The sequence below is a fragment of the Halictus rubicundus genome, chromosome 10 (genome assembly GCF_050948215.1).
Source record: "Halictus rubicundus isolate RS-2024b chromosome 10, iyHalRubi1_principal, whole genome shotgun sequence".
In the NCBI taxonomy this organism is placed as follows: domain Eukaryota; kingdom Metazoa; phylum Arthropoda; class Insecta; order Hymenoptera; family Halictidae; genus Halictus; species Halictus rubicundus.
Genome location: NC_135158.1, coordinates 4,827,911 through 4,888,337, shown reverse-complemented (window position 1 = coordinate 4,888,337; position 60,427 = coordinate 4,827,911). Strand labels below are relative to the sequence as shown.

The window sequence follows — 60,427 nt, the reverse complement described above, 5'->3', positions numbered from 1 at the left end:
TGGAGTACAGGATTGCTCTGGTCGATTCTAATTGAATCGTCCTTTGGCCTCTAAGCGATCGCAGTTCCGCCCACTGTTACTGACGACTGAGACGTCCGACCCTCCCAGCAGCCTCTCGGTTTCTATTACGCGTTTCAGAGCACAGATTCCGCAGCAGATGACTCGTCTTATTTTAGACGCGACCGGTATCCCTCTCTTTCTATCTCGCGCTCTCTCTCTCTCTCTCTCTCGCTCTCCCTCTCTCTTTCTCTCTGTTTCATCGTTTTCTTTTTTGCCGCGTCCGGCCGGGAATCCATCGTCGCCGATAATTGCTTGAAAATTAATTTCTCGGATGGGAAATTGGCGTCGTACGAGCCTGCGTGGAATACCACCGGCTGGCAAAATGGCAGCTCGGACTACGGCAACGCTCGGTAAAAAGTACGGCGAAAATTTTCGCTGCGCGACGCCATCGATCCTGCCTTAATGGAAATTAAACGTATAATTATAGAGATTGATTTCGGGGAATTCGGTCTTTGAAACCTTCTTGTCTCTGTTTCCAATGTGTGAGACAATTCATTTGATAGAAGGAAGGACTGGGATGCGGTGGTAGTTTGTTGTCGTTGAGTTTAGTTTCGAGATTTTTTTACTGAAGTTCATTTCTTTCGGGCTGACTTCAATTTTAGGGCTGTTTGGGGCTGAAACTAGTTTGATATCTATACTGTATTTCACTCGTTCATTTCCTTTATAAATACATAAAATCCACAGTCCAGAAGTAGCACCTAGCACTTCACTTAAAGATCGTGGACCTTTTTACAATTACAGCCCTCTACCCTCACCACCCCTACGCAAGCGCCAATTGAAAAAACCCCAGCATAATCTACCATCAATATTTCCACAAAATCCGGGTCCAACTTCTCGAAGCATTGTTCAAAATGCACATCATGGCGAACATTTACTTCCCATCGAATCAACCCCCTATCCACGGACTCCGGAGCAAATCATCGAGCTTCACAAAGGGTCGAACAGGTGCCTCTCCCGTATCCAGCCAGTGTTGCACCCCTCGGCCCTGGTACATAAGACGGTCTCCCTTTCAGGTTCGACTGGGGGTCCACCGCGTGGGGGCGGTTCGGGGTAGTATCGCGTGGGTATTAAATTAATGTAGTCGACTCCGTAGCCGGCGATTAAACAAAGGGTGAAAATTGAGCACGGTGTGCAGCCCGCGGGCGGCGGCGGGCACACGCAGCCTCGTTGCGCCCCCCGCCCCCCCCCTCTTAATTTCGTGGCTCGATCGTTCGAATAACGCGGGCCCGATTCGCTCGTCGGGATGCTCGGATCGCGACGAGTAATAGTCGTCGGTTGTTCCCTGTGTTGTACACCATACTTGCACGGCTCGCAAGAGGACACATCGAGAGTCGGTTTATTGCGTCGGTGTTGCGTTTTCACGGACGCGACGATGGCTAAGGGGGTCGACCAACCGGGGGTGGTTGCGTTTAATATATGTAAACTCGGCCCGTGTATGTATGTATGTATGTATGTATGTATGTATGTGGAGCGCGCGCACGCCGGGCTATACCTATGTACACATCGGCCGACCGCCGTGGGGCCGGGCTTCGTTCGTTGAATGCGGTTTAATATTAATGGGAACTGATGATAAGCAGCGCAAACAAGCGTCGAGTCTCCCGGGAGAGATCTGCCTTCTGTTACCCCGGGTGCACTGGGGCTTGTACCACGCGTACACACCGACGTCAACGACGCGGAGAGAGAGAGAGAGAGAGAGAGAGAGAGAGAGAGAGAGAGAGAGCGGGGACGACGCTTTCTCGAGGACGCCGACGTCGACGGAGACGAGCGCTTCGACGAAACCAAGACTGCGGAGGGCACCCGCGTCTTACGGATTGGGGGCCACCGAACGCTGTGTTATCATTGAACAAACTATGAAATTATCCCGAGATTTGCGGCCTTCATGGTCTAATAACATCCAGTTCTTACTGCTGAGATTTTCCGTTTTAAGCCGGGTTTTCTTAACTCTTAGACTGTGAGCATTTTTACGGTATCCTAAAATTGAAAAGATGGGTCTTTTATGTCTGATACAGTCTGTAGCGGGTATTAGTTCTTTAAAAAATCCGGAAAAATTCATACAGTACCTACGAACATCCTAAATCGAGATTATCTTGTTGAAATATTTTACATTGTGTGGAGAATGCGAATTTGACAAACTGTTCGAAATCGTCCCTTTACAGTTTACCGTTTACGGTAATTTTTGCAGTAACACGAAGTAATTGTTGCTTCATCCAGGACGCAGTTAAAAGACATGCTCGCACAGATGCGTGCGAACCGGGACGGGGGCCGCTCGTTTGCCGGTACTTACTTTGCGAGGTAACCACCCTTTCTCTCTTTCCCTTTCTCTGAAGTGTCCCCCAGGTGCAGCGGCATCTAGCTTCTCTCTCTTTCCGCAAACCCACCCCCGGTTGATCCACCCCCGGCGGACCCCTGTCGAGGCGAGCCTCTCCGCGATTGTGCACGCTAACCTATTCGGTTTCGGCGCGAGTGTTTGCTCGGCAAATTAGAAAACGATCGCCGATCGACTCCCGTCGAAGGGAGAGAGAGCCGGACCCCGGGGGCGAGTCGAGCGTGGGGACGGCCGCCGACGACCACGTTACGCCAAACTGCGCCGAATTGCTCGCTAATACGTTGTAAATTCCGGGGGCATTTGTTAACAAGCTCATCGTATTAGGACGCGGATGTTTAGTGCTCGGGGGTGGTCTTAGACCGGGGCTGGTTCGCGGGAAATTACGATTTCGGGTGGGGAACTTTGACTGGAACTGGCTGACGGTAATTATTCAATAATCGATACTGCAAATATTACAGCAGGAATTTTTTGGAACACCGTAAATCGTTGTAAATGCATTGCGATGTTATTCAGCATTTTTTGAAATTCCGAGCAATTTATTGATGTACCCAAAACGAATTAATAACATTTTTGCCAAACTACCCTTGTGATTCTAGTAGTGGTGCAACGAGGCAGGTTATAATCAATGAATAACTTATTGTAAATATACTGAGGCTTTTACATTTTGGATTTTGAAAAATTTATTATTACATAAAAAATGTTTGCCGAAATATCCTTGTGATTTTAGTGATCGTACAATACCAACGAATCTGTAATTTGTCATGTAGGATGGTTTAATGTTTTTAGCGTGGTCAACGATGTTGTCCGGCGGTGCTGGGCTATGTTAATTTATTTTCGTCTGGGTTTGGTGCTCTTGTTCCACCGGGTTCATTTGATTCGCACTCATTCCTCCTTCCTGTTATACTTGAAGATTCATATTCTGAACTTCGTAATCTCCGTCCCCGGTCTCGTAGTTTGCCTCGGAGTCATAAACTCCACCCTCACTCTTAATAATTGCTGCTGCTGACAGCGCCGGTATTGTATATTATCTGAGGTTGACTAAATGGCTCCGAACTTGAATGAAAGAGGCGCGAAGTGTTCGTCTAAATGCGGTGCACATTTGATTTGTATTCTGTAGATGTTTGTGTGTGTCCAAGTTAATTTGAAAGGAGGCTGCTATTACTTTTATTGATCACGTATGTGACAACTCGACTTTTTTACAGGAGACTATCTTTTCTTCAGAACATGGTTAACAACAATTAAATCTCGCAAATTTTCAGTGTAGCTTGCTTTGTTACACTCCTGTGAGTGCTCTTTATCACTGTACCACTCTATCTCATTCCCATGTTGTACTGCGAATAAAAGTTTTCTGACATTTGCTGCGCCAGTAACTATTAAGCTATGTCCACACTGGAACACAATTTTTTTTACCGAATAGAAGGAGAAGAAGGCAACAAGAGGCGCCAAAAGTTGGTCGATGTTCCTCCGGTGTGAACGGAACAAATTGTAGACTGAAAAATAAATTTCCGTTTTCCAAGAGATACTAAATTTTGTCACTCTTACTATTCCCACGGATCTACAATGTGCCTGACCAAAACATGGATACCAATAATGGCAGCTTCAGAAATTAGTACATTCGGAGATACAATTAATAATAAAGTGTCGCCACGGCCAACAGCCGTGAATAAAACGAAAAAGTTGAAAGAAGTCCAATAAAATGTTGATTTTGCCCGGTGTCTAATAGAATCCTTAATAGAATAAACAATTTTTGTTTGGCTCCAGTCATCCCGGCAGTCTACTCACGATACAGACTATCACACGCTAACATCCTCCAAGCCGAGGACTTGTCCGCATATTTGCTTCATTCCTCCGGAATCCGAAGGCACTCTCTGCGACCGAAGTCTCACTCCTCATTAACTGTAAATATCAACACGGAGACACTCCCTCTCAAACAAGATAGGAGGACACCACATGCTCCGTTCCCTCGCTACTCCACACAATTACTATAATTGCTTCAAATCGTGATCAACTCTGCTCCTCCACAAACAGCCCCCTAAATGCCCCAATAAAAACGCCCGTTCAAGAGCACATCCAACACTATTCCTCCTCGTCTTCCAACCTTGACGACGCTTTTTTCCAACTTGTCCCATGTTTCTCAAGCTATCATTATCGAATCATATCTTTGTTAAATTAAAGACAACCGTATCATAGAATTTTCTTCACAATCTAGAGACATCTGTAAAAGGTTAGACATTTTTCCAATCCGGCATCTAGCGAGGGCAAAAATTCTACAACGCTTATACTCAAAGAGAATGCAAAGAAATCGATTTTTTCAAAATGAAAAGTCAGAATACACTTTTAAAGCGTTAATAAAATTCACAGCGTGAAGGAGAGGCTCTGATACAACGTTTCGAGCCCGGCGAAAAGAAATGGCGATTCTGCGAGCAGAAAAATCGCGAATTCGGAAATTTCGTTGATTAAGGGGTAAGTCAATGGCGGCGCGGCCTCGCAAATGGAGCATCGCGGGCTAATTTGCGGCCGGGCGATGATCGGCGTCGACGCGATACGTCTCGTTCGCGCGGATATTCTCGTCGGCCGAGGCCGGAAGCCGCAACGAGAAACACAAAGCCCCGTTTCTATAGTAGGTGAGGAACGAGGGAAATGGCGTGGCGAGAAACGCGGTGGCAGAGGAGAGACGAGGCAGAGAGACGAAGCGAGAGGAAGCGGAGGCGCGGCAGTGGCAGCGGCTGGGAATAGGGATTCCATTATTTAACCGAGGTAGTTTAGGCGAGTATTAGGGGTTTGAGTTTATGACACCCCTCGGCTGTCCGGATTGCCTATTAATACGATATGAGCCTCGCTCTACGGCCGCGCCTCTGCTCGCATCATCGCGCCAGGCGAAACCTACCCAGAGCACGAATTTTTTTATCGCAACGACGTTCCGTATGAATGCGAAAATTTTCTTTCCGACCCTTCTCCCTCTCCGCCGCCCCAACGATGCGCGCGAGGCAATGTTGAAACCGTTGCGAAACCGGCCGCTCGGATCATCCCCCCATGGCCGGGTTTCGCAACCCCCGTTCTCGCAACCGGGCGATATCTTTATTGCCTGTTTTCATTCCAGACAATCTCGCACGGTAATTTATCCGCCGCGTACTTCTCCCGACACCACTGTTACCCCGCCTTTTATTTGCACGCAGAATTCGAGCGGGCACCACCCCCTTCCGACATAGCTCGTCATAGGAGCCGCGAATCAACCCCCTTGCTTCGGTGGTTGCCGCCGCGTTGGGGCTGGACGATGACAATTATCGAGGTGGAGCCTGAATTGATCTTTTTTTTTTTGTACCGCTGTTTCGGGCTGCCGGTAGTTTATCTTGCGATGCCGAGCGGATTTTCGCAATTGTGATTGCTTCGCGGAAAGTCTGGGTTTAAACAAAAATGTAATTTCTGCTCGGTTCTGTTACGTTATTCTGCAATGGAAAGTTTCATGGGAATGAAAAAACAATTATAGACGTAATAACGTGTTGAGCATCATCCCGTAGAAAATGCAACAATTTGTTCTGCAAGTATTTTTGTTTCAGTTTGAGATTGTTTATGAGCTTCATACAAACACGCGAATAGCTAGTAAGTAACGAAACATTCCGAACAGTGGAACGTTTTAAAACTGATGGGATTTAATTGGTCTGTCAACGGACCGTCCATCAATGACGTAACACACAGAGAACGATTTTTTAAGCTGGCCATTGTGAAGGAAAAAAGTATTAGCAGGCCGCACGATTTCATTTGAATATTGACTCGCCCAATCGCTTTCCAATTTCAACCAGCAAAAGTTCTGCAAAGCATTACGTGTAAATAAAGTTCACCGCGGAATGAAGTTCACAGACCACTAACAAAACGATTACAAAACATTTCTCGTACTGTACCAACAAGTACGCTGATCTGTTCTTCTGTTTAATAAATTAAGAGGCGTACAAGTCTCTTCTGTTTTATATTTCACCCGCTCATTTTACGCTACAAAACCGAGCGAGCAAAATTCAAAATAACAAATATACAGAGTGGTCCAAAAGTCGAAGATCATTTTAAAAGGAAATAACACTTTTATTTTTTTTAACTTTTCATTTATTGTGGTACAGACAAATTCGAATTATAATTGGTCTAGTAATTTTCCACCATATATTTAATGAAAGAAGAAACACAATTTCAGAACTGACAAAATTCCACTGTGCAGCAGATCCAAAGGATCCTCTTCCTCATTTCCATCAGTTTTACATCATCAGCCGTGTCCACATTACCGAGAAGCATTTCTCTCCGACAAGCAACGTGATAATTAGCGTAGGACTCGTTCATAATTTCCGTCTTTCCCGAGGACATTGAATCCGATGGGCGCAGTTAGAAGCGCGTCCGCTCGGCTTTCTGCGTGGCTTTCATCTCGGAAGCTCAATTACAACCCGGTCTCGCATCGAATCGACAAAGTTGCACAGTTTCTCCGGCAAATAAGAAAGGAAGGGAGAGGCTTCTTGCTTCTTGAACGGATCGAAAGGTTACGGATTCCTCGGGTAACGAGGCCGCGGCCGGCTCCGCGAACTTCAACGTAAACGTTTAAAACACCGAGAGCACGAGAAGTTTCCGCGGCGGCTTATATCCGCGGTACAAATTGCCGTTCGCTTAGGAGCTAATTAAGAGGCAGTCCCGCCGAGAGAACGGTTCCAACGCCGGCGCAAAATATCTCTTAAACCGGCGAACGTGTCCTGACCCTTGGTCCTCGAGAATCTCGCTTGCGAAAGACCCCGGCGCTGCGAGGGGCTCTACCTATACAGACACCTAACCCAACCGTGTAATCGTTACGACGCACCCGTAGACAGATAAGAGCATCGACTGTGCTTCCGAGATCTTCCTCTTACGCCCCTGCACCTGGTGCAACCTTCCAGAAAGCACAGAATCCGCCCCGGATTCCCCGGAGTCGACTTAGCCGTGTCGATTCCGAAAGCGGACACGATTCCTATGGCTAATGGTGCCCCATAATGCACTTTGATCAAACGTCTGGGTAGGTGCAATTATCTTTACCTTTTTGAAATTACTAAAGAAGGAAAGACATTTCTACACAACTTCTTGCAATTGATGTATACAATTTTTGCCTATTAGTAGGCTACCGGTAGCTGAAGCGTTAAGAATCTTTAGCTTTCTGTATATATGTCGCCAAGGCCTGGATGATAAACGTCGCGGAATTATTGCCGCTACCGCGAGAATTCACTGTACTTTGCATTTAGGAAAGGCAGAAATTTCGAAATTTCGAAAAAGTCAACAAATTTCGGATCCTTTCAATCGCATAGCTATAGGTTTTCCGAGTCTAGTCTGCCACCAGTGTCGCAGTCATTCGAATCACGTTACCTTCGATTTAAAAGTTACGAGCGACCCAACGTTTAGATCAGTCGGTGAATGTCTTCGATAGCTCCTGCTTGACCCTTTTTGACACGAGGAATGGATTTTTTATGGTTTCGGGATGGCATTAGAAAGTCGAAGCGAGAGAGGATTGACTCTTCTAGGTATTCTTCTGGGAAAGTGTTAAACCTTAGTGAAGAAAGTTTTAACACAGTGAACTTAAAAGCGATTATCATAAAATTAATGCCAGCGAATATCAACTTATTAATGCTGAAATTAATTATATTACAGTGTAAGTTGAGAACTCCATTATCAAGTACCCAACAATTCTTATTTAGAACGCTGATCGCTTCTATGAATGAAACATTCGAAACTGGTGTGAAACGTCGACATGTTAACCCTTTGCACTCGAATGGTGACTCTGAAGCACCACTAGAAATTATTGTGACATTATTTCAAAGAAATTGGAAAAAATATTACAAAATATTTGTTACATTACAAAATTTGTATTTAATAGATTACTAAACATTTAAATATCATATGTAGAAATCGGATCGGTTTCGTGCGAATAACATGAATATATTGCAAGACGGACGAAAAATTTAGTTTTAGATTGAAAATAGCGCCGAGTGCAAAGGGTTAAAAGGTCGACATCATCGTCCATCCATCACGCAGAATCTGAAGTTAATCACATTTCCCCTCGTCCCCCCTAAAATCAAAATTTCCCGAAGAACCACGAACGCGAATCGGCGCGGCATTCGTTTGGCTCGCACAAAGCGAGCGACAAGTTCAATTCTCCCAGACGTTCAGCCACAGAGAGCGGCCCTCGCAATTACAGTCGCGGTTAATCATCGCGAGCCAAGGAAGGAGGGGTGGACTCGATTAAGAATCCTCGTGTTTGTCGCCGGTATAATGAATGAGCACGACACAACGATGGCGCGCGCGCCCCCCCGAGGAGGGACGAGTAGTTAAAGGCAAAAGGGAGAGAGGAGGAGAGGCGTTTCAGTCATACGAATTCAGCGTGGCGGCGTGCTCCTCGAAAATAGGATACAATAACAATTCTCGGGGCTCCCTAAATATTCACGGGGCCGAGGAATCGCGTCGAGCAGCTGATTCCCGAGGGGGTGGATACGGTTGGCGTGGGTCGCGCGAAAGAAACGGCATGGAAAAGTAGTCGGAAATCGTAAAGTGCTCGACACCTCGGCCCTCCTGGACAAATAAGACGCCGAGTGGAGAAGACGGAGCGGCGACGACAACCGCCGCGACGGCTGCTCAGAACGATAGACGAAGAGGACCAAGAGGAAGCTACGGAAGGAGAGAGAAGAAGATGGAGGACAGTCTCTGGTGCGCGCAACTGCGGGCTGTGGTCCCAAACCGGGATTCACCAGTACAGAATCGATTCGTGTGATCTTTCAAATTGTTTTGAAGAAGCGTCATCGATAGTCTGTATGCGGAATAAAAATTGTCTGCATCAGTTGCAAGAAACGAGAGTTTTGCAGTCGTATACCGAGCCGGGTTCGACACGAATTTTAGTAGGTTAGCGAAGCTACGTATGGGAGTACACATAATTAAATTGTATGATGTTATAGCAAGCTCTGAAATGTAAGAGCTAATGCTAGACCTACCTTATTGCTACCGTATTGCTTTAACAATAACAAGATTCATTCCGATCTTCCATAATTTGACCAGAGTCATTTCGAAAGACCGAAGCACGAGGATTCGAATAGACCTAGCCACAAAACTGTCAAAAGCATCCTCGCAAGGGTTTAAAATTCTTTCGCCCATAACTCGATCTCCTTCAATTCGTCTTCACACCGAAATAAGACAGCGGCACTGTCAGAACGACGTTGTGGATCACGGTGACAGCGGCATTCAGGCGGTTAGAGGTTCCGTAGCTCCATTCAGCCCAAGACGAGGACGACGGGGCGAGCGCGGGGGTGGGCCGAGGAAGCAGGGTGCGCGGGACAGCTAAATAATAATTCTCACTTAACTAACTCGGTTAACTAGCTTCGCCGTGGCTAATAATAAAGGCGTCGTCGTCGGTGGGTCGAGATCTCCGCGAGAGGCGAGGCGAGGATCGTTTTCAGAGGGCACCACGACACGCCGTCGTCGACGATGACGGTCGGCAGGGAGAAGAAGAGAGGAGAGAGAGAGAGAGAGAGAGAGAGAGAGAGAGAGAGATGATCGCCGAGGTCTGAAGTCAATTTGTCGGAGAATGCGTCGGGGAACACGTGCGCGACGTCCCTCTGGATCCGGAGCCCGAAAAACTCGACGAGATCCGCAGAGGGACCACGGAATACCAGGAAAAAGCGGGACAATTAAGCCGGGCCTAGACTCGCAGTCTCCAACCGACAGGGATTTCCAGGAGCCCCGGTTCTGCCTCGAAGACATGTGCGCGCGATGGTCGTTCGGTTTTCCTGCGACGATCGACCACCACTCTCGGGAAAAACTGGGATATTAGAAGGCCCTCGGGCACGTCGTGAAGCTACGAGAATTATCGGCCGAGCCAGGTGACGGAGTTTAAGGCTGACGCCTCGGAGTAAATGCAAACGAGCCGGAGTAATACCCCCTCCCCCTCCCCCGATGGAGAAAAAAGCCGGGAAGAGGAGAGGATTCGACGTCGAGACGGATTTGAATTGCATAGTTCTCTAAATGCTTCGGCTCTTCGGCGAACGCCCGGCTGCGCCGTATCGACGGATACGACTCGTTTCTTGCAGACCGGAGACTTTTCTGCAGGGCTACATCTCGAGAAAAAGGACCACGGCGACCCTAAGATAATGTGGACACAATTCGAAAGTATTTGGACGTCTTCAACATTTTGTCTAACGGAGGCCTATTAACTTCTATGATAACGTGTCAGTGATGGAGCTTCTAAACAGACTCCCCGATACAAGTGTTATTATTTCATTTTTTAAGTTGGAATAAAATTGTATTCTGCTTTTTAAATACTTAATCCGTGCAATACCGTGCCCTCTGAGACACCGTTCAAAACAATTCCTACATTACAAACTGTCTTTGCGTTTATCGATACCCTAATTACTACACTTCTTCGGTAACCACCGCTTCAGAATCCAACAACATGTAACACCGTGTATATTGTTTCCAACTCCCAGCGACAACAGTAACGTCGACTTGGAGCTCCAGCAGAAGCTGAAGCCGTCGTGATGTATTTTTGATGGGCGGTGATCCTTGGCGGGACACAAAGAAAGGTTTAGGCTTACCCAAACATAAGAAAAATCTCAAGACAATCAAAAAGAGGTCTTCACAAATTCCCATCTAGGTACCTAGTCCAATCAGTCTAGTCTCTATTTCAAGATCGAAAGGGAACATGCTTGCATCAAATTAGCTTCCCATAGATCCTCTAACATCATCAGCAACGAAGACAGGAGCAGCGTCTGGAACACGCAGAGACTCGAGGAATGTTGAACAACAGCTCTTAGCAGAAGCTAAAGACGTCGTGGAGTATTTTTGATGGGTGGTGATCCTCGGCGGGTAGCGAAAAAAGGTGTCGCCGTCCCCGTTTTCGCATGGTCCAGGATTCGGGGGATCGGGGGCGGCGTTTCGGTCGACCGGGGTTGCTCCGCAGCCCGCCACTACGTAGGTATCCACTTATAAACACGACCCTACTTACTCTTTCCGTAGTCCTGGCCTCGTAGGACTCGCGTCAGAGCGGTAAAAGGGTAGATAGATACACGGCACGGTATTAGTAGGTATTAGGTGTTGGCCTGGGAAAGGCTGCACATGCTTGCGAGGAATCCCATCCCTCCTGCGAGTTCGGATAATTCTTTAAGTGCTTCCTTTCCCCCTTCACGCCTCCTCCGATCTCGCCGCTCTTACCCGGGGGCCGATCCTCGGTCTCTCGACCTACCGTCTCTCCCCCTTTACACCCCCCCTCTCTCTCTTTTCATCCCCCTTTCTCAGGCTGTACCCCCCTTCTGCGACCACCCATCACAGACCGATGTGCTCGCGGTACTGCTACTCTCTTCAGGATCTATAATACTCGGGGTACATCTCTCTCTCTCTCTCTCTCCCTCTTTCTTACACCTTTTTCCATCTCCCTTCTCTCCTCTGGATCCTCTCCCGAGAGGTCGTCGTTTGTCGGCCTTGGTTAGCTGGGCTCCTACCAGCCAGACGGCTTTTACCAATTTTACGTGTGTACGGCTCCGATTCGGCTTTACCCCGGCCGCGTATACACCTTCGACTGACACCCCCTTAATCTTCTTAACGCGAAGTTAAGCGTTCGCAGCAACGCGGCAAGGCGGCACACGATGCGTCGACTTTAATGCACTCGATAATCGGATAGGCTCGAGTGGACGCCTAACGCGCGCACCGCTGCGTCCGGGATTAATTATCTATTAGATAGAGGAGACGGGAAAGTTAGCACGCGGCGACGCGGATGATAGTTGTGTCGCGTTCATGACTGTGGTCTTCGGCTGCGTGGGACTTGGCGACGAGTCCGGCCGTTATAAGCCTTGATCGTTGTCTTGGGATCGGAAAGGATTTAATTAAAATTGTTTGGGGTGGTTTCATGGTACGATGGTGGGGACATTAGCGTTATTTGGTTTGAGCAGGATGACTATGGTTTGGTCTGGTTGGAATCTAACGATGATTCAGACGTGGTAATCCTTGAGGAGTTTTGTCTTGAGATTAGAACAGGTTTAATTAAAATTGTATGGGGTTGTTTGATTCCAGGATAGCGAGAACGATACTGTTGTTTAGTGTGAATGCAGTGATTGCGGTTAGGTCCGAGCGAATTCTGATAGCAAATTCAGCGTGGTAATCCTCGAAGAGTATTGTCTTGCGGTTAGAACGGTTTTGATTAAAATTTTCAGGGGTAGTTTAATTGAATGACCGTAAAATTTTAGATGAAGCGGAAAGAGGTCAGGTGCTGCTCGTGATGGATTTTATCATCAATGCATGGGACGCTACACATTTTTTGTGGCAGACATAAAATTAATTAATCGATGACCCAGCTGGGCTATTAGACTATTAAAACAGGCTTCTGAGGTAGGAGAGTAATCAACCCTGCTGTCGTCGAGTTTGTGTGACCCTAAATGTAAAGTTCAATTGTGGCTGTCAATGATTATATTTAATTATAATTAAGTGCACCTTTTTCGGATACAACAAACAATATTAATAAAATTGATTCTGGTACATTTACCAAAGTGAAATGCCACTGTAACGTTTGAAACCGCATTTAATCAGCTGTAATATCTTTACCTTTGACAATTTTTTTCATCTAATTTACCGGATCTTTCACAGATCAATTAAGGATTTCAGATCACTCATCGGGGTAGTCTGATGACTCTAGATACACGCTCGACGTTTTTCGCATGAAATTGCGCCGACAATCCGGCCGATTTACGTATTCCCATTGCGGGCCGCGTCGCCGGCATAAATAGAGCGTTACTTTCGCAATTTGAAACGGTGAGTTTCATAATTAGAATAATATTGCCGCACACGAGACTCGTAATTTCCGTAACGCGGCGCAGTCGAGCGGCGCCGTAGCCGGTAAATGACGTAATTATCGCTGAATGAGCGGGGGCGTATCGCACAGAGGCTCGCGCGCGCCGAGCAAAATTACTTCGCAACACCTAGTTTTCCGCTCGGAAGTCCCTTGTATCTGCCTGGCTGTTTTGTCGCTGTGTAGGTCGCGGAAAGCATGCGAGAGAGCGGACTCGCGCTGGCGCGAGCGTACAAAATAATCCAGCAGGGAACACGGCCGGCATTTTGTTCCCGAGCAGCATCCTCGACTTCGTCGACGAGGACATCTAGGAAGCCATTAAAAGGGGTGCGATGCTCCGAAAGTCAACGAACCGTTCGAACCTTGTCGAACATCTGGATGAAATTAACTCGACCGACGCTTCCGCAGACGGCCTGTCTGCCGGGGTCCAAAGATATTCTTGTTGTCCTTTAAAGTCACCCTAAATCCGAAGGATCCTTGAGCATCGAATGACGCTCCTGCAGACAGACTGTCTGTTGCAGTCGAAATACGTTCCCGTTACCGTTTGACCCTCGGTCGGCGGATCATTCTTGTATAATCGATGACGTTTAGGACCACTGCTTCATGTATCATTTTTGTAAAACAAATCCTGCTATTGTTCCCAATGCAGTTGGTAATTTTCTTTACGCAAACCACACGCGTGACGTTGACCGGGAACGTGTCAATTCGTCACGAACTGAATAATCGAATGACGATTTTGGTTCTCCGGGCCACGGAAGATTAACGTCTCCCAAAATCTGAAGGATCCTCGAGCATCGGAGTCCTGGAATCGAGCGATCCATCGAGCGAAACAGCGGCGACCATCGCGCGGCCGAACTTCGCCGGGCGCCCATTACGGATGAATGTTTAAAAACCGGGAAGGCCAGCCTCGAAATTTCCAGCCGGGCCAAACTTTTACATTCAAACTTGCCTCGGAAGCGACCGCCGTCGGAAAAAAGTTCGGGAATGAAACGCGAATGGCAACCACCACCACCACCACCACCACCATCACCACCGCCACTGGTGGGAAGCGGAAGAATGTTTAAAATTCACTGCGCGTTCGCCGCGCGCGGAGTGGAGTTGAAAAAAAAAAAAAGAAAAGAAATGGTGGACGGGGGAGGAAAAAAGAAGAAGAAGAAGTAGACGACCGCTAATTCAGTCGCCTGATCAAAGACAATCGCCGGCGGAGGGTACCTGGACGGACAATGGTGGTTGCGAGAGCCGGTACACCAAGAGGGGTGTTGGAGGGATGAAAAGAGCGGGCTAACGCGGTGAAAAGCGTCGAAATCCTCGACGTCGGATTTATAGGTAATTATTTTTCTCGAGCGTGTCCGCGTGCTGCGCTTCTGTATAGACCGGCTGGTATTCGGGGGGTGGGACGTGTTCCGTCAAGCGAATATCTCCGGGAGCCACCGCTGGGCGTGGAAACTAAAGCCTGATCATGTCGCGGATGTACATTTTCTACGGGAGGATCGTATTCAGGGAACGAGGCGACGCGGGGAGAGAGAGAGAACGAGCTGATACACAACCGCGGGGGGTGGTAGCAGCAGCGGGGGTGTATAACGCGACAATTGCCGGATGCGAGGATTCGCGCGGATCGCAACCGGCTCTCTTAGCTAGCCCCCGTGCACACGAGGATCCTCTCCGTGAGGCCGAGCGGAACGTTGGAGGATGAGGAGAGGAGAAGGATGAGCGGAAGATACGTTCGGTAGAAAGCGCAGAGAGAAAGAGTAAGAGAGAGTGAGAGAGAGGAAGAGAGATAAAGGGTGGATGAGAAGGGGTGGACGACGGTGAGGGCGAGAGTTTGTATAGATACATCCCTGCGGCGGTGGTTTGTAATATTATGATAACCCTCCCTGGCTGCCTGGCTGCCTCACCCCTACCCGCGTTTCCCTCCAACGCGTCCCAGGCTGCGCGGCCACCCTCTTTCAGCGGCCATGTTGCCGGGAAATATGATTATTGTTATTATTTGCACCCTCCTTCGACCGCATCCTCCTGACTCCTCACCTCCTCGTGGCAATCCTCTCATCCTACCGTGTTCTGTTCTCTCCCTGTTTCTCTCTTTCTTTCGCCCGGCTCCGGTGCTACACCATCGTTCGCTCCGATACCAGCAACCACCCTCCTTCTCCTCCTCTTCCTCCTCCTCCTCCTCGTTTCCCGCATCAGCCACCCCCCGGAACACCACACCAGGTCGCTTTCTCTTTCTATTCTCTCTGTGCACACCCCGCCAGGCCGCGCGCGCGTCCTCTTCACTCATCCCTCGATCAAACTCGATTTCTCTCCTCCCGTCGCCTCCTCCTCCCCGGGCTCCTACGGAAGAGCGGCTCTTCCTCCGCTCTCGGCGAATTGAGAGGAAACGAACGAAAACAGGTCCGAGGCAACCACCCGTCAACAGAGCTTCTCGCTTTATCGTGCCGTTCCTCTATTCGCTCCTTCTCCTCTTCTAGTCCTCGCCGCGCTGGCTCTATCAGCCCGTCTCATGCCCCGCGAACCCCGTGTCGGCCGTCGTCTCTGTTCCGCGGTCGCTTGCAAAACTTTACGATGCGAAATGCCATCTCCGCGTCGCACTTTTCAACCCCCCCCCCTCTCGTTCCCGTGCCGGGTTTCCAGCTCGTTTCTTTTTTTCGCGTTTCACCTTCTTTTTTTTCTACCCGTTTCTCCTTTCCCTCCCCCGTCACGGCCTTTCTCTCGCTACGCGCGCAGTTCATCCGCAACTCGTCCCTGCGGAAACGTTTCATCGACCGAGACCATCGCGCTCCTTCCTTCCTTTCTCCTTTTCTCGTTCTCCTCCGGGCGATTTTTTTCCCCAGAGAAGTTTCCTCGCCTGACTAATATCGAGAAGTGCTCGCCACACCTCGAACTAATAAATTTTCCTCTTTCCGTGCTCCCGCGGAATCGAGTTGGAGAGCTTTTAAACATTTCCGGTAAACACCGTTGCCCGTTTCCGTCACTGGACACGGTGAAAGTAAAAGAAGAATAGGCAGAGCACGAGTTAGCGCACCGGACATCAACCTTAAATATCCCTGGCACGTCTCCCGTTTCGTCGCGGGTCACGACGACGTGCCCGGCCCGTTTCCTGTAAATTCGCCTAATCGCGTTACCCGAGGTGCTTGTCTCCCGGTCGTTCTCTCTCTCTCTCTATCGCCGCGGGAACGTTAAGTGTAACTAGAACCGTGGCGTGACGTAAGGAACGTGGAAATAAACGAACAACGGGGGTGTAGGAGAAGACGGTGTAAAGAGAAAGAGAGAGAGAGAGGGGTTGGAAACGCGATCCTCCGGAAAAGAAAGGAAAAAGAAGGGCGCGAGTTGTAGGTGGCGGCGGTGGTCTCGGTCTCGTAGCAGTCGCGAGAGTCGTGGTAATAAATGGGCAACACGAGCGCTTATAAGGGGTAGGTAATCTAAAGCTTTCGAGGCGGCAGCGCGGCGGGGAACGTCACGAGAAAGCGAGTAAGGTGGAGAGGTTTCCCTCCGCCGAGGGGGTGAAGCTTTCGGAGGAACCTGGGGTAAGAGGGTTGAGGGGGAGTCGAAGCGGCGTGTAGGATGAGAAGAACCGGCTGTAGGAGGAGACCGTCGAGGAAGGGGGATAAGGGTGGTTACGGTGAGGGTGTGAGATAAGGTATAAGGTGGGTAAGATGGCGGACAATTTGCCGCTCGACTACTCTTGCCCGCACCCCTCCCTCGACGATTCCACCTCCCCCCACCCACCCACTCTGGCCTATGTACCGGGTAATAGATGTTCCTCCTTCGCGACCAACAGAGAAACGTTGAACGCGCGCGCAAGCACCCCTCTTCTCCTCTTCACCCTCTCGTACCCCTCTCTATCACCCTTTCTCTCTTTCTCTCCTCTGTCTAGGCACCCTCTACGAACAGCTTCTCTGTCCTCTTTCCGCACGATGATCGTGCCAGGGTAGCGTACATACACGCGACGATGAGAGAGAATCACGCGTGCACGCGAGTGCGACACGAACACGAAAGTTGCGACCGCCGCTACCCCATACACGAAACCGGGTACGCGGTATTCACGTCCGCGGTACGTAGGTATTTTAAACGCTCTCCACACCGTCACCTGCCGCCGCCACTGTTCGCCCCACCCTCTCCGTACCGTCTCTCTCTCCCCCCACCCCGCCAGACCGCCGGCCTACCCGCCAGACCGCACCAGCATGCTCTCTCTTAGCATTCCATCCGCCATCTTCTCACTTAATAAAATAATTACCCCAGGCCAATTAAGCGGCCCCCTCCCCGAGACCCACGCGCCGACCCCCTCGATCCTCGCGCTCTACCCCGCTCATCCGTAATTCACCCTACCCGCGAGGAACCCGCGCTACCCGCTTTGAAAAGCGACCTTCTTCGCGTTTCCGAATCGTGTTACCCGATTTCGAGAAATTTCGCCCCGATTACCAGCAATTATGGTTGCCGCTCGGTGCCAAGAGGCGGGTAGATGATACGCTTTTAAAACGGTGCGAGCTACCTGCCTTGAAACACGAGCTTCTTCGCGTTTTCGAATCCTGTTAGTCAATTTCTGTTTCGAGTAATTTCTCCGAGATTACCAGTCATTATGCTTGCTCCATTTTTGGTCCTCCCGTTGTTTAACTGTTCCCCATGGTCTCAAAAAAGCGACCCTCTTCGCGTTTCTGAGTAGCGTTAACATTTTTTTACGTTTTGAGAAATTGTGTCCTGATTATCAGCGATTATGGTTTCTACAGAGTGACAAAGGGAGGTTGGATGATAAGCTTTTAAAGCGGCACGAGCCTCCCGAGCTTCATTTTTGGTTCCCCCATTGTTTAACCGCTCGCTACGGGTTTTTATTTTCAGGGGGATTCAGGGGTGGGATTTGATGCGCGCGCGTGATAATGCATTTTATATTTATGCGCCCGACGAAAATTTAGCGTGAAACGACGGCGTATTGCTCGTCAGCACGGAAAATAATTTATTGATTTCCGATAACGGTGTTTTATCTTTCGCATAAATATAATGGACCCCGGTGACACACCTGACGAGCCAGGACCGTTGCCCCCAGGTTTTTGGCGACTGGTTGTGAATTTTGAGTTGGTGGGACACTGTTGAGTAGCGTCCAAGAATTTTGGTGTGGCTTCTAATAGGGTCGTTTATCCCGACATTTGATTAGCTAATTAGTTTCTTTGACATTATTGATGAAATTGTTTAATGAGACTCGAGGGCCGATTACAGGGGAAAACAGCATGGGGGGTTGAAGTTGGGGGTAAATAGAACAACCTCTAATTCCTGCTAAACCGAAGATCAGTAAGAAATGTAATGAGCGACATCTGTGATTTAATATTGAACTAATGGTGGTTCTCGACTGCAGATATCGTGCATTGAAAAGTTAATATTCCATATATTTTTATTACCTGTTTTTGGACTATTAATGGTAATTAAAATTCCTTTTTAGGTGGGGAAGGAATTACTTAATTAAAAAATTGAGAATTCTAGAATTTAGTACATAGAATTAAAAATATAGTTTAACCAGCTCAAACTGTTTCCTTAAATTCTCTATAACGATATATATCTAAAAACTATTTCCTGCACCGCATATTTGCATTAAAATTCCAATTTTGAAGAACAAAATTGCGTTAAGGACATGGTGGCGCCATCTACCATAGATCATCACACTAATCAGCACTATCAGCTTGGGCCTATTGCCGTGGATGGCGCCACAGTTTTTCTTATCAATTCAAAGCACAAAATATTAATAATAAGCTGGACAATAAATCCTTAAATAGGTGAAATAGGCTCAGAAATATTCAGTGAAAATTTTCATACTACTGAGAAGGGTATTCTGTCATAATATACACGTTTTTGAATAATTTGAATTGTACTTGCATCGGCGGTCAGTGTTCGATATCAACATGTCGGCCGTGTCGTTGCTCCGTCGTGTTTTTGCTAAGCAAATCGCCGATTTTTCCGGTATAAATGCACCGGCATTGTGTCACGTTCAGGAGAGGCTCAAGTTCACATTGGTGGAGATTCCTAAACCGGGTGTTAAGGGCAGAAGTTGGAGGAGAATTGTCCATTTCAAAGATGAGTACACGGTCGAGCCTTTGAAGGTTACAAACTTGGGAGGCAGAGATCCTGTTACAGGTACGAACCGAATTCTCCAATTTTCTATTGACTTTTGGTTAATTTTATATACTTGATAAAATACTGACGAGTCTGTACTTCATGGATGTTAATTTCCATTCGATTGGGCACTGTAATTTGCGTCTGCCAAGTGGGTACATGCCCTTTGTCGACGGCAGCGCCACATTATGGTGATCTAAATGCTCCGCCGCGTAGTATCGGCGGGAAATATTCGAAGATGAGCGGCAAGACGATTTTGTGTTTAATTATCGAACTGCGGGTTTCAATGATTTATGATAGGCACAATTAGAATGAGAGAAAAGATAGGGACAACTTAACAATATCAAGATATTATATTCAGCTCGGTGAAGTTACTACAAGACGAAAGATTTAAAAATCAAGCATGTGCTCCGTATAAGCTACCTTTATATAGTGAATTGATACAAAAATGCTAACAATATATTATTTTTATCACTGAAACAGGAAGAGTGGTGGCCAAAACTCTCGGTGGAGGTTTGAAGCACAAATACCACTGGATCCATTGGGTCAGGGATGGCCCTACAGACCTGACAGAGAAGCCTAAACTAGAGAAGGTCCTGGCTGTCTTCACGGACGGATGTAGAACAGCCAACGTGGCTTTGGTGGGCAGTGGCCCTGAGTTGAAGTACATCCTAGCTACGGAGAATATGAAAGTGGGTGACATACTCAAGGTCCACAAAGGTATTCCCCGGAACCCAGTCAGAGCAAAGGAGGGGGATGCTTATCCATTAGGGGCATTGCCGATTGGGACCTTAGTTAGTTCCGTGGAGAAGTATCCAGGAATGGGTGGTGCACTTATCAACGCCGCGGGAACTTACGGGGTGATAACAGCAAGCGACGGGGACGATCGTATGATCGTGAAGATGCCCAGCAAACAGGAGTACAGCCTGCACAACACGTGCATGGCGACGGTAGGCAGGCTGTCGAACGTGGAACACGGGTCGACGCCGATTGGCAGCGCGCAGAAAATGCGAGAGCTGGGTAATCGGCCGAGGAGTGGTCTGAAGCAGAAGAAAACTGGGAGATCCGGACGGAAGATCAGGAGATTGCCTCCGGTTCGCAGGATTGGGTTAGACCAGACGGAAGTAACGACGGAACCGTATGAGTTAAATTATAGGAAGCTGTTCTGAGTCCCTCGAATCAAATATGAATGCGTGTAGAATAAACGGTTGCTTTATTGTACACAGGTTTTATTGTCTTCGTCACTGGTTCCTGCACAATATCCCTAGATCATTGACTGTTTCGCGAGAGCTTCACTATGCTGAAGCACTCGATCTCTTGAATCGCGTGGTGTCGAGTCGTTGACGACTTTCATAGACCACTGTGAATCCCATTGTTGATGTACAGGGTAGAGACATTTGGGACAGATCACCTGAATGTCTTGGTTGGTATTCATAGAAAAAAGTGCGCCAGGTAAAACTGGACTTTAGCTGGAATCTAGCTATAAAGATAGTCTAACCAGAATCTGGGGTCGCTAGTTTCTTTTTAACTCGTTCAAAGCCATGGTGGTGATCAATGACCGACATTATGGAATTACTTGAAAATTATTGGCATAAAATAAGTACTACCGAATATTACTTTATTAATGTTCAAATTAAGCAGACTACGAATAAAATAGGCGAAACTTGTGTGAAACGCAAAAAATTCGCATGGCAGTCAACGAGTTATGTGTCAATCCCGTGTTTTAAATTGTACGATATGTTCTTTTGTATACGTATATTCTGATGGGACGTTTCAAGATGAATAGCAATCAGCAGTATCATGAACATCGTTCAAGGTCATTAGCGAGCAACATATCCAGGCGACCTGTTTCGAATCTCCACCCCGTATCCTCGTTATGATCAGTCTTTCCAGTCGTTTAGAGACCTTTATTGTAGTACACTGTTTGGACATTCGGATGACTCGAGCGTATCTGCTCCTGCACTTCCGGTTCCAACTCGTTCACCGAGATGGGAACCCGTTGGACGAATAGGGCGCAGCAAAGGGGTGTGGCGAAAGTTAGACACACACCGCAAATTGCGACTTGTATCGGCACGGCGGCCCATCGAGCGTTGCGTAACATTTGTCGTCGGTCCAAGAAGTTCATTACTAGGGGCGCCAGTACTGCGAACCGAGCGAAATTAAATGTGCATTAATTAGCATCGATCGCGTTCGGGAATACTTGACTCTGGAAGGATTTCTGGCGACTTTCAATGACCTTCTGGGCTCTTCATTAAAATTGAAAGAGCTTCTTTTCTTACGTAGAAGGTCCCCTAAAAGTGTATTCATTTATAAATAATAATAATTTTGCAACCTGCGAAACAGTGTTTTGCCAAGTTTTGGTGCAAGAAAAGATTGCTCTTCAGTGTCTCCAGAGAATCGTTAAATTGAAATTTATGAACCAGAAGTCAGTCCAGGGTGAGATCAAGTAGAATCGTACCCATGCTAGGGGAAGCCATAAGGATCCTCGACAAGGTCACAGCGGTGATAGCCTTGACAGCAGCACGTTTGCTGTTGCCAACCTTCGCACCGTCTGCAGTCTGCAGCTCGATGCCATTTTGGAGCTCCGGCATCCTCATGAAGGGGATGTTGACACAATTGGCGGCTGCCACCGCTGCCAACGGAACCAGTCGACCCACCAAAGGCGGTGCGTTTCGGAAAAGTCGATTCAGACCTAGAGCAGTAATCACCGCACCTCCTGTCGCCACCGCGTAACTCTGCAGAATCGTGTTCATGGGAATCGGGCTGGACCCGCTGCGGTTCGTGTAATTGACTATGGCGTTGAACGACTGGTTAACCCACTGCCAGGTGATCACGTGGGACGTTGTCCTGGAGAATAATAAATGAAGTATCGGTTACGATCTGGGCTCTCGTTACGATTGAATAGGCTGCGAACCCTACCCGTGTTTCTACGAACAACAATCACACCTTGCGGTCTTCGTCGACCTACACACGCTCGTGGACACGCAATGTTTTGAACCTGATCGGTACGCGATCGATTGGTAGCCTGTTAGTTAACAGTTAGTTCAAAAGTTTTAATCTATTCTCATCGATATTAATAATGCGAGGACGTTTCTTAAAATAATTCTAGGGCTCATATTTTCAAAGGAATTTATCAGAAAATTCTACAACTGCTTCAGTCAGATTCCTCGTGTAACCCCTCTCACTTTTATCCCAAGAAACGTGACCGACGATCGTGTTGCCGATAAATTAGCCGCAAGCGCGTGACACGATTTTGTAACTAGCTAGGGTGAAAGGTCTCGGTTACTCTTATCGTATCAGCTGTTCGTCGCTCAAGTTCTCGCATTAACTTTTCGAAAGATGTATTATAGCATCTGGGATATACGCACTTGTAGAACGTCATCATGCACCCGGTTATCATCATGTTCATGGGCACCTGGGCGCTCATGCGACCGATTAAAAGCATCTTCTCCCCCGTGTCGGGGTGGAACGCGCTGTCGTAGAGATATTTGCACTTCCATAGTTGGTCCTCTGTCACGCCGAGCTGCTGGAGGCTGCTGCCTTTCCTGCGATAGCGAAATAGATCGAATAAATCAATAGTAATCAATCTTGAAACACGCTCTAGAGTCAGTACGGTGTACAGACATTGTCCCTCAAGTGTCGTTAAGACAGTTCAACATTGAAGCTACGTAGCAAAACAAATGGTGCTTAACGAGCATGTTAAATACCTGTATTTCGTAACGACCTGTCGAGCGACCTCGAGTTGCTGGCTACTGACAAAGAGGTTCAAAGGGTTGGTGACAGTGAGGAAGTGGAGCGCCCTTCCACGATAGGTGCTCTGGTCCCAGTACGGTTTCTCGATGTCGATTCGTTGCCCGTCATCCTTGCTACCCGACATCTTGCTGGTCCTTTCCACTCCTGTAACCTGTTCCTTCTCCTACCTCCGGGTCTCACCTGGCCGACCCTACCACCGGTGCACAGCCCCACTACTACCTGTACCGGTTCTCTGTCTGTTATGAGAATGATACCTGCCGGCGCGGCGTGGTCCTCGCGGGAGGACGCGTGGCAACGTTACAGCGTTCCCCAACGCAGACTGAACAGTGTCCCCGGCGTTTCAAGCCGTCTTTCCATCGACACGGTCGTTTCCCTCGCCCCTCATGACCTTTCGATCCATCCGACTCCCTTCTCTCTTCAACCCCTGCATCGCCTTATCGATAATACGCACGCCTGCGCAACCACCACCCACGTAAGTTCATTCATCGGCTCTATGGCGCCACGATTGATAGTCCGAAATTGATAGTGGCGTTGTTAGTGAGGTTTCCTAGAGGATAAATATAAGGGTTGAATGTAATGGGAGTAGCTGGGGGGAGGGGATTTTTTATTGGTGGATGACACTTTTGATAGGAAGCTTGTTAGAGGAAGACAAATATTTATGTTTGGATTGTAGATGATTCTGTGGGACTGTTATTGTCTTTATCTTATTTTTTTGGTTTTTTTGCATCCAGTTGGGTCAAGATAGACTCACCAGACGATGCAAGGGCAGCAGACATTTAACCTTGTGCTGGTGTCTAAAGATAGACTCATGTTTGTCGCTTGTGTGCACAGTATCGATTGGGTAAACAAGATGGGGGGTAGTTTCAACCCCTATATTCCGCTTACTCGATGTTCTACCAGATGGAGACACTTAAATTTTTTTTTTGGTTGTAAAAATTTGTGTAACATTTTATATCCTTCTACAGGAAGTTTAAATTGTATTTTTAAAGATTATTCAATGGTTGTGTCAATTACGTAATAGTATATATTTATAGTTTATGGTTACCATGTAATGGACACCGTGGTTATCCTACCTTCTGATGTTAAGGTTCTCCTAGAAGAGTGCAGCATCCGCTAGCGATTTAATTGACTTCCTAAAGATAGTTGTTAAGCCTGAAACGCGTCAGGGAGATCAAGATAAAATTTCTAGTATAAAATAAGAGATGAAAATTATATTAAGAAGACTAGAAGATTATATAAAAAGTAAAAATTGAGGGTTGAGAGTTAGCTAAGTAGCTTTAGAAATATTAAATTCAAATTTCATACAATTAAAATTAGCAATAACAATGAACTGCTTTTCATTCCACAGTCTCAACCAATGAACCATGCTACTGAGAAAATGTGTATCCTCGACACAAGTTAGTATACAAACAACCTCAGAAACTTGTTTATTGATTACAATCAAGTTCCGCTGGAAAATACTCGAATTCTATACAGATAGCGTAATCAAGCCCCCTCCTCCTCCATTACGCGCAAGTAATGAGCCAGACACGATTCGCGTCATTCAGACGACCATAATCAATTCGCTCGCCTTAACACGATCTATCACGGTCAACGTTTAAGTCTAAATCGAGACACAAAAAGTTCGGCGATCATCCAGTCCGGTTCAAGGTTAGAACAAAGTGCATTGTGTGGAAAGGAGCAGCGTGGCGCATAGCTGATTAGCTCGTGAAAGCGTGCGCACACTTCTCTCCTCACCTTTTGAACCGTGCGCTCATTAGAGCTCGGCGTCGATATGTTAATTACCGACTGTCCGAGCGATTGACAGACTGACTCTGTGTCACGCCCGGAAAATATTGACGCGGATTTGGCCTTGTTACTGGCGTTAATAAGGTCGTTACCGATGCTCGGTGATCATGTGCGATTTTACGTTAACTTTCTAAACGACTATTGGGCTGGTCCAGTTCGCGGTAATCACAGATTCAGCTGGAAATCGGTGGACGATCGATAAGTAATCGAGGAATGAATCGATTATCATGGCAGATATTCCGGTCGCCAATGAACGTCTTAAATTATCCGTAATTATTCCCGATCCCCTTTAATTATTAACAAATCCCGCTATTCGGCACTGAAGTTCGATTTCACCGTGTCCTTTCAGAACTTTTACACGCTTCGCAGCCAACATCGTCCGCCTAGTTGAATTACTGAAATATGTAATTTTATTTTGTTCTAAAGTGGAATACGCATTTCACCCCTGTCTTCCCATAGTTCGATGAAATATGCATCGCACCGTGAAAGCGACAGAGTTCGCCTAAACGCTTCTAATAACTTGGCGGAACTCGCGGAGGAATGTGTTAACGGGTTCGTAGCTTACGCGGATAATGATCACGTTTTTCGATTTGTTGGCATTCCGAACGTAATTATTCGACGCCGGGATTTTATAGTCTTCTTGCCGCGGAATTTACGTTGTGTCCCGCTGGCGCGGAGATCGATGGAAAAAGAGGAAGTTCGCGGATCGCGAGTCTCCGTTTTCAGCGAAGTAGAGATCGCAGGAGATAGCGCGTGCCCGTAGGCACGTATTATGCTTGTATGCATATCGCGAACTCATCTGCATTTTGAAAGCAGGCGTGCTCCTATTGTTCAAACAATGTTCTTCGAGTTTCTAGAAGCTATTGGCAAGACTTCTTCGGACAGGTTTCTGATTGATGGGAGCTGAGCAAATTTTCGTGAAGCAAAGAGATCTTCAACGAAGCTGGAGGGTATTGGTGAAACTGGAGCAAAACGTTCAGACAAAACTCTTGGACGATTTGGCTGCAACAATAGCGCAAATAGAGGAGAAATAACTTTTGACAATTTTTCTGGGCATTAGCCAGGTTCTACAATCCTTCTACTTAGAATGATCCTCAAAGAAAGTAAAATAACATCCACATAAATTCTATTGCTTATTGAGTTATTCCCAAAACGAATATGAAGAATTATAGCTGTAAAATCTGACTGTCCCTAAGAAATTAGTAAAATATCACTGTTTCTTCCTCGGCGATGCACATCACGCTGCCGATCGCGTTTAAATCGCCGGCGCCGATTTCGAACGCTTTTTAATAGCTTTAGGTGTCAGTCAAGTATCTAAATGATCCTCCTATCTTCACTGCTATTTAAGATTCTGATCAATACGCCGTGTGTCAGCTGCGTTTGTCTATTCCGTTCGCTAGCACTCAGTTGGCCCAGTTGTGCGCTGACGTCCACCCATACAATTGAAACCGAAAACGAAAGGCACGACGTCCGCGAATATGGGAATTCCAGTTTGCGGTATCGACGCTCTACAGCATCGATATACGTGAACGACTCGTTAATCCAACACGAGAATCTAATTGCACTAACATTATGGCGCCGACTCAATTAACCTCTGCGCTGACGCGTCATTAAAGCGAATACTAATTCTACATAATACGGCGATTATGGGTTTAAGGTGGCGGGCGGAAGCTTGAGCAATTACCTGTAAACGGGACATTTATGGTACATTTATGGTACATCCGTCAGTTACGAGAACTTATGCTAGTAACAACGATGGTTTCGTGACTTTATCACGGAATCGTTGATGTGTGCTTCCGTGGACGTAAGAAACGTGTAAAAATAATTGGAGGAAGTGTTGGTGTTCGATTAGGCTTACTTTGGCGAAGGTTGATGAGAATAAATTATTGTGAAAAAAATATTACAGATGCTCGTTGGCGTAAGCGTTTCAGATATTTGAATTAATCCTGTTTTTCTGCAATTTATTTTTTAAGGCCAAATATCTCTTATCTTCTCGTTCGACACATTTGTTAAAGTGGAATTATAGTCTGAAAAATATTTCAGCTTAATTTTCATCACTGCAAGTGCATAAATCGCAATCAGTCACCACGCTCACGTACACAAAGAAAAGAAAATGTGTGACGCATCTTCCAACGTCCAGTTCTTTCCGGCATAGTTCCGTAAGTATACGAACAAATAATAGCTTGTATTGCAGATTATGTTGTTAATTTGTTTTCAGCTTTTCTAAAAACAAACTATTCAGGCCATGAATATTTTACCAGTTCACGCTAGCCCCTGCAATTACGTCCTTGGCTTACGACAACTTTTTCAATGGCCGATCGTCTCGTTTCACCTAGTGGCATAATTTCGCAGCTGGCCGATAACGAAAACCCCAGGAGAATCGATCGGACAAATTATTGACAATATCAGACGAGTTCGTACTTTCCCCGGAATCGATCTCGAAATTCTTGCTAATCGCTTGCGAACGAGATCAGAGATCCGGACGAGATCCTTGGATCCCGAATAGAGGCCGCCGATTCGTGAACCGTAAACAACTGTTCAACATGGGGACAGTTGATTTTCCTCGATGGTGGACAGCTGTTTGTCCGAAACAATGGAATTAGCCGCGAATTAGGCGAATCGGAGGACGCATTACTCTGGTCACGGGACCAGAAATTTTTCCTCGGACCGTTTTCCTCGAATCCGCGTGTAACGAGCGCCATTTTGAACAATGCTTGCGTTGACAATTGTTTCGTGGCTTTCTTTCGGAAATTGAGAGAAACCCCGTGCCCGGGAGTATAGTTAAGATTTAATGAGCAGCGTGTAGCGCATGTAGGTATAATAAATTTCTAGAAAATTGAAGCATCGTAAATTGCTTCCTGGATCGGTTTCTAAGATGGATTTGATGTTAAAAAGTAGTAAACGACGAGTTACTTCAAAAGTGGCGAATTCTGTTCTATAAAATCAACCCTTCGACGTCAAACAAGTATTTCCATCACTCCACAAAATGAGTGCACATCTTCTCCTTCCCACTATTTAAAATTTTTACTGTATAATCTTCTTTTTCCAAAAGAGAAACGTGTTCAATGTCTAATTTTTTAAAGATCATTTTGTGCTCGTGCTAGTCAGTAATTCTGTATATGTGTATCGGACTCTCACAACTAGTACGTCGAAAATGTAAATGGACATCGACCTGATTAGAAGCACAACACTGTCGCCGCTATTGCAACATGTATTACGGAGTATACTGCAACAGTTATAAAATTGTAGGTTGCAGCACAACTTCCCGTGGACTCTCCGACAAATAACACTCTCCCGCATCTGAATTACGCGTGCTAAATAAGATCGCTCTCTGTAGCACCGATATCGAAAAGACGTTCACGCTCGTTGCAAATACTTTCTCGCGCTATTATCTATATCCTCGGTTAACCTAACACGGTCATAAATCATCCGCAGATTGATAACACTATGCTACATTAGCGTACGATCACTTTCTGATTATTCCGCCCACACCAATTGATTTTGTTTTCCCAAAATATTATATCTTCGATTCAACCATTTAATCTGAGCACCCTTCAAAATTAATCGAAACTAAATCTCTCGATCCTTGACAGCCTCATTCACATCTACTGGTTCCTTAAATCAGTAACAATATTAATTTCTGAAGAAACAGATCGAGGGGATTTTCAAAAATATTCAACCTGGTCCTCGACTTCCTACTTAATTCTCCAAAGAAACCACATTCAATATTTACAAAAAATCAATACGATCTCTATAATTTTCGCTAATCAGTATCACCATAATCGAGCCAAACAAACTAATTGCAGCAACATGAGTAAACATGCCAGGTTCAAGTAAATGGGTCTCGTGCCGCGAAAGTATGCTAAAAATTCCGGCCCACGAGAATCTGAATCATCCGCGCTTCAATTAACAGAGGCGTTTAATTATGTGATCGAGCTCATCAACCCCCTTTCGATCGAGTACCATCGGCACCGGATTCCTCGATAATCCCGTCCGTTTTCATACGTCGTGTACGATCGAAACTGGATCGAGACGGTCGATCGGACGGTTCGATTTCGCGATTTCGTGTTCCCCGACGTGTTCGTGAACGGTTCACTGTTTCCGGGCGTCGTCGTCGTCGCCGAGCTATCTGGATCGGAGGATCGGGTGCAGCGTTATTATCGACTCATATCCTGCCAATACCAGGAGAGAACTGGGTCGCCGAATTATCAGGGTAAGCAGGTTGCGTCGTCGATGCACCGAGGATTCCGCCTCCGGGTACCTGGCATCTGGTTCTTATCGGGCCACCATGACGCTTTTCTGCGTGCACCTTTTTTCGGGGATGAGTGAAAGGCGTGCTGGCCATCCTTTATCGACTTCTCCTCGAAGCCTATCATCATCTTCCTTCGATTTTGCACACGTTTTTCCAGGCTGTTTTTTCGGTCCACATCGTAAACGGATTATTTAATCAACGCGCTTTGATCTTCGGGATCTGTACGTGGTCAGATGTGGTCTGGTACAATTGAGCAATTCGGTGCAAAAACGGTGCAAGTAATAACTAGACTTATGCGTTTACGACAGCATTAGATAGGGGGAACACGAAACAATAGAAAACATCGAAAGAATTTGAAATATTAGAAATTATACTGAAAGTCCAGTAGCTGAAAATCCAATATTTCCTCTCTTCTGGCAACCCCACTGTTAATAGAAACATTTAGGAACCACAGGAACAACTAACAAGTACATAAACAGGTAATTAACATTCTCCAGCATCAAAATTCCATAGCAACCAACTATCCATCAGAAACCGTCCCGGTGACCCCATAGATCGCATGAAATCGTGCAAGCTCGCGCCTACTTAACAACATAAAAATACCCAATACTGACGACTATTCATTTCCAGACGTTCTTAGATCTTATCGGCAACTGGGCGTGTGTTGTCTCAGGGACTCCGAACAGAAAGATGGCCTTCCATGTTTTAGCAGATCAGCATACAATCACCGCGATCGGTTATTCCCATTTTGACATCCTAAATAAATAAACAGACCGCGATGTACCGTTTCGAAGTGTCAGTCGCAAAACGAGGAAGACGCGAATGAAGATCGAAGAGGGTCCACGATGAAACGGGATAGAGATATTATTACGAGATCACGGCCTCGGTCCCGTAAATGCATTTTTCATACTTTAAAACTCGTTTTTTTATTGTCGTCAATGTCGCTAGGGACTTTCTAGCGCAGTGCGATTAAATTGACGACATTAACGTCGGGCCAGATAGTTGACCGGGACGATAAGCCGAAGTATGCCGGTCGGAACCTGCAACGTGTGATCCAACTTTGTACTCGAAGGCGTTTTGTTTGTTGTCTTTTGAACCGGTGCGACGCCGGTAGAAACAAACGATTTCAAAAGGAGCAGCCAGTTGTGCTAGATCCAGCGAATACCAGCTTTAGGCTACGATTTAACGTGAATCGTTGCCACGAGGAAAGTAGTGTAATTTTATAGCGACGTATATCTTCGGGGATCGAACTTATTTTATCGATCTTGAAGACTTTGTGCAGCATCTATTCTGATATCATTGACTCGACCAGCTTAGGCTTCCAACTAGATTGAGGTAGTTTAGGCTCTCAGAGTTTGATTCACTAAGTGGCAAATTTTTATTTTTCAATTTTTGCTCTTTTGAGAAATTAATTTATTTGTGGGATCAATTGAAAAAATATTCTGATTGGAGGATGGCGGCACTTGGAACGTATTTACTTCTTTTTCTGCCACTCCTTAATGCATGATCCTAAATGGGGATAACCCTTGCATTATTTGGACTTTTCTTAAACCTTGTCAGTGTCCACACTTAGTCGGGAGGATTGAACCTAATGTCCCAGATTTCCATGGACCGTAGAAAACTGCAGTATTTCACTAAATTTTAAGTTTAAATTGGAACTGGATTGATAAACAGACAGGTTTGTTATCTTCACTTTACTTGGTGAGATATCTGAATCTGTTTTTGGTCGCGACAAGTTCATTTTACAGATTTTTGCACCATAATTAGATGCGAGAAGAGTAGTAATAGCCAATTTAGGCTCGGGCATTGAATAAATCGCAAATCGGACACTATGGTTGAATTCTAAAATTGTGTCACATAGGAAGCAAAGCGACATGCAATGATTTTTTTAACTTTCTAGCCTACTTTCTTGATGCTCGTGGCTTTCGTGTGTCTTCTTTTTGGAATTGCTCGCTATCGTAGCACGGTGGCAGACTTCGGGGCGTCATTAATGTTGAGCAGACGGAGTAATAAATTGTAACACGTTAGATAATGCAACACGGTATACATTCTATCAGTGATCGCTGTATCACGATCTACTTGATCAGAAATTTCTTAATCGCTGTCCGTAAATATTTTACTGCATATTGCGTGACTGAGAAATGCTGATAAACTGTTAAGTAATCGCGTCAGTAATGACTCGTGATGGGTGGGTTGCATAAGAAACATAATTGCAATTAGATTGTAGGATGTTGAGCGGGAGCCTCTCGTAAAATCATTCAATATTGCTTGAATGAACAGATGTAGCGTGGGACATTATTATTGGATCGATTTAACTGATTAGAAATAATCGATAGGTAATGAAATTAGTTCTCTCCAATATTCGGTTTGAATCATATAATTATTCCAAGATAATTTTCAGGTTTTCAGATAAATGCACAAAAAATCGACAGTTTAATTATTACATTCCCAATAACAAAGATCGATCCACAATTTCGATTTTTATAATCCCTGTTCTCTGAAGGAAAATATTTAAAGAATTTATATATATATATATATATATATATATATATATATATATATATAATATTAAGGTCAAATATCAGTGTACTTATTTTTCGTAACGAACAGATAAGCAGTAAAGTAGGACTCAATCTTAAGTGAAAACGGTGGTTATAGGTCAGACACGGAGAATCGATATGAAATAGAGGAATTTCATGTCGATCTGCTAATAATTAACAAAAACGGATTACTAGTTGATATTAGATACTTTAGATAGCATAAGTAGATCGATCAGATCTGTATGCAAAGTAAAACTGTTCCAACTGGACTCTAAGGCACAGAAATGAGAATAAAAATCATCGTCATCGGGAATCTGTTGATATCATCGAGCCAATGGCTTCAAAATCCAGTTCCCTACAAACTCCAGCAATTGGGGACAATGGAGGTTCATTACCTGTCGACAACTATGCATAATTGCGGCGGTGCAAAGACAACACCTGCTACGAAGAGAGGACACACGTTTCCAATCAGCGTTGCGGTTCCCTTGTCCCCCATAGATCTCTGATTGTCCCCTAATCGAGCGATTATAGAACCGTTAATAACAATGGCCCGAATAGCGTTCCAGTTTCCCTGTTCGAATAATCTTTAGACGTGGGGAACAAATAACAATTTCCCCCTCAATTCATAGACGTGGGAGCCAACCAGAAATTTTCTTCTATCTTTAATAATTTCCAGAATTTGAAAATTACATATCAACGTATTTCTAAGACTTCCTGGTGTTTCAAATTTCTCCTACTCAAATGCATAAAATTAGTAGATAAAATGAAAAATATCGAACACATTTAAACGATCTAAACGTACTGTTACATTGTTCTCGACTCTGTAAAATTACTACGGAAAGAAATCCTTAATCTGGCAATTAATTCAGACAATTTTTATTTCTTAGTCTATTAATCATTGATCGAGAAAATTATAATTGATCGAAGCACAGAGATTGAGAATTGCTCGCGATTTCGAAGATGTCCACTTGGATAGGTGGTCACATTGCGTGCACGTAGACTGCACGCGGTGCATCAAGCTCCAGTCTCCGATGGAGCATTATCTAAGCCGTGGACCGGTACCCCCACCGACCTAAATGCACCGCGTATAAATGCTCAAGACACCTTCTAACCAGTGTCAGTGAGATTGTGGACCTAATCTCGTTCGCGAACGAGTTACAGGCGTGTCGGTCAGCCTCCGGCTCCGTTTTCGCGGGAACTTCAGCCACTTCGGGACCATGGAAACAGCCTTGAAGAGCCTGCACGCCGGATAGTCAGTGATCTAACATCATTTTGAGACATTATGCGCGAGTATAAAACGGGACACGTGTCCCGACTTCCCGAGTCGATTCTGGTGCGGATCGGGTTCGTTTTCTTGGTGATTCTTCATTTTCCCGAGCAGAATCTCGCGTTCGATAATACAACGAGCACGTTCGTCGAGAGATGTCGAGTTGACTGCACCCTGAAGAGGGACCTTGTCACCTGCGGGAAGTTCAGGGTCGTTAGGTGGCTACATAACGTCGTCAGAGAGAAGGTATGACGAGTTTTAGGAAAACATTTTCAAGAAATCAACGGGTTTGTTCTTTTTTTGCGATGTGCTTCCGTAGAAGAATTTTTCGTTTGGGGATGTGAAGTTCTTCTGGGTTTGATGAAGATCGGTAGAACACGCACGTGAGTCCCGGGTTGTTATCATGATTCACACTCGAGTGACAGTGAGAGTACTGACACTGAAAATGCTACAGTGGGACGTCACTTTCTCAGGCATTTATTTTTTAATTAAGGCCACTGGACATGCATCGGCTTACTGCAGCCGTTCAAACATACTCTCAAGTGTCTTTTAATCTGTAGAAACACTCGGTGGACTTTTCAAGATCATTATTCTTGGAACAATTACACAGTGTCTGCAAATGTGACTTATATGAAACGAACAACTGGCACACTTCTTAATAATAGTCTCATTTTCTTAGGACAATTAAAAGATATCCCCAAGTGTTATTTTCGTGACAGAATACTTGGTACATTTTTAGTAACTGTCTTTCTCCTGTGGATCGATTAGAAAATATTTGTAAGTGTCCCTTATATTGAATGAGCACGTAGCACATATTTAATAATCAATTCTGTTTTGCAGATCAATTAAAAAGTGTTCTCCCTTTGTAGATTAATTACAAAATGTTTTTGAGCACTTCTTAGATCACAATCATAAATATTTAATAATTATTTTCTTCCGTTGGATCAATTGTCAAAATACCTCCACTTAGATTACAGAAACATATCATGTCCTTTACAAGTGTCTTTTAAACCATCCAAACAATTAAATAATCTCTAACTTTCTTCGGTTGAAAACCAGAGAAGGAGAGACAGCTTCACACCAAGTCGCCAATTCAGTAACAAAACAGTAGCTCGCTTACACGCAAAGTCAACAGCCCACTAGTTCACACGAGCACGCTAATTGCATGCACCAAGACCGAAAGTCTAGAAAGTCGTCTAGCTGTTCATAGCCCAGAAAATGAATTCTCACACCTCATTAGGGTATCACCGCGTCCCCTAAACATGCACTTCCTCGTTTCGCTTTAGGAGTTCAGCTATGGTCCGCTTCGCATTGTCAGAATACCTTCTCTACCAGGCCAGTCGATTCTTCCGAAAGTGCCACAGTCCAGGGTGTTCAGGAGCAGTGCTGTCGAGGCCTTGAACTTTGTCCGGGACGCTGTCGAGGACATGCTAACAAAGCGCGCTGTCGTATACACCATTGACAATGCTGTGGCTGGAAGAAGCTTTGGTACTATGCCCATGATCATGGACGAGGACGAGATCACCCAATTGCAGAGCAGGAAAGAGTCCGATGGTAATTTCGATCATTCAGTGATCTCAAGACGTCTGGATGAACTGGTTCAGAGAATTACTAGACGGCGGATTTTATGCGTTCCTGACAAAAACGAATAGGTGTAATTTAAAACAGTGGGAACATTAGAAGAGAACTGGTATATTATTTTCAATCTGTTAAACATTTTAGAGCTGAAACCCAAATATTTATTTCTACAGTTTTTTCATTGTGTCCTTGCTGTCATCAGAAATTAATTTCTCCATCTCTTTTTATGAGAATCGAAACAAGTACTACTACACGAACAGAGTCTATTCGCAATACAAGTTCATGTCTATTAGGCCCCAAATTTGATCTAGTGGTACGATCGATTATTCCGCAGACGATTGGAGGCTGTTCAAGAAGAAGAAGTCCGTGATCTTGCCGCTCCTAATCCTCCTAAATCTACTGAAGCTGAAGCTCTTGCTCCTACCAGTGTTCCTAGGCGTGCATTTCATCAAGAAGCTGCTGGTCCTAGGATCGCTGTTGCTACCGTCGATCCTCTCTCACTTGAAGATCTGCAAAGTACCTCAACAAGCCCACCAAATGAATCCCTACCACACCTGGGCCACCGCAGCGGAAGCTCCAGCGGACTATCCCACAGGTAACCAAACTGAATTAATTAATGTATCATCCCCCATCAGCTGATCGGTCACGTAACAGTTGAAGCCGTCCTCGAGAGTCCTCGAACGACTGCTCTGAATACTCCTAATCGATTGAACGCTGAATGATGCGACTATCAAGTACAGTTACATAACACTCGATGATTTCGCGGGATTGCGGGCTTCACGACTGACGGAATTCGTTAATGTTTCGAGCTGAACGATAATTTTCATAATTAGGCGACCGATTCTGCGTAAGTTCAGCGTCGTTGGAGCATGGCAGTCACTCGCTGAACTATATTGGCCAAGAGCCGAGTGTTTGTCGACAGTATACATATAAAATGAGGACTATGTCTATTTTACAGGGTGTTTCAAATTTCCGCCTTTTTATTGTTACAGGGTATGGTCAGGAGGAGGCGTGGGCACACAGGAACGACTATCAAGGTCACTTAGGCTACCCCGGATACCCTGCATTCCGCAACCCCTATGGATGAGGCCGATGATCTCCGACGATCGTCCCTGTCTCGCTGGTTGCTGCGTCCTCGGAAAACCGGACGATAGATCGGTTCCTTTTTGCAGTCGCGAACGCATTCTGCACGTGCCAACAGTCTCCTTCCGGCGGCTCACTAATCTCCTTTCGTCGCTCTCAAGTGTCCTAAGCAACGCCAAACGTCCGGCCGCCTGTAGAAATTTCATTTAACGGTGATTATCGCCAGTCCGTCGTGAAACGCGCTCGTAAAATGACTTTCACGACGCGTTGGCCGGTCTAGGCGGAATCGGGATCAGCTTCTGCTAGGCTCTGCTACGATTCCGGGGTTTCGATGAATTTATTTACCCTCTGCGGACGAGAACGTTTGTACCATATACTCTCAATAATTGTAAAATTAAAAGTTTCAGACCGGTCTGCTTGACCGGCACTGGTAGGTTTAGTGTTAAGGAAAAGAGACTGAATAATAAGAGAATAAATCGTTCTTGTACTTCTGCGATGATTCGTCCGCAAAGGGTTTCGGCTGGGTTCAAGGTGAGATAAGGTTTCTTCTTGTCGCTTTTTATTTGTTGCTCGATCTCGTCGCTAACCGTTAGGCTATGATAGCGAGACTGGGGACAAAGTCACGGAAGGCGTCGGTTTTTCGAAGATTGCATCGACGTCCGTGGGATTTTTGCGCAGCGAACGAACTCGAGGCGCACGCGAACCTAGGTCGGTAGCTTCAATGTTGTCCGCGAATGGATTTAGTATCGCGAGCACGGTACCGGGGAATTTTCGTTGGGTTTTGGTGCCTCGCGTGATGACAAAGACTTCCTGGATCATTGTGGTCGCGTGCTGCAGTAGGATTATGAATATACGTGTCTAATACTGGCGATCGTGGTGAATGGGTGTATCTTGATGCAATAAACTGGGTGCGTGAAGAGAGATCCTGGCGTTATTGGTAGACATTGCTCTAATTCTGGTATAGGATTCAAGGAAACAGGATTCTGGGATTCTTTAGTCTTCATGGCTGAGGATGCGAAATTCTCCGAGGCTCATTGTTCTTCGAGGATTATTCAAGGTTCGAAGATGAGTTCTGAAGGACTAAATGTGAAATATAATCTTTGAAGAATCAGTGAAGATGCCACAATGTGCAAAAAATAGTGCAGAAACGTGCAATTTAAGATTTCAAAAATTTTGGGAGACTTAAGAAGAAAAATAAATGAATCGTGAGAAACTCATTTGTACACTTAACAAATCAGTAATTCCTATTCCTATAACAGAGTTCCTTACAACGGCCTCTAACAACACACTCTGTAATCTTCCTACCACCTCTCCGAACAACAACAGCAACAATACCCCGGCACGCGAACCGCTCACAAAACAGAGATAATCTCTCTAATCGGTGCAATTTGCGTCTATTACGTCTAACCAGCATTCACCTAACTGTCGCTTAAGCAATCCGTCTCAAGAATCTCCCGAATGGAGAATATTATACGTATACATTGGGCAGTGTCAGGCGGTCAAGGTCGGGCTCGGTCGGGCCTACAGGTGGGCACGAGTGACCTACTGACAGATTTGGACCCGCGCCCTGGCCCCGGTGCGTGCACGCACGCTTCCTGGCGCGCGTGCTGACCCACGGCCAGACCCGTTATCGGTCCCCGAGACCAGTCGAGGCGGATGTGGCAATGGCGACTTGCGGCTTGCATCGCGAGGCGAGCAGGCGAGTGTGCGAGTTGCGACTGTTTCGCGACAGCGATCCCCGCTAACCATCCACGAACGGCTAATAACAATGATCGGGCCCCGGCCCCTTCCTCGGACTCTGAAACGGTAGAGGGCCCAGCTCGGGAATCGGCAAGGCGATGCCCGAGACCGAGCCCCACATGCAGCCCTGAACCCGCCTCGCCATAACTCGACCGTTACGTTCTTACGTTAGAACCGAGACCGGCAAGCGAGTATTAACATAACGGCACGCAACCGCGATGCGTACACCCGATGCACCGATACGGTTGCCACTGTGGCGGCGACAAATCGTTCTGGATCGATCCCCGAATTTCAAATTATTGGGAGCGGTGCATATTTTTCCATAGATTTGTTAGCTATAGAACAATTTGGAGTGGTTTGGCGACGGAGCTCCATTTGAGGTCCTATATTCCGATGATGGCATTTTCTTTTTAAGATTTGGGATTTTTTGGAAGGGGTTGATTGAGTTGGAAGATTTAAGAGCTAGAGAAGCTTTTTTTCTTTTTCAGATTGTTAGGGGTGATTTTAGGATTTTCCAGAGGGGGTTGGTTGAGCTAAAAAATTCAGGGTTTAATGATTAGCGTGTAAAATTGTGGAGATCGTTGTCCGATGAGTCCCATTGTACTTAGAGTTGTATAATATTTTACAAAGTTCAAGCTGGAAAATGCATACCTTCAGGACAGGTGACTCTACATTAAAAAATGACGAGGCAACTTCGGTTACAAGTGGGAAGCAAACACACTTTCTAAAACCGGTTCATTTTTGGTCCCCAGTTGCTCCTAATTCTGTGAGGCTGCTATCACAATCAGCAGTTGGCTCATGAATGATTCATGCCTATAATTTATTCTCATACTTAACGAGAACTTCCGATTTGAATGGTACAATCTCTGACCCATAGATAAATCTACGAAATTCCAATCAATTAAAAGTGTTCCGTAATTTTTATCATTGCTTCATGCGTTCGTAAAATTGTATCTTGAGAATACTACTGGGATAGAATCGTCAAGTATATTGGATAGTCTGTAGTCCTAATTGGTGAAATATGTTTCGAATTTTTTTATCATTGCTGGTACATACGTAAAACACTATGAGACTAGAATAGAACCGTCAGACACGTCGGGTGAGTCCGGAATTTTAGTAGCGCAGTGGGACAGCCAAACAAATATTCCCCGGTGTCAAACACGATAATTATGCATCGGGAGTTGCTGTCGGCACTCTCTAGCTTGTAACTTCTTGCTAATTCATTAGTAATTCTGATAAACTCGAATACTATCCACGATTTTCCAAGAAAGTATAAATACCGTGTCCGAAGAATCTTGTGGAAGATGGTTCACTGGGATCCAGCAATCGAGGGAATTAATAAAACAGTGACTATCAAGAGAGCGTTCGTCTCGATGTGTTGACCCGAATGAAGAATAAGTTATGTTGCTTATAAAACAACATTCTACTGTTATTTGTCAGCTGGTAACAGCCTCGATTCGTTTAATCGACACCATCGGCAAGATCTGCAGCCCCATTAATTCTCCTTATCAACGCATCATCGGTAAACCAACATTAAATAATAAAACAGCCGAAAAACCCGGCGAAAATAAATCCATCGATTAATCTCGATATAAATCAAGTGTAAAGCGTCCGAAGAACTGTGCAATTTACTTTGCCATAAATCGCTGCCGCAGATCCTGCATAAACATGCCGGTCGTTCATTTATTATTTGTATCGCAATACGCAAGACGATAACGGGCAATTATTATGAGGGCAACCGGTGCAGGTAAAAGCATGCCAAGTGATTTTTACCGAGGTCAAATAATATCCGGTCGATCGAGAATGATCGGACAGGCTCGATGCGACCATCTTCGAAACATGCGCGCGTTACGCGCGTGAGGAATCCTTTAAAATGGAAGGAGGGCAGCGTTCGCTGGGTGACCTTCTTTTCGAACGAAATATATTTTTAATGTACCCCCGCGGCTTTGGCGTTGACCGAACGAACGATAACAATCGAGCAACAACCGGAAGCGCCGCCCACGCCAATCGGTCAACGCACGTTATGCGACTAAATGCTTCGTTTCATCGATATTTGTCGTCGAATTGTCTCGTTGGGCAAATCGATACATCCGATTGGTATTCATAGTCCCTAGGATTAACGATTTTTAATTTTGTACGAAGGGTATGAAGCAGTATGAAGTCTACATGACGGACAACGCTACTTACCTATTTTAATACTTCACAAAATATTTTGGAAAAATAACACGAATTACACATTTACAAATTTTGTTCACCCGCCATGTAAAAGATAATTGATAAAAGTGGAGTACGTATGAAAGCAAGGGCAGAACTTTGCTTTCCGGGTTCAGAAGGTCAAAATTGCTATTCAAAGCTAGCGTCCCAGCGAAATTTTGCCTGATGAGTAAACCGCCATGGTTCCGATCAGAGATTTCGAGGAATAGACGGAACCGACTCAGAATTCGGGGCGAGGCTGCAGAGAAATCGCTCGTAAAAGTGTGCGACGCTCCTCGGATTCGTGACGAGTTTGTTTGGATTTCGTCTGTGACATCTGTCCGCTCGTTACCGTTAGCGACGACGATTTTTTGGATGTTTCGCGCTGTGTAACGTGTCCCCGGATAATTTACAGAGCTCCGTGGGAAAAAGAAGTTTGCGATGCTTGCTTATCGGATCGATCTTTTCGACGTCGCAGAAAAATAATCGCGGAACCGGATTAGTAACCCACTTAGAGTTCAACAGAAAAAGCTGTCTGGAGATATCTTGATATTTTGCAGGTTTGATAGGCGTGAAGATGTTGCAAATAAAATTCTGAGTTTCCAGGTCTCGTTTGGATTCCTAGAAGACTGTAATAAACCGTCATGTGACTGTTTTCGATGCAATACTGCTTGCGGTTTGCTAAGACGAAAGGCTGTCAAAATTTTTAAATGGATTCACAAGAAATTCACAATTATTTGTAATTTTTCTAGCAGAAATGCATAAATTAATTTAACAATAGCAATTTGTCAAAATATGGGTGTCCCAATGCCCAGAACAGTGCAGAAGAGTGTCGAATTAATTAGAAGTAAAATGAAACTTTTTTGTGTAAAATTCCAAATCCAATTGGTTGAACCATTGTTCCAGGACCTCCCGTGCCATTTCCAAAGAGAGTACGAGAGTTAGGCATTCAGTATCACGTGTTTGGATCGGCGATAGCGCTTGACCACGCGTTGAAGTCACCGGTGCGGCCTTAGCATTATCCTCACGTCTTCGGCGTTATTGTACGGAAATTGGCCTAAGCTTTCTACGATAAACTCCGCTACATGGTCCCTCACAGATCCGACCTGAAGCTCTGGTAAAAAGCGACAGTGTTTGCTAGAGTGCTCCAACTAAAATTGCCATAAAATTTTCGATTTCGATTCAGACTCGCTATCTCCTGCCTCTCAGTCAGTCAGTGACGAGAATAGCGGATGTCAACGGGGCAGAGAAACACCTTCGCCGTCGTCCTTTCTAAATCAGTCGTCGAGAACTAATGGCTCATTACGGAACACCCGCAGCACGCAGCGATTCGAAGCCGTATAAGTCTGGGCTGAATTCTGTATATCGACCTCTTTGAAAAATTTGATTAAATTTATACCACGGATGTATGTGTGACCCGAGTTACGGTATGCGGGGACTTCGTTGTAAATCTGCTGACATTTATTGAAAATGGTTTCAGAGAAATTGAGTGAAGAAACCATGTCCCAGAATGGTGGTTATATTTTGTTCTTTGATCGCTTGATCTACATGCATGTTTGTATAGTCTCGGCTACATGGTAGCTTTTATATTTTTCATTTAGTCATGGACAGTTTCGAGAATTTTTTTGTAAATAAAGTAGAACACGTGGATCTGGACACTTGTTATCTCTTTGAAAATTATTTTTATTTCGGTTACTTCGTAATTACAATGTTTGATGTCAGAGAAACTGGAGAACAGACATCATTTCAATCTTCACATTTTTAAATAATATATAAACGGGGCTGGCCACGTTTCAGTAACGTGATAGAAGTACAACAAAAACATGTACAAGAGTTACGACTAATTAAATTGATCTCTCACTGCCAGGAATATGGTTTTTCACTAACGTGGACCACATAACGGACCTTTCATTCCTCGACCTGATTTCTTATAGTTTTCGGCTTCAAAAAAATCTGTAAAAATTCTGAGGCACTTACTGTAGTCTCTATTTGAACATGGAAGTGATACTTTTACTGTGTCGTAGTTTAATAATCTATATAACCACAGAACAAGCGTAATTCTTGTGGAGACCATGAGTCACCTTTGCTAAATTGTTTTAATATTTCCTAAAGAAGGTGGTGAACGTGTCGACGCAGGCAATTGTTATTTTGCATAAAAATCCGCAGTCTATCGCCTACGATGACCCTGAAGAAGGAGAGCAGATCGAGGATGGAAAGATTCGTGGAAAGAACGAGGAAAATGTACTTTCGTCGGGTCACCGTCATCAGCCGAAATTCCGGCCGGTGAAATCGGGCCTGGTCGTTAGACCCGCGTCGATTTCGATCGGTTTTGTGAAGAGTACGCCGACCGTTTGCGATCGAAAGAGAAAGACGGACAGAGAGGGAAAGAGAAAGAGAAAGAGGAATAGTGAGGGCTTCTTCGGCGGGAGCGGAACCAACGAATGAACGAACGTGGAAGAGAGGAAGGTGGAAAGGAACGGACAGAGGGACGGGCAGACGGATGGCCGGGTAACCCAGATCGGATCAGTTCAGCCGATCCTAAGCGAGACTCGCCAGTACCGAGTCGACCGTCGAATCCGGTGTCTCGATCGTCCTCCCAGCAAGGTGTCCCAGTGACAGGATCCTCGATCCAACTGGAAGCTGACCACCTGGACCAGGAGACGGCGAACGAAAACAAAATTCTTCATCCCACACCAGGAACAACCCTAACTCCGTTGATGTTCAGACACCTTTCCAGTGAGTAGATCAAAATCCACCAACCACCGACGAAGATATTGTAACCGGTGAGACAGTTAGGCAGTTAGACTGTTTTGCTCGATTTTGCGGATCGAAGCGACAGGTGAGCCGCTAAACGAAGCGAACACGCAACTTTGACATGGTTAGGAGTCCCGTAACTTAATGGGAAATAAGATCAGAAAAAGGGGGTTGGTCGTTGGATGATCGACCCGCTGTGTCAGTCCAGTTGGTTTTTGCCGTTGCAGGAGGCGTCGAGCGAGCGCAGCGGACCGAGATGCAGTTGTCTTTCGGCAGTAAAAGTAGCTAGCCGAGACCGACAGAGCTTGACAGAGAGAGAGAGATATAGAGACCGGAGAAGAGAGAGAGAGAGAGAGACAGACAGAGAGAGCGGGGGCCGAGTGACGGGATCCAGTGTGCGAATCGAAGGCCGGGAAGGATGGGTGGATCGAGGGCCGGCTGGATCCTCGTGATCCTGGCGATCGCGTGGTTAAGATCGACGGCCGGGGTCAAGGACCACGTGGCGGCCTTCAACGAGACCAGTCAGCCGGCGCAGGAGGACGCAATCGTCAACGAGGTGTCGTTCACCAGCGACGAGATGGTCGATCATCCTCACAGAGCACCTGGCAAGCCCAGCAAATTGGATACGAACGTCAACCAGGTGATACACACCGACGACGAGTCCGACTATCAGATCGAAGCCAGCAGAATGGAGAACGCCACTGCTTCTCCTGAATCCGACCACTGTCAGAATTGCGAGGATCTCTCAAAGAGGATCGACGATGTTGTTGACAGTCAGCAAGCTGCCAGGAAGAACGAAAAAGGTAACGACCGGCCGGACGCAAGCCTTGTCGATAAAGCTCGCCGGTACGCCAGGGAACACGTAGTAAAGATACGTCTGAGCCAGGACTTAGTATCCTCTAGAAAAGCTAGAACCTTCTTCAACGGTGAGTCCACGGAACGTCGAGTCACGCTTTCGTAAGCTCGCGCGCACCAGCTGCTCGCGAGATGCAGCGATGTTGCTATGGCCTGGCCCGTGAGAGGCCCGATCGCTTAATGCTCATTTCACTGTGTATGTGTGCGATTAAGGGGCGGAGGGGCTGTCTGGGTCTTGATTTCAGTCCACAGATCTATATCAAACCTTTCGCTCGGGGTTCGCTCTTAAAATCTTTTCGAAGTTAAGCTCTTCAGCTTAATCCTCTAAGGTCTGATGCTAGTTAGAACTTTAAGTCGATATCCTGAACCGGGAACGTTTAGAACTCGACTAGAACCTATTGCCATACCTTCTTTGAAGTCATTCGAGATCTAAAATTATTCAAACACGAACAAACATCATATGCACAAAACCGGAAGTTACATCACTTGATCTGCTGCATATTCTTGCACTTCTGGACCTCGCTAGTTCTGGTTAATTTTCACAATTTGTCTGTACTCATTAATGTATCTGATGTTTCAAATGTTCGAGAGCAAGCTTAAAACAAGTTGTGTAAACAGGAACCATGAGCGCCATTTGATTTCTGTCTTCAAGAACAGCATACTGCGTCAACGCAAACAGTGTTTGACACGTTGTTTGAATATTTGACGAGAACGTAGAATAGAAATTGCGGTTAAGGAGCAGCAACATGATTCAGGCCTTGAAGGGTTAAGACGACTTTCCCGAAAACGAGAAACAAGAGACGGAGAGGAGAGGAAGTGGAAGAGGAAAGTAAACGTACTGTCGGAGAACCTGCTTTCTGCCGGTTGTCCGTTGTTGTATACCCGATCGTTGTAGTTCCTGATTCAGGTTTCGTGTGAGACGATGTCAAGACCCAAATAAGCTTCGAAGTTACGGAGATCATGGTTGATGCACGCCGCCGATCGGAAGCTTCGAGGCAGATATCGGTCTGGATAAGAAAGGTTGATGCTACTGATGCTTCGGGACTTTCTGTCGGCGGTGAATGTGCTGTGGCGGGAATGTGGATAGGGTATGCGCAATTATAACACTTTATATTCAACTCTTTGTTCCCCTTGTTTGAGTAATGTTGCATTTTCAAGTAATTTTCTTCTAGATTAAACACTGACGATTAGACTGCGGACGCATTTAAGACAAAAACGAGTGAGCGTCATTTAAGGCAGTAAAAACATCAGAAGTCTATTCCACTCCAGGAGAAAATTTTTATTTTGCACAAACATCCGCATTCTACTGATTATTTTCGACTGATTTTTTAGCTTTGTTTTTTTTTTTGGAATACTTTTGACATTTGAGTGACAGTTTTAACTTAAAGAGATAGCTCTGGAGTGTCCTGTTGTGTAAGGATGTATGTGCAGTGAATTTTTTCCGCGACGCGAGCATGTTCACGGAAGCCATAGTGAGCTTCGCGCGAGAATCAGTTTAATTGTCCCTATTAGCACTTTCGCCACTGTCTACGCACGCGACTCTGTCGAACCGCGCAAATGGTCACGTAAGAGAGACAAAATGGAACAGGCCGAGTGACACTTGAATGATCGTCGGCTTCTCACCATCACTGATTGGCTTATTGCGTGCGCTAAAAATGATTAATCCGGTTGGGTCACCGCTGATTGGCAAATCCATACATTTCTACGTTCGCCTTATTAATCGTATCCTCTCGTCGCAAGATTCGCAACGGATCGAATAATATTTCTTTTTTTTTCACGTACACGAGAGAGAGAGAGAGAGAGAGAGAGAGAGAGGCCGGAGAGAGAGGCAAGAGAATATGCTGGCTGCAGCATGGCTTTCAGGACTAACCGCAGGGCTTTAATTCGCTGGTACTTTTGCTTTCAGCCATCTTTCAGGGAAAGAGTACCTTTTTAACAGGATTCGGACTTGGTTTTCTAGCGTTTGGCCTGAAGAAGCTGCTGCTGCCGCTGATTTTCGGCGTGCAGATCATTAAGAGCGTTCTGCTCGCATTGTTCCTGCCCAGCATCATCGGCAGTATCGGTAATATCCTCGGCAAAGGTACGTACGTCTCATCCTTTGGATGCTAATCATTTAAGCAACGGTCAGAAAGACGTTCTACTGGTCAATTAAAAAGTCAAGAATAAGTACTAATTCCTTTTCGAATTAAATTCATGTGAGTCAGATCTTCTACATTCAGGATTTCTAATTTGTTCAATTGAGATCTACACAAAATAATAATCACAAATTCAATGGCCCACAACGTATTACTGTATATTACGTCACTGTAATGTATTCACGACTTTGTTACACCAATTTTTAAAATTACCAGCACCGCTTCCACGATTGTTGCAACTCTGCGATCTTCAGGTAGCCTCGCTGCCTGAACTGCATGAACTAACTTCACGATAAACCTTGCACTCACGAGGTCACTTGAAGATTGCATTAATGAGCTCGTTTCATCAAACAAGCTTCGATTGCTTAAAAGAAATGTATTATGTGTTTATGATTTGAAAGAGAGAATCTGGGTATCGAGTTTTTTGCCGATGTTTTTGCGATGTCAATTAGCGAGGAACGGCGTGATTGACATACTTCTCTGCAGGTGTTTCGTCTTTCGCGCAATCGGCGCACACGACCGCTCAACCGGAAGAGAATTTCGAGTTCAAGGACAATTCCGATCTCTACAACGACGACTACTTAACTCGACAGCCGGTAGGAACGTTGCCTGCTTCCGCTATGTACGACGAGAGCATGATGCAGAAGAACCCGGAGATTTCGTCGCGATACTCGTTCGTGAATCCTAGTATGACGCACGCGAACGCCATCTCCGATCGATATTACACGAGGCACGTGGCTGTGAACGGGCTCTCTTCCAGCAAAAAGCAGGACTTTAAGGTAACAATTTTCATCGAAGTTTCAGTATACTCGGATTGGCTGTACAAACTTTTAAAAATACTCTCCAATTTTCATCCGATACATTGAAAACAATTTTCCCATTTGTATTTGTCGAAGAGACATTTGTAATTATAGTTTCTCAATTTTTCTTTCACATTTGCTTTGTTTGTCAGAGCAAAATTCAGTCTACACGAAGACATCTTGTGACTCAAGACTAATTAAATATTATGGCGTTAATGTTTTCTAACGATACGTTACTCTTTATGAGCTGTAATATTTTCCTGAAAGATTTCTTGACACGAGACATTCAATGTAGGTGAGTTTCAATTAATCCACATCCTCCCACTGAGTGGTTTGTGGACATGATTACTTGAAAAAGAGATTGGAAGTATCGAGTAAAAATACAGCGGCTTTAATTACACCAGTTTGCGATACATCGCTAATAAACGTGTCAGACACTCCACCATTCGAAGAAAAAAGCAACAATCAGAGCACGGTGCTGCATTTTTGCGATCCTCGTTTATACGCGAGATAGTAAACATTTTTATGATCGCGTACAGTTATCGCGCGAATTATTAGAAATTCTCACCTCCTACATCGTGGATAAATTTTTTAACAGAAAATAAGCGAAGGATTGCGATCGTCGTCGTACGATTTTTCCAAATGAAATAATCACGGTTCAAGGTTCATGGTTCAATTTTCGCGAACGTTTACGAGTACTTCTTTCTGTGCCTGATCTCACTGACCTTGAATCTTGTCCCGAAAGGTGTTCCACGAGATCCCGACGAGCTCGCTGATGCTGACGAACTACGACCCGTTCTATTCGCCTCTGTTGTCTCGCCTGGACGCTGTATTTTCGCGGCTGGGCCACACGACGGAGGGTTGCCGCGAGTACACAGTTTGCGCGATGTATCGAAGTCCGGCGAGGTACGCCCCGTACTCGAACCTAGTCTCTGCGCAATTATCCCGGGAGCTGAACGAGCTGCGCAGGCCCAGCTCGGACAACCCTGACGTGCTCCGGTTCTTCCGGTACATGAAGGCCGCGAAGGATGGCCAGGACGGCATCAAGTGCGAAGAGGCCTACACGAATTGCGCGACGGCGCGCGACGACGAGTCTCTCAGGCAAAATCAGGCGATCCTGGCGACCTATCAGGACATCGACAAGCTGGTCCATGCCAGGAAGCTCTAGAAGACCAGCCAGGATCCTCGAGGTTCGCCTCGGAAGGATCGTAGGACTGAAAACCTGAACAAAGGACCTAGAGTCCTTGCTACGCCCCGAGAATTTCTCTTCTGTTGGGGTTGATTCCGTTTTCTAGGATGATCGCACGCCGGTGTGCAAGCATGAGTTTCAGAATGGAGATTCTGGGTAATTATAGACGCGGTACAGTTCGCGGAAATCAACTGACCCGATGGGTTTATTTATACGCGACCCAGCTGGACTGATTTGGAGTCTGATAAGATTGCTATGGAGATCAGAGCCCGAGAAAGCTGGCAGCTCAAGTGTGCACGAACGCGTAATCACTTGCGCAGGAAGATTGCTAGACTTGCGTGCTCCATTGTCTTGCTCGAGGTTTGGCGAGTTTCGATGCTGAACAACACCAGGTGGTTCGAGCTAGTTCCGTTTCCTTTCGGTGGAGAAACTGGTTCGTTTAAATCGCAATTTTCCAGTGCGGACGATGAAGAGGCCCCTGAAATGTTATACTTCTGCAAAGAAATTGCACGCTCAGTTATGCTTTGAAATTTAGTTTTGACAATGGGAGATAGTTTAGTAAACCTTCCCTTGTTCCTCGAGTCTTATTTGGCATTTTTATACTAATATTTTTTGACCTAATGAAGTTGATATAGTTTCTTGGTCACACACTGGGCAATATTGGTTGTACTTTAAATGTATAACTTAATTGAGCACTGCAGCAGGATCGGATTAAAACGATTTCGAAGAGGGAACTGTGTGCCGAGCATATTTAGAAACTATTATTTAGAAGATGGGAAAAGGAAGCCTAATTTGGCCCAATGCCTAGATTGAACCATCATGTATCATGGGAAAGACCAATTTTTCTAACATTGTTGTAGCAAAAGAAATGAAATAGAATTTGAGAGAAAAGAGATAGAACAGAATTTGAGACAACAAAAATTGAAGTTGCCAGTGGTGCTAATTGTCAATGAGTGCTAATGTAGAATCTAATCTAAGCCCTAGGTAGAATTTAGCAGTGATTTAAGTTACCTAAAAATTGCGAGGCATTGAAGAATCTTGCAGAATGTTTGAAGTGTATTTCTGAAGTTGCCATGAAAGCGTTTCTGCACTCATTGTCAGACGTCGATGTCTTAATTATTCGAGTTCTCCATCGTCTGCACAAAGAGTACAATCTGATTCATGCTTGCATACCTTCGACGACCTAGCTTTCGCGAACGAGTGAGAGAATGATTCTTCGGAGAGTCATCACGGACAATCATGAAAATTTCATTTCGCAATCGGTCGTCGGTAGAACAATTAAAGTTCAATCAAAAAGCGGAGACACTTGTCGCCTGTCGCGAGAGACCGTTCTTCGCGGGAGGTTAATAGTGGAAGAAATGATAATGATTGCATCGACCGCGGTGATAACGGTACACGCTATCTACCTGGATCGTGTACACCAAGAAGACTCAAATGTACATGTTGTGTAACAGCTGCTAACATAGCAGAAGTGGACTGAGAGAGACACGATACTGCTCGAACGAAATTCGAGATCCGTTATCGATCTGTTATGGGACCAGCGTGAATTACTGCATTGTTAACAGAAGTCATTACTCTGCCCTGCTTATTGATGAACAGACCGTGGATCTTTATGCACAATAAAAATTGTATTTCTTCTTTTAGAAATATTAATGAGTTGAATATAATTTAACTCTCTTTTCTTGAGTATTCTTATGTTTTTTGCGAGTGCATAAAGTCCACAATCTGGGACTGGGTGTACACTGTTACTTAAAAATATTTCATCACAATTTTGACGAACAGTGAATTTGGATTCTTCTAGTTAGGAAAAATTATTTTAAAATTTACTTGCACAGGAATAGTAAAGAAAAAAGTCACTAAATGGTAGGCAGTGATGAATTTTATAAGTACACATTTTTTGAATACTTAAATATTATCGAGTTACAGTGTACACTTAGAGGAAGACACACACAAGCGGGGCATTACTACAAAAAAATAAAAATCGAGGCGAAAAGGCAGGAATAAGATTTGGGAAAAGTTATATCCTGAACTAAATCGACTGGTCCCATATTTTTTATCGATCCCGTAGATCTCAGCGTATAATTTCGCTGCAAATCCTACAGAAAATTGTGGTGCCGCTGCGTCGACGACGCCGCCATTTTCCTCAAAACGGAGCATAGTGATCAACGACTTACAAGTATCAATCAATAAATAATTTACACCTCTAATTTTTGTTTTGCGAGAGGAATGTCTGTTCCAATCAGTGGTTACATAGAAGCAGCATAAATTCATCTTTCTTCATAATACTAGTTGACTTCACTAAATTATTAAGAAACAATACATCAATATCAACACTGCTTCTATATAATCACTGATTGGCAGAGAACTCTTCCTGTACAAAAATTAGAGGTTGTAATTTACTGATTGTATATCCTTTGTAGACTCATAAAATAGCGAACGATCGTCGCCCTAAGAGCCCGGCATGTCGACGGCCCTGAAAACTCACCCTTATCGCCCTGAGGGCTCGTCGCCCGTGGCTCTTTGTTGCTAGTTTATTTATTTCGCGTGCGGATGTTAATTTATTGATCAATCGTGTGATAGCGCGTTTAGACCAAACGAGCAAAGTATTCAATCATTCCCACTCCGGAAAAATTAGTGTGTGTCTTCGTCAGTACACAATTTATCACTAGAACTACTAGGTGCACAATTATTGGTTTCAGTATTATTGAAATTACAAAAATACTATTATGTATATTAGACTGATTTCAAATTTTGGTTTTTACAATTATTGAAGTTATAAAAATACTACTAAATTTCCTTGGATTTAGTAATAAAAGCAGCGCAAGATAAATACAGTCTTGCAATTTATACAAAGCCACCGAATTAAAACTTTTAGCATACCGAGTGCTGAGTAGTTCTATTGTCAAACCGCACGAAAATTCGACGAATGTGTAAATCGTTTGCTCGTTTGTTCTAAGAGCGCGCTATGAGCTGTATGAACGTTCCCGCATAAATTAAACGACTATTTATTTATTCGAAGATCGAAGGACGAGCCGCGTCCATGTGTACAGTGCGCCAATAAATGCTGTGACTGCGCTACATCCTTCTTCTTCCTTGCGCAAATCGGTTCCGGGAACGTTTCGTTAACTAATTTCGGTGGACGTAACGCTGGTTCTTGGGAATAGCATTGCGCAACGGAAAGGGCTAACGAGATGATCAAACGGTGAAATATACAGGAGGATCGGGACGGAGAGAAAACGAAAGGAGCCGATGACGCACGCTCGATCGTTGGATCACGAAGGAAAGTCGAGATCGTGTTTCTCGCTCCTTGCTCGTCCCTCTTTGTTCGAGACCGTCCTGTTCCGGTCCTATATCCGGGGGACCACTTTCACTCTCGATTTTTAACCGCCTTTTTCTACAAAACGGCAACGACCCACGCGGATCTTCCACCTCTTACACGCTCGAGCACTCCTTTATATATAAAGGAGAGGAGCGGACGGCTTTCGGTCTAATGTTCGTCTTGTCCGCGTTGTCCGCTGTCATTTAATTTGGACCGGTTGCTACCGAGTTTCAGTCAGTGTCAGAAAGGTGAGAATCGTCCGAGAAAATCGGCCAACTCCGGAACGCTCTCGCGGAGAGACAATATTAGCACTTTCTTTCGCGTGCATCAGCTACGTTTGTGAAAGACTTTCTTTTTGTCAGACCAGACGTGTTTGGAGATTCGAGACGACTTTCTTTGACTTGAACGAGGAGTGGCACTGTAGTGCGGGCTTTTTTGTGAAGCAGTTTCGTTTTTGGAGGATAGAGCACATTACAATACTGTTAGTTTGTGAAATACTTTCCTTTTGGGAGGGTACAGTACACCATAGTACCGTTATTTTGTGGAAGACTTCTTTTTTCGAAGGATAGAGTGCGCTATGGTGCGGTTATTTTGTGAAATATTCTTTTTTCAAAGATAGGAGAATTTGGAGATTTAATTCCTTGTGACATCGTCGCTGAGAGTACGAAAAGATTGATTTAGAGTTGTTTTTAGAGACAGTTGAGTTCAGTAGATGAGGAGATGAGTTAGAGTGGTATAACGAACCGGGAAAAAAATTCATTGTTGAGTCTCTGCTGGAATTAATTGGTCGGTATCGTGCTAACGAAGTCGGTTAAGTAGATTAATATTTAGAATGATACAATGTGTACGGTAATTTATGTGGATGAAAATATTTACATTTTCATGAGACTGTTTCAGAATCATTTGAAGCATTTTCGGGAAATATTAATTTAGTTTGATCGAATCCATTTATAAAAGTACAACAATTTAAGACTCTGCAGGAGTGCATCCAAATAATTTCAATGATATTAAAAAAATCGCAGGTAACAGTACAACAATTAAAGAATCTGAAGAACTTCGTAAAATTGAGACTGAAAATGATACTTATTGATGATAAATGTGTAATATTAAGAGCTTGAAAAATTGAATAAGGCTTATTCAATCCATTTATGGAAATAATTACGGTACAACGCGCTCGAACGAATGGTATTAGAGTACAGTTGTAAGAACAGTGACGCGGTACATTGACACGAGTCAGAAAATTCGGGATCCATCGATCCCGATCGAGGAGAGTGCGTGATCGGCGTAACGTATACCGTGCACGCGCGGTCGGAATACAAGGTTACGGACCCGGTTCCTTTCAACCCTGATCGCCGATTGGCCCGTCAAGGTAACGGCACTTCTCGGGATCTACAACGCGGTTACAATCCAACTCGGCAGACACTCCAGTGCTGTTCGTGAATCACGACGATCGTTACTTTTTTTCGTTCCCCGAAACTGTGAAACGATGCCGCCGATCGCGGCGCACGGAAAACCGGCGATTTGACGGAGAGTGCTGGTAAGAGGTGTCGATTACTATTATCTAAACAGTCACGATCTTCCCTACATCGATCTCAATCTAGAAAATCCCTCATCGATACAGCTGTTTCAACGTAGCAGAAAAATTTCGATCTCGATCTCGAAAATCTGTCCTCGGTCGATCATCCACAGCTGTTTCGACGATGAATTGGGATTTCGTTGCTTTGTTGTTTCTTTTTCTGTAAAAAATAGTACTGTCTGCTATATGTGTTGGTAAAAGGTGTCCGATCATCTACGAAATCACGATCCTTCTCTAGGTATATCGATCTCGATCTCAAAAATCCTTCAATCGAACATCTACAGTAGTTTCGACGTCAAATAGAAATTCTGTTGTTTCTTTTTCTGTCAAAAATGGCACGAGTGCCACCGTTGACAGGTAACGCGAGCACGTGAGAGTGTTCCGTTGATTAGCAAATACGGGATCCACGTGTAACGAGTGTCGATAAGGTGATATCACTGCAGGTGCAACGTCCAGGTGAGCAGTATGCGACTAGTTCCGTTGCTGGTAACCCAAGGTGTGCTGCTGTCGTGGATGCTATTGGTGCCGTGTCTGTCGGTTACCTTCGAGGATGGGGCAGCTAGCGACCAATCAGAGGCGAGAGGTGAGTTGCGATCGCTTTTGATAGTTTTATTGCTGAACCTTGAAGTTGTGTTCAGTGGATTGAGTGTTTCACTCTTGGGAAATGATATGTTTATTTTCAGGGAACAATGTACCGGAATCACAAGATCAAGCATCGTTCAACAGAACCAGACAGGGGAAAGGACTTTTCGATTGGATCGGCCTAGGAACAGGACGAAACGTAGATCCGTATATGGCGAAGACAAACAAGGGTTGTCTGAACGGTGATCTTGCCGAGTGTTTCAAGTCTCAGGCGTTGAGTTCCTTCTCTGATTTCTTTGATCATTCGCGTTACGATTTGAACGACCATGTGAAGGTTGTGAGGATGTCTAGGGATGTTGTTCAGGATGTTAATCGTCAGCCGTACGAATATTCCGGCGAAGCAAGGTATTACGAACTATTGAATCCTTGTGTGACTACTTTAAGTTCAAAGCAATGCAGTAGTTTTGGAAATTTGGTTCCTTGGTGTCTTCAGTAGATTCAGACTCGTAGTCAGACACGTTACGAAAATTAGGAAATGTGTTACGGAATTATTTCTAAAGATAATTGAGAAAAAGAAATATTTTGAAGCAGGAGAATTGTTTTAGCTATAGTCTAGTTCATTCAGACGTGTCACAAAATTTAAGAAACCTGATGGATTATTTTTTTGTGAAAGAAAGAGAAATTCCTAAAGTAAAAGTAGACCTTAAAATCTATAGTATAGTCGATCTAGATTAGAGTCAGTGGAAAATATTAACGAGAGAGTTCTAGATAACATTTCTTAAATGATATTTTACACATAGTATCTATTATAGCTACTATTCCTATTATTTCTATTCTTATTTTTTTTTTGTTTTGCTTTGTATAGAAAATTGTTGTTCTGTAAAAAACTTTACAGAATCTAGTGTCGCTGATTAAATATAGTACCATTATAGAGTACACAAACAACAGATCTATATTATTACAAATTTTTATTACATCCTGACTCTTCATTTCTAGGTCCAGCGATTCGGAATGGGACCAACTGATGAAGTTCGCTCTGAGAAAAGCAGAAAAGTTTGTAAAAACAGTAGCCATCGAGCTTCACATTCCATCAGAACAGACCGGCGACAACGAAGTCTACGCTCCCCGATTCTTAGACGAAATTGCCGACGAGATCGACACTCTGGAAAACAAGAAGGACACTCTATTCTGTAAGCTCCAACCTTCATCCACCAAAAAAGACCCTCCATCTTCAAGATCTAATCAATCTTCTTTCCCACAGCCCGTCACCAGTTCAAGAAGCTCCTCCTACCGATGCTGATCGTCTTAAAACTCTTCAAGCTGAAATTACTATTGTTCCTACCCCTGATCTTGGGTCTGGCGTCCTTCAAGAAGTTCCTCGGCTTCTTGGCGATCGTGATACCCGGTATAATCGGCTTCTTCAAGTTGTACAAACCTCTCAGCCAGAATTATCATCCCCCAGTGTACAGTCAGAGTGGTGTAGCTTACCCTTATTACAAAGACAATGCGAATAATTATGCGTACAATGAGCAGGATGCTCATTATGGTCCAGAGTACCAGGATTATCACAGGGACAGCGTGTCCTTCGGCCAGGATCTAGCTTATCGAGGCTATCGAGAGTACCAGTCGTAAGATGTTGGACCATTTGAGCATTAGCGTTAAATAATACTCAACACTCTCACGATTCATTAGCTAGATACTTTCGCCACAGAGGTAGTATTGTTATAAAATAATTGACGTATCAGGGAACAGATTAATTGTTCACTGAATCTACAAGAAGGTTCAATCTTTAATCGCCATGATTGTTAGAAATTATAGTAGCTCTGTATTGGAATATGTTGCAGAGTTGGGATATTTTTTGAAAGAGTTTATTTTGCTATTTTTCGTTTGTGTGTTTGTAAAATTAAAGATAGAGTTCGGATAGTTCGAAAAGAAATTACAAGGATCTACGCTGTAGAATGTTGCCATATTGGAACAGCGTATTGTTTAGTTGTTATGATTAGGAACCACATAGCACCTGGTCTTCAGAGTACTGTCGGTCTGTAAATATTATTTAAGTATTACTAAGACTCGCCTCTTCATTACAATATTATTTATTACATAGTTGAGTAAGACTTGTATTTGAAAGTTAGCGATCGGTGTCAATAAATCAAACCAATCGCCCTCAAACTTATCAAGTTGGCCCGCAGCTTCCTTAAACCACGAGCGTCTCAAAATGGTACTTTTGAAAACAACACGTGCGTCTTATAAAATACTTGCTTGTCTCTGATTTTGTCTCTCGTTTCGCTGAATTGGGTCACTTTCGACGTCGCAGTATCGCTCGGACCGCAAACGTATAACCGTGAACCGAGAGGCATCATTGCCATTTTATGGCACCTTGCCGTTCCCATCGGCGTGGAAACGTTCCGCAAATGGTTCCCCGATGCGTTCCACAGATATGTGACCCCGGACCATTTTGTTTCCCCGTTTTCTCGCCGTTTCAGCCTCTGGCCATTAATTTTCCCGAGCCCCGGGAAAATGGGGCCATCGACCTCAAACTAACGTAAACAGATTATTGCTCGCTGCCACGCCTTTCCCTCGTTAACCCACGGGTTTTAGCTTGCGTCGTGGACGGATAATATACTGCCAGAATCATCGAGGAACCGAGTGCAAATCGCGATTTCGCTTACCTTGTTTCCATTCTTCGATTTTCATAATTGAACATTTAATTAAATATTGAGTTATCGAACAGTGGTGGGCGCGGTTCGCTGGGCTTCAGGAATCGAGTATCCATTTTCGGATATAATTATGGTTGGGGCACGGTTCTATTGCAATTAATAATCGTGAATATCGGCGTAACTTTAACAGTCGTGTTAATTGGATAAAATCTCTAATTATGTCAGAGATTGTGCGTTGCAGGACGAGGCACACAGGTGAAATAATTCATGGTTATTACGACTTTTGTATTTTCGTTTATCTCTCATATTTTTAAATCAAGAAAAAGTACAAAAGACTATATCTTTTAAACAAGAAAGAAACCGTGTAAATGTGAAGAGCGCATCTCATTGTCCGTTAACAAACAATTTCGCTGATCCGAACAGCAGCCTATTGATACTAAATCGTAAAAAGGAATTTTATAAGTGGAAACAGTGTAAAAAGGAGCGTTCTATTTTACCATCCATTCAGTAACGTCTTCAAATTATTCGCGCGGATAATCTTCGGCTAATTATGGCGATTTTCCGACAGAGAGTGTGCCCGGAGGCATGATCGACTGTACTTATTTTCTTGTTCCTTAATGCGACAGCAGCCGGACAAGAGATTCGATCCGATCAAACCGCGCGTGAAAATCTCGTTCTCGGTGTCTCGCTGGCCTTCTCTCTTCGTCACTCGTCGTCTCTTTCTGTCAGATGCTGAAGGAGGAAGAGGAGGGCTGCTGGACGAGGCAACCGGTTCGATGCGATTCTCACTCGCGATCCAGAGAATCGGATGAAACGGACCTGTTGACCAAGTGGCCTCATTCGATCGCAGGAGACCGGAAGCGGTCTGCCGTCCCGAGGCGATACACGGAAAACACGGAAAGCCGCGGCACGTTGCGTCGCCGATCGCAAAAACCGGCGATTTTGCGAACCAGTTCAACGACGGATCCCACAATGAAATCGCGCGCTTCCGTTATGGCGGCCGGTCGCCGGCATTCCGACGCGACGACGGACAGGAATCCGAAAATTGCACGAGGTCGCTGAGATCGTTCGCGGAAAAATTAGCGAGCCTTCGAAACAGAAATTGCACGTACAAGAAGCAAGCCTGACTCGCAACTATACCCTGTTCATATTGTCGCTTTGATTCACAGACGCTGGGACAAATTAAAATTCATTAATTGCCTTAAGCTTTGTATCCAGGTCTGAATCAGCTAACCTTAATGAAATTTGTGCAAGAGTTTGTATTGCAATTTTCGCACTAACTCGATAAATCTGTGTTAATATTTGTGGTCCAGTGATCATCCCAGAGCTCCAGCGCCACAGTGACTGCACTCATTACATCGATTCAGCAAAGTTCCGCTCCTAAGCAACAGCATTTGCAAGTTTTACAGAGCACATAACATTTGATACGATAAAAGTATGTTCGATATGGAATTGTAGAGTCCCGTATGAATATGCAGACCGAAATGATACAGCCGAGCATAATTGTACACAATCAAACGAATTGTACGCCTTTACTCTAACATATTGGGAAAAAACTAGAACAGAAGAAACCGAGGAAAAATGAACGGCTTACTCGATCGACCGAAGATAACGCATAAGGGAGAAACCGATACTTTTTTGTCGGAGTATTAAGAACACATCCGGCCAGAAGAGTGAAAACTGTGAAAATCCATTAGAGAACAGTTTTTCTCGCACCTAAGTAAACAAAATAGACAGGTTCCACGGTCGAAAAAATGTGGTTTCTCCGTCGGGTCCAGTCGGAAGCGGTTAAAGAGATGATTCTTCGAGACCGCATCATCTTGAATAGCATTTCTCTCGGTTTCCATCGTTTTTCATCCGACTGTCCGATAACAGCCGTGGATTTTGCAGGATTCTGCGAACGGGACAAACCTGTTTGGCCTCTTATCTGCCGAGGATCTTCATCAGCCCCTCGATTCATCAACCTTTCACAGGATCGTGCGAGATCCTCGACGCGGTCAAACTTTCAGTCAACGGGTCGCATAGTTTCACTTTTAGCCCCCGTTCGCGTCGGTATTTGCTAGATTTACAATTTAATTTGTGGCCCACCTTAACCCGCCACCCCAATTTAACCTCCAAATTGAGGTACATAATTTACAAATTCAGGAATAAAGGCTACAAATTTGTGCACCTAATATTTAAAATTGGTATCAGGGTAAGGGAACTAACTACTATGGGGGTACCACTTATTGTGCCTATATTAATTATACTTATTTTTAAAGCACAACGAATATTAAAAAAGAGATATTAAATTTTTTTCATTCAAATCAGTTAACATTATACATCTTTTTTAGTATTCGTTATGCTTTAAAAATAAATATAATTAATATAGACGCAGCAATTGGTATCCCCACAGTAATTGGGTCCCTTACCCTACAGCTTAAAGAATGACTTCGAAGATCGACATCCAGGTTGCAAGCTCCGCGCAACACCTGTGATTTTCCCCTGTGTCGCCTCGATTTATCCGCGGCAGATAGGACGGTGATCGAGCGGCTAATATTCCGCGATCGATCGAGCCGCGAAAAAATCGCCGATACGAACGGTAACGTGTCAAGGAAAAAAAATGAGGGAACAAGGTTACCGGGAGAAAGTTAACGAAACAGGTAGACATCAACGCGATCCAGCAATGCAAATCGGTGCTCGCACGTGACCGTTCGGTCCCCGTCGCACCGATTCGATCGTTTAATTCCGATTTGATCGATAGCCGAACGGTTCCCGACCGGTTTTTGCTTCGAAGGAAATAGGATAATCGCGTCGGGCGAACCCTAACCCGCAAGAAGGTGTGTCTGCTTTTATTTCGTCGGCTGTTAACCCGCGGAATTCGCTTCGGCAAAGCGACGCTGGCTTCTCGGAAGAAGATATCATAAATCCTTGTACGCGGAGTGTTGATCTCCTGACCTGCTACAGTCTTTAGTCGTACGCTAATTAATTAGTGTTGGTCTGGGTTAGGTCTGATGGCTGCTATCTTGATGGAATTCTTCGTTTGTTTCAGCTTGCGCTGTTGTTAATCATGGTCTAACCGTGATTTAATAATGCGTTCCTGCACTAGAATGGAGGCATGGTGGACCATAAAACTGTTCGTACATCGGACGCAAAATAAAATAAAAATCAATGTACATTTAAAATAAATACAGACAGACGTTCTGTTCACCACTGGAGAATTTTATCGGACACAAAATGAGACGATGACGATCGCTAAAATACGGCTAGAAATTCTCTCCTTCATTCAAGGATTCTATCGGAATTTTGTGTGCTATAAGTAGACTGCGGATCTTTATGCAAACAAACATTGTTCAATTGTGAGAAACTGAAATGAAACGAAAATATATTTTCTCTTTCAATCATTTTACAAAGTCGAAAATGCATTTCGAATGCTGATCTATTCTTCTGTGTCATAACGGTGCAAGCTGCAGAAACCGCGATGGTCCAGCGATCATAGTTCACAGAGACTATGGTCGCCGGCGAGGAATGTACGCGGTCGGTCGGTCCGACTCCAGATCTTCCGATTTCACCGGAAACCGGTCACCCACGCTGTCTGGCCGTTCGAAACAAGTCCCGAGATCGCGACCCTGACGAATCGGCCGATTGGAATTCGACGTAACGGTTCGCGCAGAGTACCAAAACACATCCACGGGACCGTGAGATCGTGCCGGCCACGGCGAATAATCGGTTACCATATACGAATCAACGCCGGCATACTTTTTCTCGTTTTTTCATTGCCGCTCGCCGATTGCTGCCCCCCTCCCCTCCGCCCTGTTCGCGCGTGTTTCGCACAGGTTTAGTCGGCTCGCATCACGCTCCTTCGCGTACCATGGAAATCGGAACGTCTGTCCGATTTTCAATTTAAGACGCTAATTCCCATAATTAGGACTCGCTCTTCTGGGTTCCGACTTTGATCGTAGAATCGCAAATAGAGGATGCGGACGATTTACTCGCGCCACAAGCTTCCGCCCCGAGGGGTTTGCTTTACATTCTATTCCCATGAATTGTAGTATGGGGCTCTTGTATGGCGAGCAGTGGGAATTTAGTGTTGGAACGCTCCCTTTTTCAATGGGTACCACGCATAAATAAAATCCTACTTTTATCTTCAGATTTCGTGGTCGTTTATTTCGATTTTTAGCATGCTCAGCTTCCATGTAGAAAATGGAGCGTCTCTTATGGTGAAACATGCCGAGTGCAATGTCCAGAAGCTGAAGCACGAAACATGCTTATGGTCCATTGTATCGTAGATATTAAGTGAAACACACCAGTGAATCATCTGCCTGATTTGATTTGAAAATTTCATCTTCAGTTCCAGTGGAAAATTATGAGCTTATCAGATGCAGAGAAAAGAATCGTTCTATATTCTATTTTCACTTGATACTAGGTTTACGGAGCATTAAAAGTGATTATTTTGCATAACTTTATAAAAATAACAAGGACGCGCTACCCGAATTTTTAACAATATTTTAAAAATAATATATACCCAAAGAAATAAATTTGCTAAATAATTTCTCATGTATGCGTCCTTAGAATCTTAATGTGTTAAATACATTAATAGTAATCGTTTCAGGACGAAGATGCACCACGATAAAAATCAGGTTGGACGCAGAATTCATTGATTTTTCTGCAACGATCTCGCGAAAGCCGGTGCGGGCTTCACAGAAGAATGAAAAGCGGATGTGTCGTCGTTTTTCTGAGTCGAGTAGATCTCTACGGCAGACCCAGAAGTCTAATAGCCTCGCGATCGTGTCAAGAATTTCAAGAACGACGACTCCTCTTACACAGATGCTCATCTATCAACCGGAACGCAAATACAAGGCCTGCAACAACGTACAGGCGCGTCGCTTTCTAGCGTGATTCCTTTTCTTCCTCTATTCCCGATCGACGTGTCGCGTGACCACGAAAGTGTATCGGGAATATACAGAACGAATGGGATCCGTTCGGGTAGTCCGTTTCGTTTTATCGGGTCCCGGAACGCGCGTACCAACCGCTTTGCGGTGGAAAGTGTTTTATTGATTAAAACAGGGACACCGCAACCGCTTCTTTT

At 44.9% G+C, this 60,427-nt stretch overlaps 5 protein-coding genes across 5 annotated transcripts; 4 read left to right on the top strand and 1 right to left on the bottom strand.

The window, feature by feature from the left end:
* Positions 1–18,917: 18,917 nt before the first annotated feature.
* Positions 18,918–20,519, top strand: Mrpl2 (mitochondrial ribosomal protein L2). Its single transcript, XM_076794292.1, has 2 exons — positions 18,918–19,319; positions 19,782–20,519. Exons 1-2 carry the CDS (start codon positions 19,088–19,090, stop codon positions 20,465–20,467), a joined length of 918 nt encoding a protein of 305 aa, XP_076650407.1. The 5' UTR covers positions 18,918–19,087; the 3' UTR covers positions 20,468–20,519.
* Positions 20,493–23,508, bottom strand: Sfxn1-3 (Sideroflexin-1-3). The gene is made up of 4 exons (XM_076794291.1): positions 23,006–23,508; positions 22,667–22,843; positions 21,757–22,145; positions 20,493–21,440 (listed from the first exon to the last, which is right to left on the bottom strand). Exons 1-4 carry the CDS (start codon positions 23,173–23,175, stop codon positions 21,196–21,198), a joined length of 981 nt encoding a protein of 326 aa, XP_076650406.1. The 5' UTR covers positions 23,176–23,508; the 3' UTR covers positions 20,493–21,195.
* A 9,252-nt stretch (positions 23,509–32,760) lies between these two features.
* Positions 32,761–36,763, top strand: LOC143357684 (uncharacterized). Its single transcript, XM_076794221.1, has 4 exons — positions 32,761–33,144; positions 34,185–34,452; positions 34,811–35,071; positions 35,469–36,763. The coding sequence occupies exons 1-4, from the start codon at positions 32,914–32,916 to the stop codon at positions 35,561–35,563; spliced, it is 855 nt and encodes a 284-aa protein (XP_076650336.1). The 5' UTR covers positions 32,761–32,913; the 3' UTR covers positions 35,564–36,763.
* A 5,901-nt stretch (positions 36,764–42,664) lies between these two features.
* On the top strand, positions 42,665–47,204 carry Osi24 (Protein). The gene is made up of 4 exons (XM_076794991.1): positions 42,665–43,172; positions 45,062–45,181; positions 45,723–46,015; positions 46,782–47,204. Exons 1-4 carry the CDS (start codon positions 42,665–42,667, stop codon positions 47,202–47,204), a joined length of 1,344 nt encoding a protein of 447 aa, XP_076651106.1.
* A 5,381-nt stretch (positions 47,205–52,585) lies between these two features.
* Positions 52,586–54,590, top strand: Osi2 (DUF1676 domain-containing protein Osi2). Its single transcript, XM_076794750.1, has 4 exons — positions 52,586–52,703; positions 52,804–53,107; positions 53,699–53,892; positions 53,964–54,590. Exons 1-4 carry the CDS (start codon positions 52,586–52,588, stop codon positions 54,332–54,334), a joined length of 987 nt encoding a protein of 328 aa, XP_076650865.1. The 3' UTR covers positions 54,335–54,590.
* Positions 54,591–60,427: the final 5,837 nt, after the last annotated feature.

What these genes read in the sequence shown, in the direction of transcription:
- Sfxn1-3 (XM_076794291.1), bottom strand. Translation starts at nt 23,175, where the DNA reads ATGTCGGGTAGCAAGGATGACGGGCAACGAATCGACATCGAGAAACCG. An exon ending in CAGGTCGTTACGAAATACAG is followed by an intron (nt 22,844 to 23,005) that starts GTATTTAACATG and finishes TCGCTATCGCAG; the next exon opens with GAAAGGCAGCAGCCTCCAGC. An exon ending in TGCATGATGACGTTCTACAA is followed by an intron (nt 22,146 to 22,666) that starts GTGCGTATATCC and finishes ATTATTCTCCAG; the next exon opens with GACAACGTCCCACGTGATCA.
- LOC143357684 (XM_076794221.1), top strand. Translation starts at nt 32,914, where the DNA reads ATGCGCGAGTATAAAACGGGACACGTGTCCCGACTTCCCGAGTCGATT. An exon ending in GAGCAGGAAAGAGTCCGATG is followed by an intron (nt 34,453 to 34,810) that starts GTAATTTCGATC and finishes ATTATTCCGCAG; the next exon opens with ACGATTGGAGGCTGTTCAAG. An exon ending in TCCAGCGGACTATCCCACAG is followed by an intron (nt 35,072 to 35,468) that starts GTAACCAAACTG and finishes TTATTGTTACAG; the next exon opens with GGTATGGTCAGGAGGAGGCG.
- Osi2 (XM_076794750.1), top strand. Translation starts at nt 52,586, where the DNA reads ATGCGACTAGTTCCGTTGCTGGTAACCCAAGGTGTGCTGCTGTCGTGG. An exon ending in CGACCAATCAGAGGCGAGAG is followed by an intron (nt 52,704 to 52,803) that starts GTGAGTTGCGAT and finishes GTTTATTTTCAG; the next exon opens with GGAACAATGTACCGGAATCA. An exon ending in CAAGAAGGACACTCTATTCT is followed by an intron (nt 53,893 to 53,963) that starts GTAAGCTCCAAC and finishes TCTTTCCCACAG; the next exon opens with CCCGTCACCAGTTCAAGAAG.
- Mrpl2 (XM_076794292.1), top strand. Translation starts at nt 19,088, where the DNA reads ATGTCGGCCGTGTCGTTGCTCCGTCGTGTTTTTGCTAAGCAAATCGCC. An exon ending in AGGCAGAGATCCTGTTACAG is followed by an intron (nt 19,320 to 19,781) that starts GTACGAACCGAA and finishes TCACTGAAACAG; the next exon opens with GAAGAGTGGTGGCCAAAACT.
- Osi24 (XM_076794991.1), top strand. Translation starts at nt 42,665, where the DNA reads ATGGGTGGATCGAGGGCCGGCTGGATCCTCGTGATCCTGGCGATCGCG. An exon ending in AGCTAGAACCTTCTTCAACG is followed by an intron (nt 43,173 to 45,061) that starts GTGAGTCCACGG and finishes TTGGTTTTCTAG; the next exon opens with CGTTTGGCCTGAAGAAGCTG. An exon ending in GCAAAAAGCAGGACTTTAAG is followed by an intron (nt 46,016 to 46,781) that starts GTAACAATTTTC and finishes TTGTCCCGAAAG; the next exon opens with GTGTTCCACGAGATCCCGAC.